This window comes from Sphaerodactylus townsendi, linkage group LG10 (genome assembly GCF_021028975.2).
Source record: "Sphaerodactylus townsendi isolate TG3544 linkage group LG10, MPM_Stown_v2.3, whole genome shotgun sequence".
In the NCBI taxonomy this organism is placed as follows: Eukaryota; Metazoa; Chordata; class Lepidosauria; order Squamata; family Sphaerodactylidae; genus Sphaerodactylus; species Sphaerodactylus townsendi.
This window is the reverse complement of record NC_059434.1, coordinates 64,237,312-64,309,400: the sequence shown is the minus strand read 5'-3', so window position 1 is coordinate 64,309,400 and position 72,089 is coordinate 64,237,312.

Sequence of the window (72,089 nt, the reverse complement as noted above, 5' to 3'; positions counted from 1 at the left end):
ATTCAGATTTGAATATGCAGTTTGCGAAGTTTGCAACATCGGTAGACTCACTCATACTCATAAAATTACATTTTGTACCCTTGAAATTTTTAAGGATCATGCAGGCCAGCTCCTTTTGACATTATCGACCTACCACATCTGCTTTGTGCTGACGAGTGGCTGTTGGGGCAGTACAGTACCTCCAACATTCAGCTGGCCAGACAGGTGGAAATGCCAACAGCCATTTGAATTAAGTGGGGATCAGTGCAGACAGCATAGCCCAGGGGTCTGCAACCTGCGGCTCTCCAGATGTTCATGGACTACAAATCCCATCAGCCCCTGCCAGCATGGCCATGCTGGCAGGGGCTGATAGGAATTGTAGTCCATGAATATCTGGAGAGCCGCAGGTTGCAGACCCCGGCGGAGCCCCATAGCAATTACACTGAAGAAGGCTCGCAGCATAATACAATGAAAGTCTGCTAAGCTAACCAGAACCCAAATGTGTACCAGTCTCATACAAGCTTCAAGGCTAGTGGAACATAAATTCAGTGTACCTGTGCTTCCAAAATGTTCTGAACAGATTGCAGTACCTGACGGTTTCAAATCATTGCCATTCAAACAAACTTTTGTACACCTTGGAAGCACAGGCACATTGAATTTATGTTCCACTAGCCTTGAAGCTTGTATGAGACTGGTACACATTTGGGTTCTGGTTAGCTTAGCAGACTTTCATTGTATTATGCAGGACCTTTGCTTTGTATTACACAGGATTTTTTATCAGTGTAATTAGGGTCTGTATTTCAGATACCTAATAGTACTATTGTATTATTTGTGGTTTTGTACACATATTATACTTATAACAATACTTCAACGGAAAGTAGACAGCAATTGCTGCAAGTCTTCTTCAGTGTAATTTCTGTTGGTTTGAGATGCCATCAGAACAGGAAGGAATAGCCATAGGCTTGGAGATTCGGGTGCACCAAATCCCTGATTCAGCCTGAATATGGGCACATTCTGGCAAATTCAGGCCAAAATTGGCCAAATATGTCCTGACCGACTATGAATGAATCTGAATTCAAAGCATTCTGGCTTTGGGGGATTATTTTTGGTGGGGTTTTTTTGCATTTTGGCCTGCAGAGGGCACATTTTTAAGTCTAGAGGCACTAATATTTCCGAGTATCATCCGGAGACTGTCTTGATGATACCACCTGAGTTTGGTGAAGTTTGGTTCAGGGGGGCCAATGTTATGGACCATCGAAGTGGGTGCCCCATCCCCATTGTTTCCAAAGGGAGGTAACAGGATATGGGTATGATTTTCTGTCTCATGTCTGATTCTCATCATGATACACCAGCCCTGTTAAAAGAACCCATCTGCAAATTGGCCCTGCCCTCTGCTTCTGTCCAGTTGTTCAGTCATTTGCACAGTAAAAGTACACAGAGTCAATGCCTGCATGTATGCTCCTTCCTCATGATCACCTAGGCTGCTTTCCGAAGGTTGCTGCTTGTGGGGTGGCAGCAGTGGTAGGATTCAGCAGGTTTGCAGCACTTCAGCAGAACTGGTTGTTAAAATGGTGCTTGTAAACAACCAGTTGTTAAATTATTTGAATCCCTCCACCGGAACTGGTAGTTAAATTATTTGAATCCCACCACTGGGAGGGGCATGCCCATGGGCATTTCCTCTCTGCATTCTAATTATGCAGATGGCTCAGCCAGTGTGCATAGGCAGGAGGAGCAGGTCTGTCATGCCTACTCTCCCTCCTCATGCAGTGAGACAATGTAAACAGTCATCTGCCCAAAACTACTAACTTGTCCAAATACATTGGAACCTGATGCCGGAAGTGTAGCGCCAATGGAGACATCTGGGGCGGATAGTCCCAGGCACTTCGGAGGCGCCGGGCAGGGGAAACCCCCTCTGCCTGGCAGGAAAATGGCTGTGGCAGGAAACACGAGGCAGCAAAAACCCCTCTGTGGGGAAATGGCAGCCGTGGCCTCCCCAGTGCTGCCACCTCTCGCGCTGTGGGAGGCAGCGGCGCCAGGCAGGGAAACCCCCTTTGCCCGATGGAGCAGGCAACCACCTGCTCCGTGGGGCAGAAGGGAGATGGCAGCTGCGGCCTACCCAGTGCAAGGAATTCCTTGAAACGCAATGTAAGGAATTCCATAGACGCAGAAATAAAAGGCTTTGGGAGTAAAAGTCCATTTATTAAGACATCTTAGAAAGCTCAAGTACACGCAGTGGCAGGAATGACACTTCCCGCCAGAAGCACAGGTTATAATACCAGTCCCCCCACCCTCCCTTCCTGATTCCCATGGGACCAGAGGCTTCATCTCCAGCGCCAAAGATAAAGTCTCCGCCGATGCATCTGGCCCATCGGCGGGCTGTGGAATGCACTCAAGGTTACTTCACCATCAACACCATTGAATCCTTTACACTCTGCCTCCCCTAAAGAAGACCCCTTCCCCCCAGGTTTATGCGGAAAGGCGCGGTGGAAAGCAGCAATAAGGGTGGGGGCTTCAATGTTTTCGGAATAAACCCATTGATTATACCCAGAGGAATATCCCACCCAAGAAACTAAATATTGCAAGCGTTTGCGATTAAAGCGAGAGTCCAGGATAGCGTCAATTTCGTAGTGCTTGTGGCCATCAATAATAGTCGGTGGGGGCCTCTCCGGTGGGTCGTGCCAGGCATCGGAAGCGGGAGCCTCCTTGAGCAAGCTGGAATGGAAGACAGGATGGATATTACTAAGAGAGTTAGCAAATCTAAGCGGGCAGTGACATCATTAATCACTTTAGTAATCTGAAAAGGTCCCACAAATCTCTTGCCAAGTTTGGAATATTTATGCACGTCTCTGAGATTTTTTGTAGATAAATACACCCAGGAGCCCACACGCAGAGGGAAATCCGGCGGTGTTTATCCGCTTACACAGTTTTAGGGAGTCCTTTGCTTGTTGTAAAGGCAGTCTGGACCGACTTCCATCCCTCGACTAGGGATGAAATCCATTGTTGAAATTCTGGGGGGTCCAAAGCAGCTGCGGGTAGTTGTGGCAACGGCGGGAAGGAGCGACCAGACACAATTTCAAAGGGGGTTTTCTTTGTACTACTATGAACCGCATTGTTGTAGGCGTACTCCGCGAAGCGGAATAAGCTTCGCACCAATTGTCTTGGTGGTAGTTGGTGTAACAAGCGTAAATACTGCTCTAGAGGAGTTCTGTTCGTTCTCTCCGTCTACGCCGTCACTTTGAGCGTGGTAGAAGGCGGCGACGGCGGAAGGCCCCCAACAACCCCAAAAACGCTTCCCAGAACTTTGAGATGAATTAGGGGCCTTGATGGGAGACCACCTTAACGGAGGCGGAATGGAGACGGTAAACATGTTGAATAAACAGCCGTGCCAACTTAGGAAGCCGGAGGGATGGAAGCACATGGAATAAAATGGGCTTGCTTAGAGAATAAGTCTACCACCACCCACAAAACCCATTATTGCCATGACTTCGGGCAAATCTGTAATGAAATCCATGGAGATGACTTCCCAAAGGGCGGGGAAGCTACCGGGAGAGGTTTCAATAGTCCATGGGGCTTTCCGGGATAGTTTTGGCTTCTGCACAAACCGAGCAGCCTTTAATGTATGCCTCAATGTCTTTGCGCATTGCAGCGCCACCAGAACTGCCGGTGGGCTAAGTGCAGAGTTTTCAAAAAACCAAAATGTCCAGCCCGAGCGGGCATCGTGGCAAGCTTCAAGAACTTGCTTGCGGAGAGGCACGTACCAACATTCCCCCTCCGCCAAACTCCATTCTCCAAACGCAATTGGGAGTCTCCCGGCCGCTGGAGGCTCATGCAGCCCGCCTCCTCCAATTCCCGCAGGAAAGGAGAGGCAGAGACTGAGGAGCGGGGGTGGAGGAGAAGCGGGCGTTTGAGATCGGGTGACAGCCAACCCCAACTGGGAGGGGGTAAGAACAGTGCGTGGAATGTCTCGTAAGGCAGCCCCACCCCCCTCCTCGGGTAGGCCTTGAGCCAGCGTCAGCCAGTTGTTGGTTTTCCCGGGGAAAAAAGGAACTGAAAAAGAGAAACGAGAAAAGAAATCATTGCCGAAGTTGTTTCGCGGACATCTTGAGGGGGGTGGAAAGAGCTGCCAGGTTTTATGATCCGACCAAACTTGAAAGGGGTGCTTAGCCTCCAGCCAATGGCGCCAAGTGGAAGTGCTGCCTTGATGGCCGCAGTCTCCTTGTCTCCCACAGTCCAGTTGAGTTCGGCACCAGAGAATTTTTTAGACAAATAAGCACGGAACCAGTCTACCATCTTTATTTTTTTCTGCAACAGGGCTGCCCCAAGTGCTTTGTCCGAAGGCGTCCACGTGAACCACAAGCGGGGAGATCCGGGTCAGGGTGCTTTAGGATAGGTTCGATTGAGTAAACGCATGAATTTTAATAGTTGAAAGTCTGTTTGACATTTCTCAGACCAGAAAAGGGGGGCCCCGGGCTTAGCGGACAGTGGATCTTTACCTTTAGTGCGTAAGAGGTCTGTGAGAGGGAGAGTCAGTTCAGCAAATTGGGGTATAAAATCACGATAGAAATTAGCAAAACCAAAGAAGCGACTGGAGTTCTTTGCGGTTGGTGGGGCAGGCCATTGGAGGACTGCTTCAATTTTAGCAGGATCCATTGTTAAAAGCCCTCAGGAAGCGAGATCCGGTAACCCAAATAGTCAATGGAGGTCTGATGAAAACAGCATTTGGAGAGTTTGGCAAAGAGAGAGTTGTCAAGCAAGCGTTTTAACACCTCTCGAACCAATATTTCATGCTCTTCTATAGTTTGCGAGTAAATTAAAACGTCATCTAGAGTATACAACCACTCCCTTGTACAGTAAATCATGGAGAACTTCGTTGATAAGGGCCATGAAAGCTCCGGGGGCCCCACTTAACCCGAATGGCATTATTAAATATTCAAATTGTCCAAACTTTGTGTTAAACGCAGTCAGGTGTTCATATCCTTCAGCAATTCTGACTCTGTAATAAGCTTCTCTCAAGTCCAATTTAGTAAAAATCGTCCTTTGCGAGTGCATCTAAAGGTCCTTGATCAAAGGCAAGGATATTTGTTGGACAGGGAGACCGCATTGAGACCTCGATAATCTGTGCAAAGCCGTAAAGACCCATCTTTCTTTTGACAAACAAAGCGGGAGCAGCGTGTGTGTGGGTGGTGGCCCGCCGTATGAACCAGCGAGCAAGGTTCTTATCTAAGAAGACACGAAGTTCCTTCTCCTCATTGGGACTCATCGCGGTAGATTCTACCCTTGGGTAGTTGTGCCCCTGGTTGTATGACAATTTTACAGTCAGTGTCTCTGTGAGGTGGCAACTGATCGCATTCCTGCTCCTGAAAACCTCTGGCTAGATCCTGATATGCAGGTGGGATGTCAATAGAATCGGGAGCAATCACTGAGGAAGCCAGAGAGGGTGTGTCAGGAAGGCGTTGGGTTTTCTTCCCAATTCATGTGTTCACCACAGGGAGGGTCAGTGAATTCCTAGGATCCTTTCTTTCCAAATGAATTTTTGGTTCATGTAACAATAACCAAGGCATGCCCAAAACTATGGAGTGTTTGGCCACTGGCGCCAAAATGAAACTAATTTTCTCCCAATGGTCGGTATAGCGGAGGAGAACCGGCTGTGTTTTTTGTACTGGGCGGTCCTTCGTTTCGAGGGGCTGCCGTCCATCTGGGTGAATGGTATGGGCTTAGCCAGGGGAATTCGATCTAGACCTAGCTCCTCTGCCACCTGGGGCCGCATTAAGCAGTGGGAGCAGCCGGAATCCCCAAGGCCTGCGGCTATAATGCGAGTGTGTGGAGCGGGGTTGGCCAGAAATGCCTGGACGGTAATGGGAGCACTGCCTTCACTCACCAGCGTCAGGAGTGGGGCCCATGTCCATGGTGGCTGAAGAAAGACAAACAGCTGCTTCCCCTCCTCTGGAGTCGCCCAACCGGTCACCGCTTTAGAGCGAGCCAGTGGGAGGCGCCTGACCTGCGTGGTGGTTTGGCCGACGGAGTGCGCGGAGTTAGGAAGCGGTTGGTTTTGCTTCTTGGGACAGTTGGCGCCAAGATGACCTGGCCCTCCGCAGTAAAGCCACAAACCAAGTCGGAGAAGGAGTTCAGAGGTGGTTTAGGTAGGAGCTGACTGGAAGCTTGATTTGGTGGACACAGTAGTGGTTTTAGAGTGGGCGGCCTCCTTGATGGCGTATTATTCCAAGCGAGGCGCCACTTGAGACCCCAACTGGATCAATCTGCAATGAATGCCGAGGAACCCGAATTAAAAAAACCGTTTCACGTAGTTTGCTGTCCACAGCATCCGAGAAGTATTCGCATTTCATGCGTTCAGGCCACTCAGGAGGAAGTCGAGCAGCCGCCGCTTGAAATTCACGGACAAATTCTGCAAGCGAGCGGTTGCCTTGCTGGATGGTTTTGATGGTGCGAATAGCTTCATTCGGCGCCTGGATCTTGGCAGCGCTCTTAAAGCTTGGAGGAATCACGGGCACTGTCACGAGAAGTCCTCATCCTGCAAATCCAAAACAGTCCGCGAACCAGTCGGCTGCTGCCCCATCCAGGACTGAGCCCGATGTCCACGTATTTTTTCGCGTTCAGACCGGTATAGATCATCATAGTCTTCCAAGTGGGCATTGAGTTGCAAGATGAAGTAGGGAAGTTTGGAAGCGGTCCCATCAAAGCGGGCTGGTATCGAGCGATAGTAGCCCGTTCGACGACTCTAGGCGCCTGCTGGGGAGGTGGTTCGCTGGTTGAGCAGGTTGGGCAGGCAGCTGTTGTACGGGGGGGGCCGGAATCGAGGGCGCTGGCGGTGCAGCTGGCGTTTGGGTGGCAGGACCCAGATGCACGTGGCCCCCCTGGCACCGGCATGATCAGTAACAGCATAGACTCCAACAGGACCCCTGGTCTGCTGCCTCCTTAGTTCCCTCTCCAGCGCAGCCAGCTCCCTCTCCTTGTGAGTCAATGCATCTTGGTGCGCATGCAAAGCAGCTTTTTCCCGTTCTAACTTAACCAGTTCGTCCCGTTTAAGGGCTTCAGTGAGTTCACTTTGCGTGCGCAAGAGCCTGAAGCAGCTTTCGCGTTGCCGTTGTAAATCCAGTCTGGACTGTTCCAGGACTTTATCATGGACTGACCCGATTCTGGAGCATATTGTCGTTGGAGCTGCGTCTTTGGCGCGGTCCAACTTTCGAGCTGAACTTCTTCGCGTTGCTGTTCTCGGGCCTTCCGCGGGTTTTCGCGCTCTTGCTGCAACTGTGCCCGTTCCTCCTCCCATAGCTGGCGTTCACGGTTCCATGCAGCTTGGGCATCTCGCGAAGATCGTCCCACTTCCTCATCCCAGTCCTCTCGATGGGAGAGGAAACCGGTCCGGCTGGGAAGGCAGGCTTTCTTCGGACTCTTCGTGGAGTCTGGAAGCCGAGGCATCGGAGGCACCGTAGCCGCCGTAGCCACCGGTGGCTCCCGAGGCACCTCAGGTGCGGTCGCTGGCCCGGGATTAGGGGGGTCCGATTGGGAAGCTGATGCGGATACCCCTCCCAATACCAGGTTTAGTCCCGGTGTCCTTTGGACGGGCCCCAGTGCTGTGCCACGGTGGTTCTTTGGGAGCATCACCAAAATACGAGTCCAGGAATCGTTCAATGGATTCCTGGGTTGCCGCATGAAAGGTGGTCAAGCCCGTCTCCTCCATGACAGGTTGCATCTGAGGTTTGTAATCCACACAGCGGGTAGAGATCCGATCCACAGGCGCTCGATCCATAGACAGCGCTAAACGACTCATGGAAGTCCCCATCGAATTCGTCGTCACGTCCCTCGTTCCAACGGAGTAAAGGAAGACTCGTGCTGATACGAGGACGGGAACGAGCCACCAGCGAGGCCCGTTCTCCTGCTGGTTCCTCCAGATCCAGAAGGGAAAGGTCGGAGCCCGCTTTGGGGGCTACCGCACCTTCCGCCGTCACACTCACCCTCTCCATGGCAAGACAAGAGGTCCACTGCACAAGAATATAGATGAATTAAGATTCCTGCCACAATGTAAGGAATTCCATAGACGCAGAAATAAAAGGCTTTGGGAGTAAAAGTCCATTTATTAAGACATCTTAGAAAGCTCAAGTACACGCAGTGGCAGGAATGACACTTCCCGCCAGAAGCACAGGTTATAATACCAGTCACCCCATCCCCCCTTCCTGCTTCCCATGGGAACAGAGGCTTCATCTCCCGCGCAAAGATAAAGTCTCCGCCGATGCATCTGGCCCATCGCCCGGGCTGTGGAATGCACTCAAGGTTACTTCACCATCAACACCATTGAATCCTTTACACTCGCACTGCAGGAGGCAGCAGTGCTGGGCAGGGAAACCCCCTCTGCCTCACGGAGCAGGCAACCTCTTGCTCCGTGGGGCAGAGGGGGATGGCGGCCTCCAAATTTTCTGCCCCCCCCTGTGGATCTCCATGCCACAACATCAACCTAGAAGGTAAAGTAAGTGGTGGCACAGGGAGGGGGGCGCAGAAAACTTGCAGGCCATCCCGGGTACTGCTTTGCCCAGCTACGCCTCTGCCTGATACATTGTACCACACTTCATTTTTTATTATGCTTTTGGGGGGTGTCTTCCATGAAGCTTCATTCTATGTCAGAAATTGTATGTGTGTGATGGAAGGTCAGTTCACACACAGAAAAAAGCACAAGTCAAAAGAAGAGGCATCAAAAGAAGAGAAGTCTTTCCCCAGGCAAGAAAAAGAACATGGAAAAGCATGATGTGTTTTGATGCTTAGCACCCAAGTTATTTTGAATTATTCATTGGTACTTAGACATACCATGGAGAAACATCACACATTTATGCACCACACTCCAGGCATTTAGGTGAAGGGAATCAAGAAATCTCTTGAAGATCATGCTATATAAAAGAATTACTCAAATAAAGCCAGACAACTCCATCCAAGCAGTGAGACAGGAAGCCAAGGAGCTGCAACTGCACTGCCCTGCTGCTCCCAGGGGGGCTTGCCGGGGGGGGGGGGGGGGGGAGGCTTGCAAAACAAAACAGCATCCCAGTCACCATGAAACCTTTATGGGACTGAATAGACTTATGCAACCCTTTTCCGCTACCGGCAAAATCTGGCAAATGGCTGGGAAGAAACTGACTAATGTTGACTCCTTCCCTGACAATACCCCTAGACCATTGTTGCTGTGCTGCTGGGGGCAGATGTGCTGGGATGCTGGCATAGTGTTCTATGCCATGTCCCAGTGCTGGGAGAGGTAGGTGTTAGCTGCACACTGGCAGTTTCACCTCTCCACTGGATAAGTTACCCGGTGAGGGCAAACACACTGGTGCAAGGGCATGCCACTCCCACAAGCCTCCCTCCTTTGGATGAGACTCAAAGGCTGATTTTTTCACAGTCAAACTGCCCCATGGTAGATCCAAGAACGTACCTACTGCAGTGCTTTTTGCCCTGCTTTTGACTCTTCACTGCTCCACAGTTTTTCCTGGGATTCAAGGCAAGACTAACACATTATGCCCCAACTGTTTCTTCATGAGCCGAGTGCTTCTCCATTTATGCTGCAAGCTCTTCTGCAATGTCTTCCACACATGTGTAAACAACCTCCATTTCCCACATTCTGATTGGTTGAATCTCCCTTCCCATTCCCCCACTCACTTTCACTATTTTACTTTTAAATGACTCTGAACACAAAACAGGCACTGAGAATCAGTGCCTTCACTCCCCTAACAAAAATCCTTGTGTGTGCAAGGGAATTGCCGTCCACCACCCCCGCCATCTAAAATTCGCAGCACTTGTACATGTCGCTTTTCTGTCTAAAACTCACTGCAATGGGGGAGGACGCCAATTCTCAGCGCCTGTTCATTGGTGGAGCAGGCCAGAATGGTGAGGCAGGAAAAATGGTCCCGGTTCTGCTGCTGTGGGGTTATTCACGGCAGCAGAAGTCACCGGAGTAACAAAGGGGCATTTCAAAAGATCCTCAAATTTGATGGTTTTGGAAATTCGCAGAGCAAAGCCAATGATGTGGGGCGGCGCCAGGGCAGCAACGTGGCAGACACGCTGCAGCACCAGGAGCCTTGAAGAACTCCCAGTTACACAGGACTATTCTCTGTGCTAACAACGGGGCATTTTTACTGTGAAAAATCAGCCATCGTCTTGCATACCTGGGATTTCAAGATCTGAGGAAACATACACATATTAGCCTAAATAGAAGGAGGAAAGTTTTAATAAAAATTAAATAGCATTTATCCATCATATTTTTATCCCACCTTTCCTCCAAGCATCTTAGAGCAGCTCACATGGTTCTCTCCTCTTGTAACATACCATATGATGAGAAAAAGTGGTGTCTTATAGTTACCTAATTAACTTTATGACTAAACAAGGTTTTCAACCCAGGTCTCCCTGGTCCTGCTCCAATACTCTAACTGCTTCATCATCTTGATGTTTTTGAAAGACAGAATGTAGTTTCTTGGTTAGAGTTTGGACTAGGGTCTGGGAGACCCTGGTGTGAATCCTTCCATAAAATTTCCCTGGGTGACCTTGGTTTATTCACACATTTTCACCTAGCTGACAGGATGTTCGTACACATGAAATGAAGGAGAAGAGAATAATGTAAGCTGCTTTGGATCCCAATCGTGGACAAAGGTATAAATCAGTGATAAATACAGCTGAATACTAAGGGGTAGACAAAAGATGAGTTGATGGGTAGGTGGGAAGGGCAGAAGGAAGAAAAGTAAGGATGTGGGGGATGCAGTGGCATTCCTAGGCAAACTGGAGCAAAACCTGAGTTGGATGCCCCCCCCGAAGGGAGGCCACCCTCCCCCACCTTGGGCCTGGTCGGGCACAGTCGGGGTGTTTTTCCCCCCTTCCTTTCTTCCTCTCACTCGAGGCTGGTGCGAGGGCAGGAGGCGCCCCGGATCCAAGTCCCGCAGCCCCAGCATGGCTTCGAAGGACCTTTATGAGGTGTGCCCCAGCGGCTACTTGGTGCAATAACATACCGGCTCTGCTTTCTCCTCCTCCGGCTTCTCTCCCAATCAGCTGCCTCGACCGCCTGCCCAGCCCCGGATCTACCTGCAGGGCTGGAAGCAACCTTGCAAAAATATTTCCAAATATTTCCAAAAAGCCTGCTCTCTTTGCACCACTTGTCAGCCTATCTGTTCTCCAAGCCGCTGCACTTTCTTTTAGCAGTCTTTGCATCCTACCCACCCAAAGCAAAAAAAACCCCTGTAACAAACCACATGCATTTGCAAGCCAGCAAAAAAAAATGCACAGCGCCCCGGCCAGCCGGGGATAGGGATAGGGGCAGGGGCAGCCCGGCCGAGAGCTGTTGGGGCTGGTGGGGGGATGCCCTCTGCGCGGGGTCCCCCCGCAGAGCTCTCTCCCCCCCTTCTCTTTTGTGCTTTCTCTCTGTGCTTTTTTTTTTCAGTTCCTGGAGATTGGGGAGGAAATGGCCAAGGCGAGGGTTGGGGAGGCAGAGGCAGAGCTGTGGTGGCAGCAAAGGGCTTGGGCTGGCGGAGGGATGGAGTGTGCCCCCTCCTCTCTTTCTCTTCCAACTTTCCGGAGTTTGGAGCACAGCAGGCCTCGGGAAGTGTGAGGAGGGGTCTGAGGATGGGAGGAGAGACACCCTAGGAGTGGAAAGTCTGAGGGAAGAAGTCCTCAAGGCCACAAACTGGAGGCAGAGCCCCCCCTCACAACACCCGGAGGAGGCCGACCAGGCCAGCACTCTCCCAGGAAACTGCTGCTTGTACGTAGGAAGGAAACGGGCCTGCCAAAGGGCTGCCAGGTTTCAGCAACCTCCATCAGCACACCGTTGCAGCCTCCCCTCCTGGAATTAATCCAGTACTTAAACTGGAGCATCTCTGCCTAGGAATGAGGTCCCCGTCCATAAATTATTACAAGTTCTCCTCTGTGCAACTGGGTCATAGGTTTCCCAGGGAGAAGCTGCTGGGGGAGGGAAGGAAGGAAAGCTGAAGACAGGAGAGAGATGGTGGGTGGGAGGAAGAAAAGGAAGAAGGAAAATGGGTGAGGCTTCAAGGGAAGGGAACAAGGAAATTATGGGAGCAAGAATGAGATACTCCCCTCATTCATCAAAGTATCTAATTCTCCACATGGTCCAGAAATTGGAGTTGGTAAGAAAAACTAACAAAGAGATTAAGCAAAAGCAGGAAGGGCTTAATTTCTTATATTTAATAAATCACTACCCACAAATAAGGCTGTTGGCCTATAGATAAATAAAATAAATAAACCATTTTCACTTTGTAACACAAATCTATCTGTCTACCTACTTCAGTTATACCCCACTTTCTTTTTGCTGTGGGAGCCCAAAGGAAGCAGCTTGGCCAGAGTCTTGGAAGTTAGGTGGCAACAAGTTGCCCAGTGGTTGATGTAATACTGGACTCCATTAGTCCTCCGTCAAAGACCAAAACAGCGCTGGAAAGATTCCTGCCATTTACTAACAGAAACTAAGTCTTGAAAGCAGGCACTACTGTGCGTTACTCAGCAGCAGCAACAGAAGGCATTTGTTTCTTAAAGCTACAGGTTACTTCACCAATGTATTTTTTCAGGGTTCAAATTTTTCTGCAAATCTGGCACATTTTTTAAGGTTCTTGGAAAGATTGGTTTTTTCTGCCCTGTGGCTCCAGTGTCTGGATTTAAGTACCCACATATTTGGCCACGTTTAAAATTAGATATCTTGATTTTTATCAATAACTGCACTATATGTGTCCTCTTAGGAAGATTGATATTGTGGGTAATTTGGTAAAGAACTGTCAAACTTTCAAACTGCTAAGCCTGGATGGGTTATAAAAATAGTGGGAAAGGAAATGTTAGTGGCCAGGGATTGGTACATAATTTATAATCTCAGATTTGCTGTATCAAATGTATGCTATTACACACTTATTAGAATTGTAGATGGATACATGTACATTGGATTATAAAGAATTATTGATATAAACTGTTTGAGACAGAAATTCTTTATAGCTTTCAGATGTTTTTGGCATTCAATTAATTTACCTCAATAAAAATGTACTCAAAAATCAATAGCTTGTAAGCAGTTCATAAAATGGCTCCCTTTTCTTAGGAAACATTAAAATTACTACATCAGCTCTTCGAAATTATGCATTCAGAATGACTAGACACTTGTTCATATATTCTACCTAATTCCTCTTCTTTTGGTGTGGCAATTCCTCTTCTTTTGGTGTGGCAAAACATCAGCTCTTCGAAATTATGCATTCAGAATGACTAGACACTTGTTCATATATTCTACCTAATTCCTCTTCTTTTGGTGTGGCAATTCCATTTTAATTTATTTTATTTCATTTATACTTTCAATTGTTACTCCCTTAACACCTTATCTGACAACAGATATAAAATACAGCAATTTAAAACATTTCATCCTTAGTAATATAAATCTTTAAAAACTCAATAAAATAATCAGAAACTAATTAAATCAGGAGTGTCCAACCTATGACCCTCCAGATGTTCATGGACTACAACTCCCATAAGTTCTACCAATCGGCCATGATGGTTAGGGCTAATGGGAATTGTAGTACATGAACATCTGGGGGAATACAATGGAGACCCCTGAATTAAATCTACCAATGTCACAGATATTAACCCATTAAAATAATTTAACAATCATTTAAAACATGATAAAGCATGAGAGGATTTAGTGGTAGGAATTAGCCATGAGAAAAACTGGGTGGGAGGGACACTGAGGAGCAGGAAGTTGGTGGCGTAAGAAGCAGTACAGGAGGTCATTCCATAATGATGGTACAATATCAGCAAAAGTGCTGACATCAGACATAGGCCTGGCTGAACATCTGTCCCTTACATGCTCTGCAGAATTGACTAAGATCCTGCAAAGATCTAGTTTCTTAAGACACAGTATTCCACCAAATAGGAGCCAAGCCCAAAAAGGCCCTGGCTCTGGTCAAGGACAGCCTGACCTACTTCAAATCTGGAGTGTAAAGATCTTGGCAGAACATATCAAAGAGGTGGTCCCATAGGTATGTAGTCCCAGGCTGTTACAGGCTTGAAGATTAACTCCAGTGCCTTGAATTTCATCCAGAAACCAACTGGAGTCAATGCAGTTGGTAGTGTACTGACAGGATATGCACTGTCCAAGGTGTCCCAGTGAGGACACACGTAGCTGTATTCTGAACCAGAAGTGCATCTGGTTCACCTGAGCACCTGTTTCAGATGTTTGTAAAACCAAACATCCTTTTCCATTCTATTTGAAATGGGGGGGGGGGGGGTTCAGATTAAAGAGTTAAAAAACATTTAATCTATTTGAAATTTGGGGGGGGGGTGTTAGATTAAAGAAAGGACTATGTTCTGCAGAAATTTGGTGCCATTATCTTTAAAACAGCTGCCCAGACCCTTGAATTTGAAATTCTTCAAACTGAAAGAATACAGATTTTATACCTCACAATCAGCAATCACAGTAAAGATTCCCCCACCCTATTCTGGATCCATAATTATAATGACTTTTTCACAGTGCACGTCCACAATCCATGACACTGAACCAGTTCAAATATATGACCAACTATCTGTTAGAATAACAAGAGCAGTGGATCACACTACAAAAAGGGGAGAGATAGTTAAAGGACTAATTCAATTCTAAAGATCTCCAATAAATATAGCAGGCATCAGATGAAGGATATTACCTAGCAGTTAATTGGGCCTAGATGTTCATCTTCTAGTTCCTATTGTGTTTATTCATCTTGCTGTATCAGTTTCAAACCCTGGATCTATGATCCAAATCAGACTCTGTAACTTTGAAGGTTAAGTAGCCTTTAATAGTAGATACATGGGTAAGAGGGGAAAAGCTGGTTCTGCCAGAGCCTTCAAACAACCCCAGTATATCAAACCCTGTTCCTCCTCCCCGCTCCCTAGCCCATAATAATATCCTACTCTACAAAAGGCGGGAAGAGCAGGAATGCAGGATGACCCCAAGGTCAGAAGATTGAGATAATGTCTTTAGCTGTGAAAGCCTCTTTTCAGGAAAACAAAAGTGTTTTTCTGTGGAGATCCCTCACCCTGATGCACCTCAGTACAAACTGGAGTCAGATGCATACTAGGAGGGAGCTCTATACTATTCCTTCTCCAGATATAGATATGAAAAATTATTTGCTCTCTGTGTTTAAAAGCTAAGTAAAAGTCTTCAGTCTGGACTTGGTCATTTGTTAACAACCACACTAGAATTGTTAACAACCACACTCAACCATTGGTGGGGGACAATTACCCACCACTGGAACCTTCTGCTCACTGTCAGTAAATTCAGCTGTGAGAGGGAAAGGGGGCAACCAGTGCTGAATTCAGTGTAAAAAATAATGCTACTCTAGTGTGCCATTCCAGTATATACATACACTATTTGTGATTAAAAGTGGTAAGAAATGTTCAGTGTCGTCTTAAAACCAGTGTGATTGCCTGCCGTACTCATACTTTCTCCTTCTGCCCAGTTGTTGACCAAAATCTGCTACTTGTGTTTGCTATGGGACCTGGCTGACCACATCACCACTAGTAGAATAATATTTAAGTCAATTCAGGTTTTTTAAGCAGATCAAAATGGCATAAATATAGGTCCCCTCAATGAGTTCAGGTCATGTACTTGGGTGGCCAGCTATGATGGAAGATCATTAGCAGAGAACAGAGATTTTTCTGCACTGGAATCTAGAATATGGTAGATTTTTAAAAGAGAGGGGTGTGTGTGTGTGTGTGTGTGTGTGTGTGTGTGTGTGTGTGTGTGTGTGTGTGTGAGAGAGAGAGAGAGAGAGAGAGAGAGAGAGAGAGAGATGAGTCTCTAGCTCCAAAATCACTATGTCTGTGACTGAATTGCTAAGTAAGGCTAATGAAAGCTTCCAGTCTGACAGTGCAATTGTGCAAAGTTTTTTCCTGGGAGTAAGCTCCAGCAAATACTTTTCAATAGGATTCTGAATACAGTTGCTTAGGATTGCTCTTGGAGTCAGTTTCTGAGTAAGAGCCATGATAGATATATTCTCCACAGGGTTCTCAAGAAAAATCTATAGTTATTGATCAAAGCAAAACATCTGTGTGATAGAATTGATTTTTAAAAACATTTTATCAACAACTTTGACCAACTCAATGAAGCTCAAAATAAACAGGGCAGTATTTAAGTATCAATTTTATTTCCAAAATATTTCTTCAATATATTTCAGTACAAATTTCTAATCCAAAGTAGGTTTAGGTGGAAAAGGCAACTGTATATCTGATTTTTTCCTGTGGTTTTGTCACTGATAAAATAATAGCAAGAAAGATTCACAGGGTGCAAAAGAAAATGATTTTTAGAACAACTGTTTCTTAAAATTGTTTTTGAACTAGAAAGTTGATACTTTCTAAGGTGAATGTAAGAGAAAATTAATATCTTTGCTTTTAAGAATGCCATTTTTTACTTCCTGCTGAACACCTTAATTGCTGCAGTACTTTAATAGGAATACTGAGATTTGGAGATCATGGTTGCCTGCAGACACAAGATTCAGTGGGTAGCAAATACAAGCAGCAGCATATTGAATCTGGCCATGCCAGACTTCATGGAAATAAGCAATTACACATTCCTGGCCACTGTGCACCTGTGATAATACTGTTTCCAGGGCTATTAAATAGACATCTGTGTGCAGAAGAGGGTGTCCTGATGCTTTTGGATACACAAGACATGTGAAAGATGATCTTCCAGCCAAGTCTTATATTTGATAAAATAAAATTTCAATTTGACATTTTTTAAAAAGCTTGTGCTTCTTTCCAGCATGAGTTCAATATCATGGAATTACTTATTTTTTTTGCAAAGAGTAGTACCACAAGCAACAATATTATTTTTGTTAGGTTATTCAGTCATTTCTTCATCGCCAGTCATTTACTCACACGCACATACAGACTGAAAAATACTCATTGGCAGGAACCAGGCTTTGGCCTAGTTCTTTTAAGTTCTGCTAAGTGGGTGTTGTAGTATAGTAATCAAGGACCACTCCCTAAAACTGTTTCTTCTAAATGCATGCAAGGCATGGAGAAAGCAGATAGAAAGAAAAATCTACCTTGGCTTTCTATAGTACTAGAACTTGGGTAATTTTATAAAACACTGGTTATGATTTCAAGACAGACAAAAGCAAATACTACTTCACATAATGAATAACTGACTTGTGGACTTCACCATTGTGATTATAGCCAGCTAGGCCTGGTGATTCGGATTCAATGAATCACATATTCAGGCCGAATCCAGGCCCATTCGGCTGCATTCGGGTCATATCCAGCCCGAATGCATCTTCCCTGAGTCAGAGCCAATCCGAATAGAAGGTATTCGGATCGATTCGTCCATATTCGGGCTTCTGTGAACATGCGGGACTTCAAAAAGAAAAGAAAAAAACCCTCCGAGATTTCCCTTCCCAGCCACTGCAAGCAACTTGCAAAACCTGGAGATTTCCCTTCCCTGGCTCTGCTGCACTTGGCCTGCAAAAGGCCAAAGGAGATTTCCCTCTCCCCTGGCTTTCAAAAGGACAGACAGGCAGAGATTTTTCCCTCCCCAGCCACCACACACAGTTTGCAAAAGAAAAACAAACCTCAGATTTAGCTTCCATGCCTCTGCTGCACTCAGCTTGCAAGAGGAGAAACGGAGATATCCTTCTCCCCTGGTTTGCAAAAGGTCAAACAGAAAACCCGGAGATTTCCCATTCCCCAGGATTACAAATGAATGGGTCTGGGTAAAAATCGCATCCCAGGCTTCAGCCTGGGACGACATTGCAGGGGGGGAGGAAGGAATGGAAACCTCCCTCCCCGCCGGCCGGCTGAGCCTGTCACGTGGCCGGGTACCGGCACGTGACAGGGGCTTCAGAGCAGCCCATAAAAGGGCTGCGTCGGCGGGGTCCGGCCTCTTTTCGAGGCCGGCAGGTTGAAAGGCCCTCCCTCCGCTCCCAGTTTTTTAAGGATTTGGGGTTTCTTATGGCTTTGTTATTTGTCGCAGTTCACTGGGCGGTAGGGCATAAGAGCACATCCTATTTGGGGAAGGCAGTAGCTTGCGTGCCGGACCTTCCCCACCTCGGGGGCCTCCATATGAGGTCCGTGGTGGCGATAGAGCTCTGGTAAGCAAAGCCTTGGGGCCGTGCTGAGAGCTCGCTGCCCGGCAGGGAGGGGTGTCACAAATTGGATTTGCGTCCATGTGGCATCTAGTAACTTCCTGTTCCAGTCCCTCGGGGGATATGCCGGACAGGGGTTCTGTCCGAAGGGCCTAAGGGGTCAGCTTGGGCTGCCCTATAACCAGGTTCAGCGGTTTGCTGCCTGGGGGCCAGGATGTGCTCTGTTATGCTCGCCCAGCTTCAAGGTTTTGGTTATGTTAAATAAATTTTGGGCTGCGGCCGATTTATTTCCAACAAGTATGTGTTAGTGTCTTGATTGGAATGAGTCTCCACACATCCCCATGCAATGAGAATCTAAACAGATCCTCAAGAATTCATATGATTTTTGAATTGTAATGAAAAAAACAACCATGAAACTACAAAGCATGTCCTACTGTACAGGCAGCACCAAAACAAATACGCACCACATGCTCCCTGGCGCACCAGTGGCGCAAAACCTGCTTAAAAACATAGATGTTCAAGGATCCTCATGATTTTGGCACTGAGTCACCCCCCAACCACCATCACATCACAACTCAAGCCCTTAGCCACATGTCTGACCAAAACAATCATGCAGCACATGCTCCCTGGCGCACCAGTGGCGCAAAAACCTGCTTAAAAACATAGATTTTCAAGGATCCTCATGATTTTGGCACTGAGTCACGCCCCAATTACCATCACATCACAGCTCAAGCCCTTAGCCACATGTCTGACCAAAACAATCATGCAGCACATGCTCCCTGGTGCACCAGTGGTGCAAAAACCTGCTTAAAAACATAGATGTTCAAGGATCCTCATGATTTCGGCACTGAGTCACCCCCCAACCACCATCACATCACAGCTCAAGCCCTTAGCCACATGTCTGACCAAAACAATCATGCAGCACATGCTCCCTGGCGCACCAGTGGTGCAAAAACCTGCTTAAAAACATAGATGTTCAAGGATCTTCATGATTTCGGCACTGAGTCATCCTCCCCAACCACCATCACATCACAGCTCAAGCCCTTAGCCACATGTCTGACCAAAACAATCACGCAGCACATGCTCCCTGGCGCACCAGTGCCACAAAAACCTGCTTAAAAACAGGGATTCTCATGATTTTTGCACTAACTCACCCCAAACCACCATCACATCACATCTCAAGCCCTTAGCTATATGTCTGACCACAACAATCATGCATCACAGGCTCCATGGTGCATCAGTGGCACAACAACCTGCTTGAAAAACAGGGATCCTCAGCGATCCCCCACCTGCGGCAACCTGTTGAATCTGTGAACACAGATTGCCACCAAGAACAATCATCCACTGTTTTGCAGACTGCCATGGTTCCAAATGTTGCATCTGAAGCACAGTTACTCATGAATCCTCTGGCTTTTAGCAAATTTGCCTTGAACTCACGTTAAGTCTATTACCACAGATTCTACCACAGAAACACGCATCAGGGGCATCAGAGGCAAGCTGCCAGTGCAGACATGGTTCTGAAACCTGTTCCTCTGTGCTTGCTGACACAGTATTTAGCAGCCATGTTGATCCTTGCGCCACGATGCATGATTGTTTTGGTTCTGCCTGTAGACTGTGTAGTTTTATGGTTGTTTAGTTTCATTAAAATTCAAAAATCAGTTGAATTCAGGAGGATTCATTTAGATCTCCATGTTACCCTTTTCCAAGAAAGACCTGTAGCAGCTACACTCCATGGGGTAAAGTTTATTTTTTGCTTGGACTCCCATGCTTTTGTTTATTTACTGGTTACTGTGCTTTTCCGAAAAGGGTAAGAGTTTGGTGTGATGTTTTGAATAGTTTATATAGTAAAATGCATAGTATTGCACAGAATTTAAAGTGTTTCTCTTCAGCTGTATGGATTCTTGGGGGGAGAGTGCATGTACTGTCTTTGTGTGTGCGTTCGTAGCAGAAAGCAGAAGCAGAAAGAGAGAAAGTGTGATTGTTGTGGTGTTATAGTCTGTTCTGTGACTTGTTAAATTGCTCTCATTCAAGAGGGGTTTGGAATGGATGTATTGTATACCCTGCTTTTCTTTACATTAATGAAGCAGATTCATTGAATCTCAAAGCAATTTACAAACTCCTTCCCCTTCCTCTCCCCACAAGAGACACCTTGTGAGTTGGATGGATGGAGAGAGTTCTGAGACAACTGTGACAAGCCCAAGATTGCCCAGCAGGAATGTTGGAGACTCTTGTAGTGTAATATTTTCCCTAGAAGTAGTTTTCTATGGGACTTGCTTATATTCTCTCTGTTTTCCTATTGTTTTTTTTGGGTGGGGGGGTCTTGCTTGGATGCTCCCTGTTTTCCTAGTTGGTTTGTTTTTTTAGGGGGGGGGTCTTTCTTTTCCTAGTTGGTTTGGAGGGGGCTGTCTTTGTATTGCTGTGGCGTACTGCAGCCGTGTGTATTGTTTGGTAGGAGATTCAGTGGCTTTAGGACTTTGCTTTTGGGGATTGTGGGGGGTGAGAGAGTTATGAGAGAAGTCAGCAAGCAGGTGGTTGCTGTGAGCTTTCTGGGCTGTGTGGCTGTGGTCTGGTGGATCTTGTTCCTAACATTTTGCCTGCATCTGTGACTGGCATCTTCAGAGCGAAGTCTGTTACACACTGTGTCCAGTGAGCAGGCTTCATGTCTAGGATCAGGGAAACAAAATGAGCCTCTTCAAGTGTGAGTCTCCTGAAAGAAACCAGCCAGCTTGGGTAAAGTTTACATGGGAGGGCAAATGCTGTGGGCATCCATTGGAATGCGAACCTGATGCACACAGAACTAATGCCCAACCACACCAAGTTCATCAAAGTTGGCTGGTTCTTTTCAGGAGACACATCAAGCCCCACTGAAGTCTATGGTGGGGGGAAAAGTTAATTTTTCCCACCATAGAACTTGCTGAAGACTAGAGAGCTGTGAGATTCTGTGCTCTGAGTGACTTCACTCCATTGCAGCCAATGGGGAAATTCTGGGGGAGGGCTGTGGGGTGCACATTTCTCAAGGTAAAGCCACAAAACTTTCAGAGAATCTTCGGGAGAGTCTCTTGTTGACACCAGCCATTTTTGGTAAACTTTGCTTCAGGGGGCGGTGGGTGATGGGCCCTACCCTTTTGGGGGCCCATTACACTTAACCCCCTGAAGCAAAGTTTACCAAACCTGGCTGGTGTCATCAAGAGACTCTCCTGATGATTCTCTGAATTACTTGTGCAAAATGTCCCATTGGCTGCAATGGAGTGAAGTCACTGCAGAGCACAGAATCTGGGGAAATTTCTTGGGCTGCATGTCAGGGGCACATTTTTTGAGATAGTGGCACCAGAATTTTGGGGTATCATCTGGATACTGTTCTAATGATTCTAACAAAGTTTGGTGAAGTTTGGTTCAGGGGGGCCAAAGTTATGGACCCTCAAATGGATAGCCCCATCTCCTGTTAGTTCCCATTGGAAACAATAGGGGATGGGGCACCCCAATAACTTTGCCCCCCAAACCAAACTTCACCAAACTTGGGGGGTATCATCAGGATAGTCTCTGAATGATATCCTGAAATTTTTGTAACTCTAGCTTTAAAATTGCGCTCCCTGAAGGCCAAAACGTGTAAAAACCCTAACCCAAAAAAACCACAAAAAACTTAAAACGGACCTGCATTTTTTGGATTTACCCGAATTTTCGGGCATATCCGAATTGGCTATGATTTGGATTCGGGCATACAGATCATTTTATACCCCAAAACATCCAAATCTGAATTTTACCGAATTTTTTGGGTATTGACCAACCCTAATAGCCACTGGCTGAGACACATTTAGAAGGAGGTTATACAATTTAATGGAGAATAGGTCTATCACTAGCAATTAGCAGTGATAGCTGGTTGGGACCACCAGGTTAAGAAGCACAATTACGCTGACTGGCAGATTGTGGGTAGATGAACAGGGGATGACTGTAGACTGAAGAACTGATCTAGTATGGCTATGGTTATGCTTTGTTTTATTCATATCTGGACACAGACAGAGTGTGGTCTCAATGATAGTGGAATAAAGATTTCAAGCAAAGACTTGACAAGAGGGTTAGAAAATTCTTGACAGATTGAATTATCACTCCCTAAAACTGTTTCTTCTAAAACACATTTAGAATCTTTGATGGTAACATTGCCTGGCATCCCTGTTTGGAGGGCGAAATAGTCTGGGAAAGGATAATGATTTGAAGTGGTAAAACAATGGATAAGGAGAGAGTTAAGTATACACACACACACACACACACACACACACAAACTGCTCTGCTGCTCAGTCTATACCTCAAATTTGCTTTTTCCTGAGAAAGGTAGCTATTGGTTTTTTTTAATGCACATGTACATTTACTGTGTAGTTCCTCAGTCGTGGCTTGGGTTTGGGATGGACTCAAATCTGTATTCTTTTCAACCCTATATCATGGGTCACCAGTCTTTTTGAACCTGCAGGTGCATTTGGAATTCTGGCCCAGGGTGATGGGCAGGACCACAGGAGGCAGAGCCAACCAAAAAATGTCAGAGAGCTAAGTTATACACAATTCTAACAGCAGCTTTTTGATACTGCAGACAGAAGATCTGGTTCAGGGATGCCCTTTAAAATGAACATGCTGTTTAAAAATATTTTCTTGCATACATGCAACTTCCTTCAGTTATGCAATGAAAATCCTTTTGCTGTGGTAGCTGCTATTCCCAGAGAAATATTTTTTTAAAAAAAATTGTACAGCCAGTCAGATCTCCAATGGCCAGTCAGGAGGCCTGCTGGGAAAAAAATTCCCTTTGGCTCCATTCACTTTCTAAGAACATTTGGTGGACACCATGAATGGAGTGATCAGGTTCCATGGTATCCATGGTCATCACACTGGAGACCCCTGTTCTACACTCTGAAAACAAAGACTTCCAAGACAAAGGAGCATATAAACAATACAATAAAATAGTAGCACTTGATTGGAAGACTTTTTCACACAGAATGATGTGAAGTAAATTCCATTATGATTCTTGGAAGCTTCACTGAGTAACAAGGGAAACAAGCAAGTCTAGACCAAAGTCCCCTATTCACTGAAACTGTTCTTAGGACTGCAATAAAATAACAAAATTCTAAGACTGTCTTCTCAGAATCTTTTTCAGTTCTGTTCATTGAGGTTTAAAACCAGGAAAGTGTTTTTAAGATTGCACTGGAAGAAGTTTCCATTTCCACTTCAGTTTCTTTTCTGTGACTTGTGCTCACAGCTGGTTTAAAACCTTTTATTTTATTATGTGGACAGTTTTCCTAGAAGGTTCTAGACTAAAGACATGAATTAATTCTTCATTGGCTATTGAAGAGGCATTTGGGGGTAATAACTTTTGAAAACACATTTGAACTGCTGACCCAGAGGTCTAAAATACATCTGACCACATTTTAAGTCCCTTGAGTCATTTTGCCTTCTTTTCTATTCCTTATATTAAACAGTATGAAATACAGACATTATTACATTTCTAATGCATACAGTCTGTCTAAACCAAAAATTAAAATTGTATGAATCCTGTGTTCTCCATAAGGTTTGAAAATAAATTGTTGCAATAATGAAACATTAATATTTAAAGTTGTGAACCATATCCTTAGCATTGCGCAAAAATTCATCACTAAAAGAATTTGATGCACATCCAGAATACAGAAAGACCCTTACAAGGGTCCCTGTGTGTTTAGAAATGTTTCATTATTTTTCTGTCTTTGCCTTTGACAAAGTCTTTTTGCTTTAGACAAAAACTTTTCTGTATGAACTCTCTAACATCAGCTTGCTGTATTGCAACAAACATTTGAGATACACTGAAATATGTATTTCAGTATACCATTGAGAGATCTCATGTATGACAATAGTAATACTAGTAATAACAGCAGCATAATAATGTTTATTACTGTTGAGGATACTAATTCTCATTGGATTTAAAGAATCCCTTTCACTTATTGGAGAAAAAAATGTCTCATGAAAAGCATCATTCTGTGACCTGAAGGCTGGTGAAGTGCATGAGCAACAAGCCAGCAACCAAAACAACTTTCTCCTCAACCTCCTCTGTCTGCCTTCTTCCTTTTGCTTGCTGCATCCCCATGAGATGTGCACTCCAACTGGGCATTAGCATGCCATTTCTGCAGGTGGCGAGTAGGGTCAGAAGCTGTGTTTGACCTTGGCACCATTTTGCGAGCTGATGTGCAGAAGCTTGCTTAGTTCAGTAACACCATGAACCCAGTTTCTTTTGGAATGAACTTGGCCACAGCCCAGTTTATTAAACAAATGGAGGAAGCTGGGCGAGCATAAGGGACACATCCTAGCCGCCAGGCATCAAGCCTGCTGAACCCGGCACCATCCCCAATCCCAGCATTGGGGAATTGGAACAGCAAGTTACTAGGTTCCACCTGAGCACCAGCCCATTAGGTGACACCCCTTCCTGCCAGGGATAGCAGGCTCCCTAGCAGAGCCACTGCAATTTGCGTTACCAAGCCCGTCCCACCCCTAGACCTCTTATTGAGGCCCCCAACTGAGGGGAGGTTTGACATGCAAGCCCCGCCTCCCCAAAAAGGAAGTGACCCTATCCCCAGACACTCCAAGGCTGCAACAAAACAGTTAAACACAACAGAATAAACTCAACTAGCCCCACTCGAAAGGGTGGGAGGGTGGTTACTGCTCACTCATTTGCCATGTAAGTGGCCGGGGCGTGCCTCCTGCCCTCTTGGCACATGACAGGTCCCCGTCACATGACCACCAGACCGGGCACGTACATGCCCAGTGCACCAGGCCTGCCATTGCTTGCCCTTCTCCAGATGCAACGGGCAGCCCCAGGTAACTCTGGGGCTTTATTTTCTGAAGATACACCCCTGCAGTCAGTAAACTAATGATTTGGGGGGAAAAGACATCTTGAGCTATCACCATCACACAGTCATTTGTTTTTGTTTGTTTTTTTGCAAAGGGTGAAGTACAGCAGACTTTGCTGCCTTCACACAGCCTGAAAGTGAATCCAACAACACTTACAAAAACCCAAGCAAGCAAAAGATAATGTTATGGCAAATGTTCCTGTGAGGAAAGTGTTTCTTGAACATTCTAATATTTTGCTTCCACAAGCATCTTCCCAATTTTCTACCATACACAAAATTTATCTCCTAGTTTATTGTAGCTACTAATGTAGGAGCAGATTTGTCTATCCAGTTTGATGACAGCCTGTTTTTGCTCAAGTTGTGAACCTTTTAATACAGAGGGTGATCTACAAGGTATGCTGTCTTTTAAATAGTAATGAATAGTCAAACACCCAGCCTTTCACCTTTCAAACACCCAGCAGCCTCCATACATGATCAAATTCCATGTTGAAACTGTGAAAAGAACTCCACAAAACATCAAAGTGATTTCAGTCCATAGGAAATATTGCTCTGAGTGCACATCACAATACTGAGCCAAGATGAATCCACAGATGGCAGATGTATAGCACATTTAGAGCCCTCAGAGATAAAAGTCGGTATCCAGACATCTTGCAGCTTTCAGTAATGACACATGGATTAGAGACATCACACGGTATTTTAGAAAGCTACTGTCAGCAAGACATGTATTATTGGACCTTATTATAATACAAATAAATCAAATCAATGATTTCAAAAACAAAGTTGAGGCACTCTTGGCAAATAAGGAACTTGCAAGAGGGGGGAGGTTTGGATGGAACACCAGCAGATATGGCACATTTGTCAGTCTTGAAATACTGTATGTGACAGATGACAGTACAAGAGACACCAGCCAATGTAGACCTCCAGGAGATTATAGAGTGGCCAGTCCAGAGGATATGGGCAGAATGTGATAAATTAGAGGGTGATTAAGGTTTGAAACAAGAGACTCATTTGTGCAGATGGTGACAATCTAACATGGGTGGGGGAGGATGAAACATTTGTGCTTAAAAAAGAAGACAAAGAAGCCCAGATAGAAAAGAAAATCTGGAAATGTCACCAATGTGCAGTTTGGAAAAATGAAGTGATGTCAACACTTCAAATGCAGGCTTTAGAAAGGTAATAGGTGGTTGTTATAAATGTCAGATATAAACCAGACAAAAGACAGATACATTTGAAATATCTTTCTCAATGATGATCCCAACAGTCACTCAAAATGATCAGACTATTACAGAATTTGTAAAGGAGATTTGGAGAGAAAGACCATAGCTCTTGCAATGCTGTGTCACTTAACATCTACTTGTTATCCACTGGGACATATTAATACAGTGGGCTGCTATGTGGTTTGATCAAATAGTTGTTAACTTTGAGCATTAATTTTGTGTATGATAAACACTTTGGGAATCTGTTGGTTTAAACAGGCAAGTTAAGCATATAAGCAAACTATTATTATCTTTATCGTTATCGTTTAAAATAGTGATGCATATCATAATCCCCAAGTGGAACAAACATCCTTCCAAGACACCATTAGTTTGGACATGGCTGACCATCTGTGTAAAGGGGAAGAAATAGTTGTTCAGATTTGATTCCTTTGCTGAGCAGAGGAAGATGAAGAAGAGTTTGGATTTATACTCACCTCTGTCCTGTAAGGAGACTCAAAGGGGCTTACAAACTCTTTCCCTTCTTCTACCCAACAAACACCTTGTGCAGTAGCGGTGCTGACAGACTTCTGAAGAACAGTGACCAGCCCAAGATCACCCAGCAGGAATGTAGGAAACGAATCTGGTTAACCAGATAAGGCTCTGCTGCTCATGTGGAAAAGTGGGGAATCAAACCTCCAGATTAGAGTCCAGCTGCTCTTAACTACTATACCACGCTGGCTCTCAGGTGACGAATGTTGTTGGAAAGAGAGAATAGACATTCCCGGCTGTGTGATCTTGGTTTCTACTCCATACAGTTCCATTTTTCAAAGATGTGCTAAACTCAGAAAGATGATCAGTGCACAGATACATTTGCAATAGAATGAGCTATCATTTCTCTGTTCGGCAATAGTTATGTTATAAATGTAAGTGGTGACTGACCCCCTCACCCTTCACTCAAATTCTGATTTTAGAATTATCTATTATTTATATAATTGTATTTTATGTTGTGGATGTGGACATGTCTTTCCATATTTTTCGAAGAAGCTGACTTGAAATATTTCCAAAATATAATTCAACAGATGTCTTATGGATGTTCTCAATAATTTTTTTGACAGATAATTTTTTGACAGATAATTTGGCATTGCCTCTGACCCACTAAACATTCACAATCATATTGTCCCAACTGTACATGGGACATTTCTACTGCTCCGTCCTTGATGTCTTCCCAGACAGGAGTCCATCAATGCCAAGGAGAATAAAGGTTAGGCACACTTTGGATGCTGTCTAGGTCACTAATAAATCCAGATTTTCACTGAAATCATTCTTTGTATATAAGAATGTATTTTCCAAAAATGCCCTGTTAATTATGGCAGTTCATTTAGCAGCTAATAGATTCTACAGGTGCATTATATTAATGTTAATCCCACTCATTTACCTATGTTCTAATTACGTTTGTTTATTTAGACATCAAGGTGTGTTCAAAATCACTGCAGGATTTTCTTTCTTGCTCTACAGAATGAGAGAGACAAATGACTCCAGTGGTTTGTTTCACCTCATGAAAAGGCTTATGCTGTAATGCATACAAATTCAGATTCCCAACTTGAATTGGAAGTAGGCTAAGAAATACATCATTTGCTGCTTGATTAAAACACTGACAAAAGTCTTGAACTGTGAAGAATTATAAATGGGTCCTCACTGCATAATTTCTAATCTAATTACTTGAAGAATTCATACAAATCTAGGCTAAGTATTGTGAATTTTACCACAAAGTCATTATTGTTAAGAGAGAGAAAGAGAGAGGGAGAGAATGATTAAGTTAAATAATTTTGTGATTAAATTAATTTTTTTCTCAGGAGAATCTATTATGAATAATGTTATACAAACATACAAAAAAGGCTTAATGGATTCCAAAATACTTTCATGACTTATTCAGTCAGTTGACATGTTGTAATAAGGCTATATTCTAAAAAGATTTGTTCTTATTGTTGTTGAAAGGTTGCTTTCAATACACAATTGTATGTTCCCCATCACTGTATGTTCCCCATCCCCCTCTCTACATAATTCAGGAAAGGACCAAACTAATTTAATCTGCCTTGATTCTGGAATGTCTAAATTGGATTGTGAGGTATTTGCCAGGAAAATGCATATATTACTGCACTGGGAAGCCCGCAACATCATTGGGCCCACCCTTTTTTTCAAATGCAAGCACCATTGGTCAGACTGGGCTACTGTACAGCCAATGGGAAGTTGAGTTGCAGTGGCTTTTAAAGCCTTCTGCTCTTCCCTATGGCAAGTGTTTGCCATGTGCAATTGCCCTACCCATTTACTCTTTCTGTACAATGTAGGCGTATCCAGTTTGTATGGCTGGGCTGAGGAAGGGACTGCTACGATGCTGAGCAGCATCAGCTTCATTGCTGCAGTGACATATGGGTGGGTTGTGGGAAGTGGGACTGAGGCTTAAAACAGTTCAGCATAATTTCATGGGCAGGCTTGGATAAGCAAAGCTGGTGGTAATAATGTAGCCAAGTTTTGAGTCAGGGTGGAGGTGCCAAAAATGTTAGTATGCACTGGCTGAATATTAGGTGCAACCAAAAAGTTAGGAAGTTTGATGAAACAGATCAGCCATTAATAAGGTCTGGCTTATTGTGGCCTCATTTTTGGATATGGGAGTGGCTCTTATGTTTTGCAGTATTTCCCCTCTGGCTTGGTAGAGGTACGTGAAAAATGGTTCCAGAAGTTCAGTTATTGCACTAGCATCTCTGAGCATTTAAAGCTGCAATGTATTTTGAGACCAAGGTATGCCAGATGGGGATTTAGCTTCTGTGCCACCAACGCTTGCCAAAGGAGGAAATTATTGGATGGCCAACTAAACCAGCAAGAAACCTATGCATATTGATAGACAAAACAGTTCATGCAGCAAGGGCTGACTTCCCTAAAGTTTCCGGCCAAGCTTTTTTTAAAAAAAAATCTGACACACAAGAACTCTTAGCTTGCTGTCTGTAAAGATTCCATCCTGGAATCTGCCCTGGTATTTTGTTAGATGGGTCTATATTCTATTCATGTTATAGAGGCTGATATACTAGCAAAAGAATGGCAAGAAGAAAACTACAGGAAATAAGTCGTGTCTCTCCCAAGCATAGAGCTTAGTTGTGCAAATTGCTCTGGCCAAGGCAAGAATAAAAGGCTAGATATTAACTTCTTCTATCATGTCTTGCTTTCCAAAGAGTAGTAAAAGGAAGAAGAATAAAATAAACTTGCCATCTGCTGAGAATGATAGCTCAAAAGCTTGAAAGTGCAATAGATTGTCCATGTGCTAGCTAGTACAAGTGAAGTGGGAGGCATGGCACTTCCAAGAAGACGTTAAACAGCATCACAAATGCAGAGCTTCTATTTTTCCCTCACAGGCAAATAATTCAAGATTTTTCCAATTTATCTTCACTGGGAATTTTTTAAACAGCACAACTGCAGTATATGTATCGTGTGTCTGTGCACAGAGCTACAGACTGTATGTAAGGTATGGAAGTTTATATTTTAATTTCACTGTTCCATGCAGCTACAGAAGTGTTACTGCCAAGGGAGTATGAAAAAAGTAGAAAGATTTTTCTTCTTTTCCCAACATTTTAAAATGGGAGGGGGGGGGGAATGAAATTTACAAACAGTAGATTGGGACGTATAAAAGGATGAACGTCTCCCCACAATGCACAAGTAACATTGGGACCTTGTTGCCACATAATAGGAAATTACTACTAGATGTCTTTAAAAGAAGGCTAAATAATTAATGGAAGATAGGTCCATCAATGGGTAATAGAGATTATAGCTAAAATGGGATCTCCCTGTTCAGAGGTAGTACACCTGTTCCAGATGCTGGGCAGTAGAAGGAGGCTTCAGTCACTCTGTACCTGCTGTGATCCTTTTGGGGCATCTGGTAAGCCACTGTGGGAAATAGAATCCTGGAGTCTGGATACATTAATCTGATTCAGTGGGGCTCTTATAATGTTCTCAAGCTGACCAAACAGGTCAATGTAAAGGTAATAAGTTCCATTGGGCTATTGATATTAGGCTTTCATCAATAAATAATGTTACGTTAGTTTCCATATGGTCCCTGTGGCACATTTCGGGTGGAATCATACCTTGGTCACAAACCCAAACTGAAGTGACATTCTTCTAAAGTATTTAATTATCGTTAAAGTTTAACACTAGACAAGAAAATTTCCCTTTTCGTCTCCTGTTGCTATTCCATTTTAAATACAATTTTCATTTTGAGCAAAGCAACAATACAATTAGATAGATAACATAAGCAATTCTAAAGAATCTAAATGAAACAAAAAAGAAGCCATAGACAACATTAACCATCTCAAAAGTGAGGCAAACATAATAGGCATGATCACTCTGGCTCATTCCGCACATGCAGAATAATGCACTTTCAAACTGCTTTCAGTGCTCTTTGAAGCTGTGCGGAATGGCAAAATCCACTTGCAAACAGTTGTGAAAGTGGTTTGAAAACGCATTATTTTGCGTGTGCGGAAGGGGCCTCTGTGATCTTTTTGTTAGGTTCACACCTTTGTTAGGAAAGCAGGTGGAAGATTACATGTACTGGAAAAGATAAAAACTCAATAAGGCACTAAATCAGGCCCAGTTCAATTAATTATGAAATGAACAGACCTCCAGGTAAACAGTCCAAAAATCTACGCCCAGTTTCATACCTTTCATTTACTCTACTGTGTAAAAGAACATATATACATACTTTTTTGTAATAAACAGACAAAATGTTTTAAATGGACTGTGTACTGCTGCGTATATTCTAGTAGCTATGTTTTCCAAACTATGTCCCTTTGGGGAATCCTTTCAACATGGATTTGTCATTCAAACGCAGTGCATTGTGAAAGGTTTGGAGCAGATTTTCCAGGATTCATGTTCATCTGGGGATGCTGATTTGGTTTAGTCATAGCTTTGCATGCTTTGAGGGCACAGTGCAGAAGAAAATAACAGCCCGATGCAAAGGGAGGGGGTTAGAGCAGCAGCTGGGGACAGCTCCATGGCAGCGCACCGGTGCAACTTCCAACAGAGTTTCAGGCAATGTGGGAAGGGGGAAATTTTAAAAAAATGGCAACTTGAAAAATCTCATTGGGAAAACCAACTGATACCACACTTTTTGGTGCCACGAGTCAGCTGCCAGCGTAGGAGTCATTCTGAGGCTGAAAGTCCTTTGGAAGTCAAGCAGTCAGCTCTGCCCCTTGGTATGCCCCCAAAACATCCCTTCTACCCAGGGGAGGCTGTTGCAGCAGAGACCCACTGCTGCAGAACTGAACTTATTGGTTTGGACACCATGGCAACTGGGTGAACACAAGTCCATCTGCACCACCCATGTGCCACTTTGGACAGTACTGGTGGCATGGATTCCAGCACAACACTTCCGCTTTTTGCAGCTTCATGCCCCCTCCCCCTTGGATTACGCACTAAATCTTGTTAGTACTTTGGTATTGTTAGTATTTTAGGGCAGTTTGTCTGTCACCTCTTGTTTTATTCAGGAACCTTGGTAACCTTCCAAACCTCCTTGAAGCACAATTTGATGAGCACAACCCTAGGATGGTTTTTAATTTTTAAAAAACTTTTTAAAAATCACTGATCATACCACCTTGGTATAATATTCATAGATCACTTAAGAGCAAGGACACTAAAAATAAAAAATGTAGCGTAATCTAATGTATAATTAAAATGGTAATAAATTAAATAAATAATCTATGTGACACACATTGTGCCCTTTCATGCACCTCTGGAAAGTCTCCAAGTCCTCGTGCAATGTGCCTTTTTCAACAAAATAATGTTTTCACATTAATCACCTTGCCATTTTTTCAAGGTATCTATCTTATGAATGTTGTTAATAGTGCAATCCTAGACAATGTTTAACTCTTGGCATTAGAAGATTGCAGTTTTGTATAGGATTACACCCATCCCTCAACTATGATGATGATGATCCTAAATTGTACTGCCATATATCACCCTTCAGTAGGAATTCAGGATTCAAGACTAAGATCCCAGCTGCAGCTGAAACCTGATTATCTGGATGCACTGTATAGACCGCCAGACAGAAGGGGAGACATGAGAAGTGTATTCTGTGACATAATTAAATGGGCTACAGAAGATACATCTTTTAGAATTTTACTATATTGGAATAACAGCGTAATTTGCAGGCATATTTCAAGCATGATTCAGTCACTCCAGAATCTTTCTGCCCCCAAATCACCAGTGCCCCTTTATCCATTCTTTATGCACTTTTTAGTAACCTTGATTCTCAGCTCTGCATTAAAAAAATTAGCCTTAATATTACTTGTTTTTTTATGTCACGAATATATATATATTATATATATATATATATATATATTATATATATATATATAAATATATATATATATTTATATATATATATATATATATATATATATATATATATATATATATATATATATATATATATATATATATATATATATATATATATATATATATATATATATATATATATATATATATAAAAATAGACTAAAAATTCAGAAAGCATGGCTCTGTGTACCAAGCCAGTAAAGTTATCAGATCCAAAAATTCAAGAAGATGGGCTTCCTAACTGTCACAGTACCTATTTCATTTGTGAACTGACAGTTGCAAAATGAGCATTCAGAGACTGATCTTGCATTGTGGTCCTTGTGTGACCCCAGTGGGTTAATTCCCACCAGTGAGAGAACTGACCATTTATTCCTGCTGTCTGCATCCTGTCATTTAACCAATTTTTTAATCTATAAAATAACCTATCCTCTTCTCCCATCACTGCTAAGCTTACTCAGGAGTCTTTGCTGAGGTACCTTGTCAAAATCCTGGGTAAATTGCAGTAAGGATTTGGAGTGAAGCCAAGTTAAATGGTGTACCTCACAACAGTATTGGATTTGGAGTGTCATGCTGGCAGCCTAAACAATGGAATACCTTTGGGGGCGAGTCATCGGAAATAAGAATACAAGGCAGTCTGATGTAGTATGAGTATGCTTGTCATTTATTCTGTTTAAGCCTCTATTTCCCTCTTTCTAAATTGTGAGCATTGAAAAGACTGCAAGTTTTGAACAATATACAGTGCCATTATTCTTCCCAAGCTTTGGGGAAACATCTGGAGTATTCCCCTTACCAATTATTTATTTAGACAGTAGTTTTCAACCATTTTATCATCAATAGTCTTGGCGATATCACTGGGAGAATATAAAACACAGTCCTTGACATGTATAGCTTTAATCATGTTTTTAAAATCGCTTTCTAGCATTTTTTCCTGTATCAATTATTTTAATCCCAGCAGCTTTCAGTGCTACAGCTGACAAGAAGTCACTGTACTGTACTCCTTTTCAAACAAGTAATTTATTACAATGTTGTTGTAGCTGTTTTGTTGGCAATAATTGTTTGCTATCAGCAGACTATAGAGAACAGAATATGGATTTTTAATATGTACTGTGTTTTTGATATTTATGTTACATTCAATTTATTACAGCACATTAGTTGGAACATAATCAACTATTTATGTCCAAATATTTTGCTCATGCATAGCTACAAAATGCTAATATTGTTCCAATATTTGGGAAAATAAAACTTTCTTTTACTATTTACATTACTGCAAGTGATCAGAACTGGCAACAAAGAAATAAGAACTATTTTAATAGGGAAAAATGACCATCCTTTAAATAATATGACTCTTCCATCACAACATCTCTTCTTTGTTTCATCCATAAAAGATGTTGTGACACACTAGGAATTCTACAAAACTCTATGATGGAACTGTAAAGTTTTGAGGGACTTTATTTAGCATTGTGCAATAACTGATTGACTTCACTCCCTACTCCCTCCATTTCTCCTGCTATTCATTCAAGCAGGGGCATCAGCAGAGGTGGCAGTGGGAGATGCCTCACTATTCTGGATAGACTGGCAGATGTATGCCCTCCTCATTTTCTGTGGCAAGCTGTTCCAAAGGCACACTGCAGAAAAGGCCTGTGATTAGGCTTGGTCAATACACTAGAAATTCCTTAAAATTCAGATTTGGATTTATTTAGGCATAAAATGATCTGTATACCCGAATAAGACAAATAACATATTTGGATATACCTGAATATTCAGGTATACCCAAAAAATTCAGGCCCATCTGATTTTTTTGCATTTTGGACTGCAGGTAGTGCATATATAAATCTAGCAACACTAAAATTTCTGGGTATCATTCAGAGACTGTCCTCATGACACCACCCAAGTTTGGTGAAGTTTGGTTCAGGGAGGCCAAAGTTATGGATCCCCCAAAGGGGATTCCCCCATTATTTCCAATGAGAACTAACAGGAGATTGGGACCCTCTTTGAGGGTCCATAACTTTGGCCCCCCTGAACCAAACTTCATCAAAGTCAGGTGGTATCATCAGGATAGTCTCTGAATGATGCCACTAGCCTTAGAAATGCGCCCATGACAGGCACCCCAGGAAATTGCCCAAAATGCTCTGCTCTGCAGTGCCTTGGCACCATTGTACCCAATGCGGAATTTCTGTGCAGGCTGCACATTTTTGAAGATAGAGGCACCAGACTTTCAAGGTGGCTCCAGGAGGCCTTCCTGGTAATTGCATCCAGGCTTGGTGAACTTTGCTTCTGGGGGTTCAATTTTATGGGCCCCCAAAAGGCTTATTTTGTTTCCCCGCTCCTGTACGTGAAGCCAACTGGCTGAGTTCTCTCAGAACTCTCTCAACCCCACCACCCCCAGAAGCAAAGTTCACCAAGCCTGGATGTTATTACCAGGAGGCCTCCTGGAGACATCTTGAAAGTCTGGCACCTCTATCTTCCAAAATGTGCAGCCAGTGCACACTCAGAAATTCCCAATTGGCTACAATGGAACCACTGCAGAGCACAGAATCTACCAGGGCGTTAAGCCAGTTCTATGATGGGAAAATTTATTAACTTTTCCCACCATAGACTTCAATGAGGCTTGCTGTTATGCCCATCTGGCTCTGTGGTAGAAGTTTCAATGGGGAGCACTCTGATGGGGGTCTTGCTCTGGGTAGGAGCACCTAATTTCCAGCAGGGCTGCAGGTGTGAGTCTCCTGAAAGGAACCAGCCAACTTTGCTAAAGTTTGCTTGGGAGGGGCAAATGCTGCGGGCATCAGGTTCACCTTCAAACATCAGTTTTCACCTCAAAACTCTCAATGTTCTGGCTAAGAATGTTCTGTAGCTCTCTCTAGCCAATCATGTGGAGTTTCATGTGAACACTTTGGGGCTCTCAGCATTCTACTACTTGAAGGTACCTGTCCCTGTATATATCACAACAGGCCACTTCATAAGTGGGTTCAGATGACCTATATCAATTGGCCATGCTGGCAAGAGCTGAGGGGAATTGTAGTCCATGAACATCTGGAGTGCCATAGGTTGGCCACTCCTGATGTATATGGTATGTTCTTGAGTGCTGATCTATAATCGAGTTTCTTCTAAAGCCTTCGACCACACAGATAAAATCAGTGTAACCACCTACCAGCTAGATTTCCAAGATCTAGGGTTTAATGTTGTTGGAAGCTATATATAGCTCAGCCCATGTCCATTCTTTTGCACTTTTATAGTGGATTCAGATGACCAGAAGTACAAGGCTGCTCTTTTCAGGAGGCTGTTGTCTGCTGACAGCACATTTGTCTTGGTACAGTGGGCTTTTATATAAAAAGGGAGTGCATTCTGTTGTATTAAAATGGAAGTGGTAAATAATTTCACAGGATATAGGTGGCACCATTCTGTAAAATTAGTATGTTCAATGTTACTTTTTGAGGGGCAATGTTTTCAACTCTTGAACCCACTAAATATTAGCAACACTTCTGTAATTCTTCACATGAATTTCCCCCTAGATTTTGGACTTCCAAATTACCTGCTGTTGTTTCTGAATTGGAAATAATGCACTCAAACTTCTGCATTGTTCCATCCACAGAGTGTACTTCCAGAAACAATAGAGTGTATATTAGGCTTTGCGCTTATTTCAATAGATGGAACATTTCACACTGAGTTTGGACATAAAATTCCAACTAAACGTTCCCCTTCTCTGACCTCTCCTCTCCATCTTCTTACTGCTATATTGATCATGGGAAGAAATGTGGAAAACATTCTTGCACAAGGAACAAAACTTCAGGGATCATAGCCAAGTGTTAATGTCATATTCTACAACAATTCCTTGTGTCTTGGTTCAACATCATGCATGTGTTCTTCTTTGCATTATATTGACCCGCCTCTTGTCATTTGTACTGTTCATTGCCCACTACAAACTCAGCCTTTCAATAACACACACATACACAAGATTCAGACAATGGGTGAAAATACACAGGTTTCTTGTATATTTTCTGCTTCTGCTCCTAGTAAAATGCAAAAATAATTTAAAAAGTGAATCACCCTAGTGGGCAGTGTATCATGAGTTCATGCATCTTGCAGTATTTCAGAAGGGTAATTCTCCCTGTTACCCTTTATACCAGAAGCACAAAAAGAATATGTCTGTCAAATGTAGTCTAATCTAACTAAATATATTTTGCTATGGTGGTGGAAAGTGTTGTCAAGTTGCAGCTGACATGGTGACCAGGGGTTTTCAAGGCAAGAGACTTGTGGAGGTGGTTTATCATTGCCTGCCTCTGCATCATAGCCCTCCCATCCAAGTACTAGCTGAGGCCAACCCTACTTAGCTTCCAACATCTTATAAGATTGGGCTAGCCTGTGCTATCCTGGTTCAGGACATTTTGTGATAATATACAGTAATACATCTGTTTTGGAATAGGATGTATATGGTCCCACCATTATATATATAGTTTGCCTGGCTGGAGTTCGAGATTTCACCATATAAATTCAGTAATTTTCATGTGTCCCCCCCAAAAAAACAAAAAAAAATTAAAGATGCTATATCCTGAAATGAAAAATGTGACATATGTCTCTGCCTCCAGTGTCCTATTTTCTTTAATTTGGATAATCTGAGTAAACCAGCTGCACTGTCTATATATACTGAGCATGAGAACAAATCAATAAAATTCATTATTATCATTTCTTAGAGTGGGTGTTTGCAGAGGAAGTGTTTATAAATACTTTGAGAAACATAGCAGACATGGTTACAAGATGTACCAAATAGAATTAAAGTTCATTATCCATCCTTCTTTTATGTATCTTGAAATTTTCTTTCTCAAAAGAGTTTTGAAATTTCCCATTCCTTCCTCAACCCCCAAAAAAGAATCTTTCAGAAGTTTAATTCCAGGAGACTACTATCCAATGTTCATCTTGAAAATAGACAGGATTTAAAGATTACAAGGAAAATGACTTCCACAAACAAATTATTGCTTTCAAGTACAGGGAAGAGAGAGAACACCAGATGTTCCCAAAAACAAGAATCAGTGAAGATGATGAATATGGGCTAGGAAGTAAAATATTATGCTTTGTGCAGAGCATCTGTCAAGATATAAATCTATATTCTTTTCATTGTTCTGTTCCACAGTGAAATTAATGAATAAATATGCCAAGTTGATTAAAATGAACATCTACATCAGAAAACTACTATCCATCCTCTCAACAACTGTTTCATCTTTAAATGGCTGTAATTTCATATTAATGGTGCAATCTTAACCACAGTTGCATGCTTCTAAATGCATTGAAGTCATAGACTTAATTTCCTTTAGGACTGTACTATACATACAGTTACTGTGTCTCTCTTAATAGATTGCATAACTTTTTGATGCCTGAAGTAACTTTCTCTTTACCAGACTTCTAGTATTGGATAATGACATTTGGGCTGTATCTGCACGGCCCTTTACGTGACGCCTGGCGCCCCCAGGCCGCTTTCGTCTACAAGCGCCGCTGCTGCAGCAGCCAGCGGAACCTAACATACCCTCCCCAGGGCAGCGTCAAGCGCCCTAAACAACAACCAGCACAAAAGGATTGTTGTTGGGGAGGATCGTCTTCCTGCGGGTGCGAACCGGCGCGCCCGAAGACGCTTCTCCAGCCCGCTCTACGGCGTCCTCCTGCATTAGCCTCGCGAGCGTCGCAGCCAACCCACACTGTCCTCCGACCTCCAGGGGTCGGAGGGCAGCGGGGTGAATGAGACACCAAACGCTGAGGGGACACACAGAAATAGAAGCATGACGGCTCCGTCGCGGGCAGCCCTGCCTTCTGCCCGACCTCCCGTTGCCTGCTGCTCGCCGCGCTTGGCGAAGAGGCCCCCCACACCGACAGAACTCCTGCCGGCGTGGGGGCGCGAGGGGGCCGTGCAGAAACGGCCTTGGACTGTTTGAGATAAGCTAATTCTGTTCCCCAGAGATTCATATTATTCCCCATAATCTCACATAAGAAAAGTCCATTAAAGGCTGTTTCCGCACGGGCAGAATACAGCGTCCCAGGGATGCTAAAAACAGCGTCCCTGGGGACGTGACCCCAGTTTCCAGAATTAAGTATCCATAGATGGGGCCAGTTTGAGAATTAGATACACTGAAAAAGCGGCCATGACTCACCGCGGCCGCCATTGCTGATGGGGAAAGGACAGCCTTGTTGGTGGCTGCAGCCTTCCCAGTAGCCTCTCAAGCTCCCAATCACTTGAGAGGCTTCAGGCTCGCCGTGCCACATAGACACGGCAAGCCTCTAGGGCACTGAACAGTGACACTGGGTGCCCTGACATCACTGGGGAGGTGGGCCAGGGCAGCCTATATAAGGCTGGGCCCGGCCTAACTACCTCCACATTTGCCGGAGCACATGCATTTCCCACCCACCTCTCCCTGTATTTGGCCTTATGTTAATGCATGTGTTCTTGTTAATGGGCTGGCGGATTGCGCATGGGGGACTGATCTTTAGCTTGGGGTCAGTGGGTGAAATACCCGCTTTATGGGAACCTCCTTATGAGGTTTGGGGTGGAGCAAGCCAAGGGGTAACCTGCCAAGACGTGGGCTTCTATGGCTTGCGCCCCTGGCAGCAAAGAGTCTCCAGAAAGTGGCAACCGCCCATCTGGAATCTCACTGCTGCTCCAGCATGTGATAATTTTTCATCAGCAGGCGCGCTGTAGAAAAAATTGGTGTTTAGGGGACAGCAATCGGGCTGCTCAGTACACAGATCAGACCCTCATGCTGCGCCTTACGCTTTGTTTACCTTGAAACAATTTTTGTTAATAAAATGGCTATGGCCAACTTTTCCAATGGGGGTATAATTTTAATCAGGCCTTATTAACAAGTTTTCCCCCTCCCATGCAAAATGAAACTCTGTCAGTATAACTAGCTACATCTGGATTCCAATTAGTGGTGATGACACCATCATTGTAAGAAGCACACTATAACCTTGAGCAAATAAGCGCTCGCTTAACCAATGGCACATGTAAATTTGATGTTTAGTAACTCATGTGAGGAAACAATTTTTTCTGTGCTTTTAGCTTTCAAAGATGGAGTCTGTTGACATTTATAAAGCTTCTTCCTGAACCATTTTATTATAGTACAGCCCTATTAGTATTATAAAAATGTCATATTGAGCAATTCTGTTCTACATAGTTTGAAGAATAACAGGAGTGTAGGAGGCTTTTGACTGTCCTCAGGCAGTCCAGGCAACAAGGTGGCAGTCAGAACAGAGAAGACAGATGGGTGGGTGATCTGTCCATTTACAGGATAGCACCCATAGAAGGCTCTCTTCAGATAAGCAAAGCAGTCATAGAGGAAGAGAGGAGGTAAACTGGTTTCTCAAGCATGCCCAATTACTGTGATACCAACTTTTTAAAGGTAGGCGTGTGGAACAGGAGATTAGGCCTGAAAATTGTATTTGATATTAAAGAATATGGGGGGGGGGGGCTATACAACCAATAAGATTAAATAATCAAGATGGTTCTCTCACACAATGCCAAGCACCCAGAAACAGCCATGCAGGCAGTAAAAACCAGAACACTAAGGAATGTGTGGTGTAGCTTGGTACAGGGTCAGAGGTGATAAATATTTCTTAGAAGCAAAAAAAAAGAAAAGGGAGTAAGCAGTGGTGGGATCCAAAAATTTTAATAACAGGTTCCGATGGTGGTGGGATTCAAACAGTGGTGGCGCCGCACACATGCACCTCCAGTCCCTATTGGGCAGGGAGGTTGCTTTAGTAACCGCTTCTCGCACTCCGAAAAAATTAGTAACCACTTCTAGAGAAGTGGTGAGAACTGGTTGGATCCCACCTCTGGGAGTAAGAAATGGATTTTGTATCTTCTAAACATTATACCTTTTAGTTAAGATGTATTATTAATCAACTAAATGTATCTTATAGGTTTTTAAGGCATACTTAGATAGATAAGATGGGCTACATGAATAAACACAGAAATTCAGAGGACAGAAGTCAAAGGAGACATGGCGCTTGTAAGATCTTTGTAATCATGTTTTTTCTATATTTTAATGAACATTGAAATGATAGTGAAATATATGAAAAGTATACATGAGATGCAGTTTAGTATAATCACAAACCATAATAATTGTTATAATAATTTTTAATCTTTTAAGTGAATAAGTTGTATGTGAAACCTTTTTTTACACTGGAGATATCGCTCTCTTGGTAAACCCCTCCCTCAGGAATGCTGGGAACTGTCCACTTTGATAAGGACCAGACACAGTGAGATCAGCTCACTCCAAAGGAGAGGAGAGAACATTCCAGCTTTTTTGTGAAGAAAGTAAGACTAGCCAATTTGATTTTAAGGTAACATCATGGAATGAAGGCATATCTTGGAGAATATGATCATGATAAAAGATGGGATCATTATGATGATGGGCTTACATCATCAGCTTGAAATTGGATGGACATTGGATGTATGCATTTTCTACTTTTTCCCCTAAATTTGTATCTATAAAAGATATAGGTCTTTGTCTGGCCGAGTGTGATTCTCTTTGAGAGACCACCCTGTGTGAAATATTTTCTACACAGTAAAAATAATTTCTTTTCTTTGAACCTTGAGTTTTCGGTATTTTTCTTTTCCAGCCTTTCAAAATGTAAACTGGGCTGGGCTATACGGTGCATAAGCGTAACGCCCGTTGGGCGAAATGGGCGGCTGCCCAGGGCGGAGAAATTTCCTGTCACGTGGGGGCATGAGCAGGGGCCCTCGCCCCGCCCCCACCCACTGAAGCCAAGTTCCGTGGGTTGCTGCTGACCTGCTGCTGCTTCACTAATTTTCGCAGTGTGGCTCCTCTGGAAATTAGCCACCGGGTCCCCTTTGGCTCCGCCTACCCACTTACATTATCGGAGGGAGGCTGAAGAGAAAGAGAAAGCAAAGCAATTATGAGGAGGCCGGCAGGCAGCAGCTGAGCTGGCCAGGTGGAAGAAACTGCTGCTAGTGGCTGTGAAGAGGACTCCAGACTGCCTGAGAGAGTTCCAGAACAGCACCGATTGCCAGGGTCAGATGGGCGGCGTGGCAGGCAGGATAGGGAATGTGTCTTACTCTCTTTACATCATGCCCTCCTTCCCCCATAAATATGCCTCTGATGAGAAGCCCCTCTTTGTTCCCCCTTTGTTTTTCTCGGCAGTTCTTGGGTGAGTTCGTGGGGGCGGGGGGCTTGCCAGCTTCCAGTGGTGCTGGCCTCGCTTTTGGAGGCCTGGACTTCTAATCTCTCCCTTTAATGTGAGCAGCCTGGGTGGGGGGGGCTTGGCAAGCTGACAAACTTGCAGCAGAAAGAGAGAAAGGTAAAATGAAAAAAAGTAAAGGAGCATCTTTTTCTCCTAGGGCAGGCTGCTTCTGCCAGGCGAGACCACACAGCACCAAGACTCCACTCAAACAGACTGGGGGCTGGGATTTCTTTTGCACCCTCTTTAATTCTCATGGATCTTCCCTCGCCCACCCCATCGAAAGCAAAAGCCTCCTCGCTCCCAAGCTCCTTTGGTCATCTGGGCTGTCCTCTGGTGCTCTTGGTTCTGTTCCCTCTGTTCATTGGTGCTACACTCTGAGTCAATATTTTAATGGGGTGCGCTTACTGTAATTCTCTGTATGTCTTCCATTCTTCTTCTGTCTGTATCCTTCCATTTTTCTTTGTGGTCTTTGTTCCTTCCTTCCATCCCTGGTCCCACAATGTGTTCCTCCTCCTCCCTCCCTCCCTCCCTCCCTTCCCTACACAGTGTGTGTCTCCTTTCCTTCCCACATGTATATCTTTCTTCCTTAACACAGCTTAGTGTCCCTACTCATGGGCTTCCTTTAGGCAGAATGCTGGGATTAAATGGGTCTGGGGTCTGATCCAGTAGGGGCTCTTTTGATGTTTCCTTTTATAGTACCTGCTGGGACTCTGCTAGCCACTGGGCAAATGCTGAAGATGGTTAGGAAGTAAGTTGGAAATAGATGTTTCCACTGCCACTCATAAGCTTCAAAATGGAAAAAAAATTGTGTCCACTCTTTTGTTCAAGAGCAGGGGTGGTGGCTTTTCCAGTGTTGGAAAGCTTTGTGGAGATGCTGCAGGAGATATGTGTCCCAGTTCCTGTGCCAGCAGGCCAGAAAAGTAACAAAACCCTTTACCACACCGGGCAGAAAGTCTGGATAACTGGAATTTGTTGCTTACTCCATCCACCATCCCTCACTTGTGACTTTCTGAGGAGATGCAGTGGAGAGCCAGGGATCAGCATCCTGCAGCACTGCATGTAGACAAGCGAGAGGGCAGAAAGTTGGATGGAAGGTGTGATACATCTGCTGTAAAGCAAATCTGGAGAATTGGTGCAGTTATTTGGCAAATTATGGCTGCATATCAGTTGTCTTTATGGGAGGCAAATGAATAGTTTCCCCATCCCCACAACACAATTACTTCTGTTACATACAAAGCTTCTGCATGGGGGTTAAGTGTATATTTCTATAAGGTCGACAGCAGGGCATGAAAACCTCTCTCAACCTAGGGGATTTCCGTTCCACATGTTCTGGCAGCAAGAAATTTTATTTATTGATTGGATTGATTAGGATTTATAGGCCAGCCTCATTCCTGAAGTGCACTTGGCATTTTAATGTGTGTAAGTTTGTGCAGGAGAGAAATAGAAAAGGGGGCAAAATGTTAGGGAGCATTTGGAGAGTATTGAGCCTACTTTTAAAGACTATAATCAAACTGAGAGCAGCTAGGAGTGATAATGTTTAGTCTCATCTAAGTAGCATGCATTCCGGGCAGTAACATTTCAGGCAGCAGCATTTTAATGAAGGAAGAATTTTGTTGAAACTGTAGAATTTGCTTGCATTTAATCAGGGTCTTTTTTTTGAAGCTAGTTGTTTAGTCAAATTGCAATGGTCTACTTGATTTCCCATTTCCTCATTGGAGTTTCTCTTAAAAGTAACATGGTTTCAAATGCTGAAGTTCCCTACTTTTAGCACTATGCACCTTTATACTTTTACCACTAGTTCAGCTGTTAACAGTAATTATTGGTGTTTATAACATTTTATACAAGCAGTTTAAAAGCTCTCAGATCTGTCTAATCTAATGTGAAATTTTGTTCCCCAATGTGAGATTTATCAAATGTGCATTGCTTATTCCACTGGCGTAATGCCCATTGGCACTGGCGTAATGCCCATTGGGCAAGGTGGGCAGCTGCCCAGGGCATGACCTTGTGGAGGGGCGTCAAAATGCTGGGTTCGTTTTTGGGTATTTTAGTGGTTTTCCATTTTATCCTGCAGGGCGCAAGTTTCTAGGCTAGCGGCACCCAGAATTTCAGCTGTGATCATCAGGAGACGGTCCTTATGCTACACCTCCCCCCCCCCCCCAAGTTTGGTGAGGTAATTGGCTTCTAGGGAGTCCATAACTTTGGGGATGTTCTCTATCCCCCCATTGGTTTCCAAATGGGAGCTAATAGGAGATGGGGGCTACAGTTTTGAGGGTCCATAACTCTTGGCCTCCTCTGAACCAAACTGCACCAAACTTGGGGGGGGCATCATTTGGGGAGTCTCCCCATGATGAGACCTCCTGAAAGTTTCCTTTGAGACTGTGCCTTTCAGAAATGTGCGCCCCCACAGCCTGCAACCCCCATTGACAGCAAGCAATGCATGTAGAAAACCTGCAATGCAGAACAAAAGATTCTTGGGCAAATTTCTAGGATGTTCCTAGCAGGGGGTGCATTTTGGATGTATCGGCACCAAAATTTCAGGGTATCATCTGGAGATGATGGCACCCCCCAAGTTTGGTGCAATTTGGTTCAGGGGGGCCAAAGTTATGGTCCCTCAAAACTATAGCCCCCATCTCCTATTAGCTCCCATGGAAACAATGGGGGATGGGGCACCCCCTTTGGGAGTCCATAACTTTGGACTCCTTGAACCAAACCTCACCAAACCTGGGGAGTAGCATAAGGACAGTCTCCTGATGATATGCTGAAATTTTGATGCTGATAAGTCTAAAAATGCACCCCCTGCAGGCACCAATGTCCTGGTGCAAGAAAGTTTTTGGTCATGGTGGAGTGGCCGCCCATGGGGGGGGGCATCCAACTCAGGTTTTGCCCAGGGCTACAGTTTGCCCAGGGCTGCCTCGTTACACCCCTGATACGGTGTTTTAGCCAGTGGTGGGATTCAAATAATTTAACAACTGGCTGTTTACAAGCATCATTTTAACAAATGGTTCTACTGAAGTGGAGGATGTGGGACAAGAAGAATTACACTTCCACTTCCATTAGTGGAAAATTTAGCCTGGATCCAATCCTTTCTGTAAAGAGAAGAGTATATTGGGATGCTGGGAAAGACTATGGCTTAAACCACATGGGCATGGGCATTCCTCCGGCTGCTTTTGCAAGCTATCCAATATAGAGGTGAGAGGCCAGATCCCCACTATTCTGAGGTCCAGTGCTTACATTTTTAATATTCACTTCCAGATTCAAGATAATTTCCTGAATGTTCTGAGCTTTGTTTATTGCTTCAAGGAGTCTTTACATGAACTCTATTATTCACTTCAGTCTTAACATTGGACATCAGAATTAATTACTCCTACAGTATTTTAAAGGAGCTTTCAGTGTTTCAAATGTGTACAGTGCTTTGCAGAACAATAAACTGAACAGATTATGTTGTCTAGGTTCATTATAGCTGTCTTTATTTCTCCCCAGGAGACCACATAATTAATTTCTAAGAGTCACTGAAATTTTGCCTCAGAAACTTTGCACTTTAGAACACGATATACATATTATTACTTTTAAGGCTCTTTGTCTTTTTGTGTGAACTTAAAATCTGATGGCTTGTTTACCTGCACTAAAATAAACAACAATAAGAAAAACCCGTGGTTTTTAGTATCCAATTAAAATCTAATTTTATAATCCAACTAAAACCAGTCACACTCTGGGTCTTTTGAGATCACTTTCAGATTTGTACAGGTAAGAATGTTTTATATTTTGATCATGAAGCTATAATGGGTAGGATCCAAAGAACAATGCAGCTAGGTTTGTACATGCAAGGAGCTTCTTCAACAGCTACCTTCAATGCTTTACAGGGAACCACATTTGAAACTAAAAGCCACTGTATTATCAAATCTACCCTGTTGCATTATCATTTGAAGGCAATGACTTCTCACCAGAACTCTTTTTAACAATGCTGTATGAAGTCTATTCTGACCCAGACCATCATGGCATGTGGAAAGACGCTCCTGACTCCCTCCCACATACCCCCACACACCATTTTTCTGACTGAAAAGGACACCTGTGGGGGACATGTCAGCAAAGAACACTTCCTGTACTATTGAGTGCCAGAAAATGGGTGGAGTGGAGTCCAGAACCTCTTTTCCTGGTACTATGGAGGCCCTGAACAGAATTAGGGTCCTGTGTTAAAAAGAGTTTTCAGAGGAAACTCACAGCTTCAAAATGGCAACTCATCCCCACAGAGAACCTGGTGACACAGTCTAATCTAGTGTAGTCCTGCATGGAATGGTTAAAGATGGCACGCTGCTTAAGGGGAAAAGACTGGGTAGCAGTTGTGTATGGGAAGATGCACAAGTATGTAAATCATTGCAAACTCGCCTGTGTGCTGACTCTGAGTTTTTCATTTACATCGTGAATTCTTTCATTTCTGTTTATATGAAAACCAATGTAATCCAATGCTAGGTTTATATGTGAGTCTGGTTTTTCCGCTGAATCCCTGTGTATGTATGGTTTGTATGTGTGTATGGTGTCGAGCAGATAGTAGACTGCATGGACAAAAATGAAGAAGTGGCTTTCTCTTCAGTCACACTTCATATATATGTGATCACGTTCCAGGGTGGGTCTAAGGCGGCTCATGAACCAATTTTCTGAGTACTGCAACACCAACAAATTAACAATTAACTATCAGACCCCCCCAAATCATGGTTTTTGCTAGATCCCGCAAAAAATATTTCTGGAATCTAAACAATGGCCCTTTCCGCACAGAGGCGGAAGGGCTTGGGTCGGCATTGCTAACGCCGACCCAACGACGCTGGGACCGTCCGCATGGACGGTCCCAGAAAGAACCGGGAAGATGGCACAGCTGGGCGCCGTCGCCAGGTCGTCTTACCTGCTCTCCAGCCCTCCGGCATGTCGCCGGGGCCTGGGGACACGTCTCCCCTGCCCTGCGTGCCTGCTTCCATGTCACAGAGCAGGGGGGCGTGTCCCCAGGCCCCGGCGATGCGCCGGAGGGCCGGAGAGCAGGTAAGTGAAGGGAGGGAGTGGGGGGGAAGCGCCAGGAAGCCGCTGCCATTCACATGGCAGCGGCTTCCAGCCGGTGTTTTCAGAAAAGTGCGCTTCCCAGCGCACTCTGAAAACGCCTGCTCGGCGCCAGGTGGGCGGCGCGAGGGCGGCGTGGCTGTGAAGCAGCTGCGCTCTCTGTGCGAATGGCATGGCTTGGGGACGGGCGCTTTTGCAGTCCCCTAGGTCACGCTTGCATATTCCGCCTGCAAGGAAACAGCCAATGTTCTTTTTGAGCAAGTGTATTGTTTTAAATACCTTGGCATCACCTTTTCACACAATCTTTCCTGGTCCTTGCACCAAAAGGCAGCACTCACTCTGTCCTCCTCTAGTATCTCTGGGATCCTTCGATTCTTTTATAGCAGAGGGCACTCATTTGTTCCGGTTGGATTAAAGATCTTCAATGCAAAAGGTTGAATCCCAACTACTCTATGGGGTCCCCACCTGGATCCAAGCAGTGAACTGAATGTCCCCCAATCCAAGTTTTTTTCCCACCCAAATAATGGGAGTTCCAAACGGCATCCCTCTACGTGAGCCCTGCAGTGTCTAGAACTGGGGCAAAACACCCTGGAACATAAAGCTTGGGCTTAGAGCCTTCAGATTTCCGGGCCCTGGGCTCTCTTCTACTACCTCAAGCTAAGCATCCGAATGCTCCTCTTGTCTCATTGACGCTTTACAGGACATGCAGGATAACCTCCTAGTTCTCTCTCTAATCCAAGAGGAAAGATTATTTCACATTGGCCTGCCTATTGAATCACTTTACCTAATGTCCTGTTCAGAAGCGTACAATAGGCTCAGAGATCGGCTTTTAGATCTAGAATTTGCAAATTTACATCTAGCAGCCAAATGAACCTGCTCTCCAACACAACCTTTAATTCCATTTGAGCAGAGACGTATGGCCTACTACCTCCATACTTTAACGAACCCATGCGCAAGGAGAGCCCTTACCATTGCTAGATTTAATGTTATGCCCTCTGCCCTATTAAATGGTAGGTTCAGCAATTTAGAAAAATCTGCAAGGCTATGCAGTTGCAAACTTAATGTGGTTGAAACCCTGACTCACCAACTCTTGCACTGCACCAGATTTGATAGCATCAGATCTAAATATACCAACTTAATTTTTTTCTTCCAATCTGGGCTGCCTGATCTGACTAGGTTATCTTTATTGTTAAACAACTCGGACCCTGGTCTTTGTGAAGAGGTCGCCAATTTCATTGTGGAGATAGTTGAGAGTTCTCAGTAGAACGTACTTGTGCTCCCTGTGGGGTCTTTTGCCTTTTTTATCTATCATGTATTCATGCATTTGCTCCTGATTTATATATTTGTTTCTGACTATGCCAATAAAGGCTTATGTATGTATGTATGTATATATGATCACTAGGATTACAATAATGAAGCAATTGATATGCTTGACTAGTGTTATCAAAATGGTTAAATAATATTAAAGCCATTGGAAAAATTCAGATGAGAAAAAGCATTATTTAAAATTCATTCACAGAGTTTAGCATTTTGCAAGTCCAGCTCTTAACCCCATGATGCTTGAAATATAGGCAAATATGTAAATGTACAGTAGAATGCACATTGCTGTCTTTTTCAGCTCAGTCACTCTGCTAGCCTGAGAGTCCTGAGAGCACTTTTTGGATTCTCCACAGATTGTACCTGTCAAAATGTCTTAAGACAGCACAGTGGATTTTCTGCCACATTCAAGTTGATCTACAAGTTGTCAGCTGTTGAGCTGTGCTGCTAAAATGGGGATGGCCAAAGGAAAGGGGGAAGCCGTCTGATTAGAACTTGATATAAAATCATTCCAGAATGTCATAAATTTACATTTATTGCTGCTGTCATTGATTCTCTTATACATGTTTTGTTTGGCTCTGTGTATATTGGTTGTACTCAATCTAATTTCTCATCAGTAGATAAAAGGGAGGTGATTCAATTTATACCTGGCAGTTTTCATTTCCTGTGTTGTGTTCATTGGATATTACATGTCTTTCTCTGCAAAATCAATGGTTATCATATGACAAATAACACATGTTTAGCATGCTAAGGAAATTTCAATGCATGGTATAATTGGCCGCATCCTAAAGAAAAACAAGTCACTGATTTTTGCATTGCTGATCAGTGTGTGATGCAGCACAAGGCAGGACATTTATTTATTTATTTTTTAAAAAATTGCTTGTCCTTGATACAGGTAGTTCTAGTCATTCTTGTTCAGACATACATTCATGCAGAGCCCATACAGAGCTATACCATGACCATCTCCTAGGCACTTCAACCAAACAGTTGGGTTTACAGTCCTTCAACTAGTTTTCCTAATGTCTGTTTTTCCTACACTGAGGGGAGAGCTAACCTCATGGTCAACTTTACTTCTTTCTGTCATATTTCTATTTTACCTTACTCTTATCCTTATTTAATTTTATTACACAATTACAAAAAATACAAAATGAACACAAAATTATTTAAATAATGTTAACCAGGTTTAACTAAATATACTCTATTATTGTTTCCTGCTCAACATTTAAGGTAACAAAGTTTTCATTTATTTGAAGGGAGGTAAGCTTCAAAATAAGATAGACTTCTTTTATTATGCCTAACCATTCATGCATTTCAGGGGTCACTTTTAATTTCCAGTGGTGTGCAAGGGTTAACAATGTAGCCATGAACAAATTTAAAGGGATTACACATAATTCATTTGACATTACAGAAACATATTTAAGAACATACACTGCAGAGTATTTTCAACCATTCTTCCCAAAACCACTCTCACTAAAGCAGCTACCCTTTCCAAGACTTTTTCTAGAACAAGACCACCACATGTGGATGAAGTCTGCTGAATTGGAATATAAGCAAATTCTGGAACATAAGTTATAAATTTTAGCAGTTAACTTAGAAGTTAAATAATCAGTTAAATACAACTGATGTATCATTTTCCATAGATTCTCTCTTCATCAGTGACTTAATATCCTAATGATGATCTCCATTTGTCTCTGCATAACAACCCCTCAAATTGATCTTATCAGACAATTCTTCATTTGAGGACATTCAAACCATGATATCTGACCATTACATTTCCTAATTTTCTCATCATATGAGACTACTAAAGAGTTGTAGTATAGATATTGTTTACTTTATTCCCATTTGGTCAGAGGTGGTACTAGCCTGAACTTTGGCACTTATCTACATCACTGGTAGCAGATGCTAGAGGTGAGACTCTCAGCAATTTCTTCTCCTTCTATCCTAAATTTTCATTATTTTATCTATTATTGTGTTTCCTTATATATATATATTTAGTATATATATATATATATATATATATGTATTTAGTATATATCATATACCTGCTTTCTGTTTTGACTTGGATAGCCAAGGCTAGGCTGATCTCATCAGGTCTCAGAAGTTATTTGGATGGGAAACCACTAAGTTATGCAATGGCAAACTACCTCTGTTAGTCTTGCCTTGAAAACCCTACAGGGTTGCTACATGTTGCATTTTAAATGGGGAAGGGTTTATTTTATTAGAGCTGTTTTAATCTATACTTATTGTATTTAAAATGATGTTGTGCTCTATCTATGTTGTACACCGCCCTGAGCCCTCCGGGGGAGGGCGGTTTATAAACCCAAATAATAAATAAATAAATAAATAAAATGTTGACTGCAACTTGACTACATTTTACACACATACCTACTTATTGGGAGGCCCAAGTAAATGTCATTAGTGGGATCTTAAGTACCATTTGCTCAATTTCTATCTCAGACTGAGGGTTCTCTTAACCAAACTGACAACCAGGTTAACTTCATTGCATTATGGTATTCTTTTATATTCATTACATTTAAATCACTCAAGGACCAATTAGATTGAACAAAAAGCCAGTTAACTGGATCTCCTCTGAAGATTTTGCACCAGGGAGCCAACCAATAAATAAATCAACATACAAAGCTGTGTATATATAGCTGCAAGGCATATATAATTATATATAATTAAAGGTGTACATACATTCATGCATAAGTATCGATATTAACATAGTATTAGTATACCTAATCTATGCAATTATTTTACAGCTGTTAATAAAAGTTAATAAAAGTCTTGAAATCAACTCTACAAGGTCGTTGTGTCCTTATTTGTCTAACATTTATTTTTATACTTTTCATTTCAGTTATTGTATCTTCACAGCCCCAAATCTCTCCTGCTGATCTCTTTCTGATGGCCACTCCTTTATTTTGACCACGTGTAAGGTTTTTCTCTTAACCTCCCTCAATTCTTTTATGCCCAGATCCTCCAAAACCCTTCTATGAGTCCTCTGCTTTCTCACCTATTGTGTTTCATTTTACAAAGGTCCTACATGTGCCACTTTTGTCCAGCATCCAAACCTAGTCCACTACTCAACACGGACAATAATAATGGCTAAGCTGATCATTCTTCTCAAATAGCCATAATCCTGCCATTTAAACAACATTCAATACATTATATTTTTGGCCAATGATTAACAATATTATCAAAATGTTATGCCATTTTTCACTCTCCTAATTAACAAACACATTTCATTCAATCTGTAAATGACTATGTTTTATTAATGTTGCAATTAGCTGCAATAACATTTGACACATAATAAAGGCTTTCTCATTGGAATAGCAAAACACATTTTAATCATTTCATCAATGCTTGACAACATCAAATAAGATGACATCAAAACCAAAGGAAGATGACAAGCATATCAATCTATTACAGCATTAAAAGTATTATATCCTTAAATGGCACCTTAGTAGCACCACATTTCAATACAAATATTCATTTGGAAATATTAGTAAATATTGCAGCCAAAGGTTGATAAGGAGTTGGATCCAGCAGTAGATTTCTGTGAACAGAAAGAGAAGTGTTGGTTTTTATACTCCTCTTTTCTCTACTGTAATTGACATCCCTCCCCACACCCACAACTGGCATATTTTTAAGTCCCACCACCACTTGGTGGTGCCATTGGTTTGGTCTTGCCCACTGCAAGTCCAGGCCAATGTGCAGTTGACATAATTTTTGCATATCCTCTTTCACATGAATTGGTAAGAACTTCAGACTAAGGGTTAAACAATACAAGATCGTGTGATGATATTTCCTGCATTTTTAAGACTGGGGTGACATTAGGATTGGAGTATTCAGTGTGTCAAGAGGGGATTAATCCTTCTACTCCCATATAATTTCATAATTGAAACTGCCTTTCACTATTTATTAGTCATTGACTAGAAAAGGAATGGTGCTCATCATTCCCTCACACAACTTGTCCCCATTCTAGGGCTATCAGCAGCATGGGAAGGTAGTTTTCAAAGTTGAAACTGTACAGGAAGGTATAACAGTTCCACGTTCTTAATCAGAATCAGCGCCACATGTGGCTGTAGTTGAGATTTCTGTTAGAAATATCCAGTCATAGATCTCCTGATGTCTCATGTAATTTAACCCAAAGTATGACCTCTATGCCAAGGAAATAGTTTTGGCTGTGAACTCACTAGATGCCTTCGGCAAACCACTTTTCTCTCTCTCAGGCATCATTTGTCGCACGTGTACATTAATAAAAACCAGCAACCTTGCCAGCTGTATTACTGAAGGGGTTTTATTACTCAAATGACTAAGAAGCGTGTGGAAAATTCTAAACACTTGAAATACACTATGTCAATCTGGTGGGTTGTCAGCCACGTATAATAAACAGGCCTGATTTAAATGTGGCACAGGTAAGACAAAAAGCTTCCTATAATTTGGCTTGGTGGTTTACAAGCTGTTGCAGGCCTTTTCTAGAGGAAACAATACCCTTGATTAAGTTTGGTGGAACACATTAGGACAGTGGTGGTGAACCTATGGCATTCCAGATGTTCATGGACTACAATTCCCATCAGCTCTTGTCAGCATGGCCAATTGGTCATGCTGGCAGGGGCTGATGGGAATTGAAGTCCATGAACATCTGGAGTGCCATAGGTTCGCCACCATGGGATTAGGATTTCCCTAAGCAACAATAACTACAAATTAACTATGGATTGGAGCTAGGGAAGCATACTGTCATTGGCAGTGGCGAAGCCACAAGAGAGCGGGGGATGCGTCATACACCGGGCGCACACCTGGGGGCGCAAAAACCCCTCCCCTTCCCCCTGCCCCGGGGGAACTACAGGAACGGCCTAAGGAATGGCTTGGGGCTCACAAGGTCTCCTGGGAAGTATAGTTCCCATCAGGCCTTTTTTTACTGAGAACAAGGCCGTTTGAAGCCTGAAAAAGTTCTGAAAAAGGAACTAAGTGGGGGAAGGGGGGAAGGGGGTGCCGTGGGGGGAAGGGGGGCACCTCAGGGGGGCATGGAGGGCGGAAAATGTGGAATGCGCACCAGGCGCAGTTTGGCCTAGCTACGCCTCTGGTCATTGGTCCAGTTCTGAGATAGTTTTATTTTATTTTATGGTTTATTAAAACCTTCATACGCTGCCTTTTATCACAGTGCAGGCCCCATTCATTCTCTGAAAAGAGTAGAAGCTCCAAGTTCCCAAGTCACATACAGACTCTAGGATAGTTATTTGGATCAGAGAATTGCACTCAAAGAGTGGGCAGTGGAATTTCATCATAATGGAGGGAGATATCCAGTGGAGTGCCACAGCACTCAGTTCTGGGCCTGTATTTTTAAATTTTTAAAATAAGTGAACTAGATGAGGGTGTAGAGGGACTACTTATGAAATTTGAAGATGATTCCAGACTGGGAGGAGCAGCAAACCCTCCAGGAGCTAGGGATCTGAACAAGATCTGAACACACTGGGAAAGTGGGCAGATGTGAACAAGATGCAATTTAATGCAATTTACATCTAGGTAACAAAAATAGGAACAAACATAATGGATGAGGAATACACTACTGAGTAGAATGGTGTGTGAACCATTCATGTTAAGGGTTCTCCTCAATTTCTTTTTGTGTGGCGACTAATTTGGATCGTGATCATGGTATTTATGGAGAAGCCCAAGCCTCCCCTCCCCCCCCCCACACACACATCATTGCCCCAACTAGTTCTATGAGGTACTATTTGGCTTTAAAAGCTCATATATCCTAGGGAACACTGGGGGTTCTCAAAAAGCTCATAATGTGGGTGACACAAAACATTTCTCTGTGCCTTTCCACATACTTAGTATCTGTGTGCAACCAATTCAAAACAGTTTCATGTGCTTAGAGCACATGGCAGCATTGAAAGGCTGTGGATTTGTGATGCATGGTTCATTTGCACATGATGCTAAGACTGTGCAGTTGCATGGGGAATTCTTTGCCTCACCAGTGTCAGTTCTAGCCTTACACAGTGATTAGGAGACAGCTAGCATTGCCCTGGAACAATATGGCATGCTCACATAGTCCTCATTTACCAGGAACAGTCCCTATTTTCAGGTCTCTGCTTCCAATTAATTGCTGTTGCAAACATTTCCCTGTACTATTTCCTTATGGACAACATTTGGTAGAAAGGTGAAGGAAGAAGAAGAGTTGGATGTATAACTTACTTTTCTCTATCACAAGGAGTCTCAAAGCATCTTACCATTTCCCCAGAACCTCTAGAAGTTAAATCTCAGGTGCTTAGCAGGTGCACATGCCTAGGAACAACTACACATGCATACACACACACCGCTGTTCATTGCCTGCTATTTTACACATTGCAACGGTTCAGTTATACTTTGAATTGTTGGCAACCTTTTGAAGGATTATTATGTTTCTGGGATGTCTTTCATGAAAGAACAAACATCCTCTGGATTTCAATGATCACTGCAAGAGAGATTATTGCAGAATAAAATTTAAAATGTATACGGCGGGAGCCTTCCGTAATGTAAAGCAGCAGCAGATGAATGGCAGAGAGGACAAGGAGCAATTGCAGATGCCAAGACTGAGGTGTTACGAGCGTGTCCCTCTTGTTGCTTGTGAAATGTCACATCTTCACTTGGAATGTTAAAGCTGAAGATTTGCATCATGAATAGAAACTTTCCAAGAAACAAAAATAGGAAGTGCAAGCAATAGTATGATGCTAATTTTTTTAAGTGGAGTTCAAACTGAAGAATGAACCAAACAGGCTTTCCCCCCACTCTCCTCTGCCAATATCTCATATTTGAAGAGCCTGTGGGTGTTTCACCCATTGACTGATAAATATTTAATGGAGAACTAGTTTTTCTGATATTACAAAAAAAATGTCAGAAGGCTGGTTGTAATTTTCTGATGGTGTAATTCAGTAACATCTGATAAAGACTATAATTTTGAAATCAGTATAAAATAATTCAATCAATCCTTTACCTCTTGCTTCATAGCAATTACTTTCTTTTGCCAATAATGAAAAGTGTGCTTTCAGAGAGAATTTTGATGATACAAGTTATGGTAATATGCACCTAGCAAGAGTATAGCTTTTGTAATTTCACAGGGTTTGGCCATGGATAGCTTAACAGCCTTAAACTAACTTTGACTTTCTAATATACTCTCTTCAGTTATTACTACTCAATTGTTAAGAAGTGGGAATGTTCAGATTGGAAATCCAGTTTATTTCAGCCACTTGTGAACTGTTACAAAGAATAACACCTTTGTTGTACAATGGAGAATAAAATAAAATGCTGTTGCTCACCATACTAGCAATTCAAACAGCATTTCAATTGTAATGTCCCGTTGCTGATTTGGCAAGAGCACAGTTATAGTGTAATGTGCTTATTCTATCCTCCTATTGATAGAACCATTTTCCCAACATAAAAATCCAGCATATTCTCAATCAACTGAACATTCATTGTGAATGATCAAAGTTCTAAGGCAAGTTCTAAGGACAGTTAATGGGTTCTTCCATTATTGTTCAAATCTTTATTACATTCATAGGCCAGTATAATGTAATAAAGGACAGAACATGAGGCTAAAAACACATTAAAGCAGAAGTATTAAAAGGGATAAAAGGTTTATAAAGGGGGGATAATTAAATTAAAATGTTAAATGAAATGCTGTATTTATCAAGTCACAAAGCCTAATTTGTTGCACAGCCCATCCTGTGACATATTTTGAATGCTGTTACACAGAACTTTGCCACACTCTAAGTTATATCAGGTTTAGTATCTGTAAGCAACCTGGAGATATTGTTCTGTATGACCTGGGAATCTATACAATAGTGGCAAAATAAAAGTACTACATGCATTTTTATAAAACTGATAGCGGAAAAGCACATGTTCTACTTTTTCTGTTTGCCCTGATCCAAAGGGACATTTTCTCTTCTTTATTGTTCAATATCTCTTTGACACAGCACAAACACGTGATTCCGAGCAGATTCACATATTCAGGGTTTTTTTAAAATTACATCAGGAATTTTAACATGCATCCAAATTTGGAGTGATCTCAGAAGTACAACTTTCAGCCTCCACGATCATGCAAGTAGCTGTCGACAACATTCATTTGTTGCTAGTGCCTTCTGAATAATAAATGGCATACAGCATGATGCTTCTGTATTCCATAAATACATTTATGCTTCTAGTGTTGACTTACTGTTTGGCAATAGGAGCATCTGCATTCTTTACAATTGCACTGTAGGTCAAACATTAGCAATTCACACAGGGCTAGGACTTGGTATCACCAGCTGTTGTCAGAGAGGATGACTGCACACTGCAAAGTAACTGTACTGTGTTGGGGGGAAGGCAGATGTCAGGAACTTTGCTAGAATGAACAGGGGAAAGATCAGATATAGATAGGAAGGGATACTGTGATCCATTCCTAGTAATTTTACAAAAATGGCAGCAACTTCAAAAAAATGCAAACACAGTTAACATCTGTTTAAAAAAGAAAAAGAAGAAAAACACAGTTATATTTCCAGGGTTGTTCTTTGATGTGAATTTCAAAAATTAACACATTAACTTTCTTCTGATCCATTTCCCATACATAAATGAATAATGAATAAATATAGAAATTAATGACTTGTCTTTATAATATTGTGCAAAACAAAACTATAAAATTAACAGCGGGAGTTCTCTTCTTAATGGACAGAGATAAATCATGTTAGAAACATGCAAATTGCAAAGACAACATGTTGAACAAAACCACTTGATGCCAGAAATCCTAGTAGCTAAATATGGATTTCAGGAATAGTTTTTTTTTAAAAAAATCGCTTTAACTGTTTGAGTATCTTAAATGTTGACTTATTCACATGCCCAATACACTTTAAGCACAAGTGTAACTTTGATAATCTGTTCTGAGTATATGTACCAGAGAGAACACAGTCAGAGTTGGTTGTAATCAGCACTGTTTTGCCTTCCTTGGAATCAAAGCTTTGAATCATGTAATAGGCACAAATGTGGTCCAACAGTGAGTCTTTTAAACTCCTACACACTTGAATTCTACAGAATGGCTCCATGGGATTGGAACTCTGGGCCCATTGTAGTGAAGTCATTATGTTCCTATACATGTGTAGGCGTCTGCCTTCATGGATCATCTTCCAGATCTGGAAACGAATACTTCTTAGCATATGAAATATAAGCTACAATCAAGCTATGGAACAAGTTTGAAAAAAAACCACTTGAATTAGTTTATATGCAAGGTAGGCCTTGCTTCTAACTCTCTAAAAAATCCTGCTTGCACTTTCTGTACATTTTTTCTTCAACTACCAAGACAGCTAAGCCTTCACAGATAGCAAGCATTCCTACTACAGTAATACATTTTGACAGCTTGAAATATATAATTTTATCAAACCTTTATTATTAATTAACAACTGAACAAAAATGAATCTTTTTGTATCTTTCCAATATAACATTTAAGGTTCACGGAAACACTATCCATACATTGAAATATATACACTTTTCTTTTGGCATTGGAGAGAGTGGTTTTTATAAGTATCTATCATACTGAATTGCCATTGTCCATGTGTAGCAAATAACAACAAAGCCAGGTGTAAAAAAATGGATGTTGTTTATCACTCTCTTATTAGTATCTTGTATGTTAAAATAGATTTGCAGAACCCTTACAGCTCTATCCAATGAACAGCGTGCCTAGCCACGGCACTGCAACTGTACTGGTCCGCTTCCCCCAAGGAGGTTTCCCAGCAGCATGGGAAGGCTTAAAATGCAAAAAAAGTTTCCCTGTCACTGGAAAGTCCCCATTGGGCTTAGTAGACTTATGATATCTTTTTGGTGGGGTTAAGTCTGAAACCTGGTAACTAGCGCAATGGAGTCAATGGCTGGCAGAAAGTCAACTAATTGACTCCTCCCCTAGCTATGCCCCCAGATTACCCCCACTATGCTGGCTGCGATGGGGGCTTGGGGCACTGGTGAGGCATGCTGTGTCCCACCACTGGGGAAAGCTGTGGCAGCCACCTGCCAGCAGGTTCACCTCTCTGCTGGGGTGTACTCTGGGAAGGACTATTCTCTTAACCTAACTTCACAGAGTGGTTGTGGGCATAAAATGCAGGAGAAGAACTCGTGTACCCTGAACTCCTTGAAAGAAGAATAAGATACTGCACTATAAAGTGCTGAAGCAAAACATGAAGGCCTAAAAAGTATATTCTTGGAAAACGATGCAAAATAAAAGTTAAACTATATGTGACCTCAATGGCAGGAGCATTGTGAAATAATTTTCTATGTCTTTTGAAGCAGAATGTACATTTATGGGTTTGTATATATGCATATATAAAAGTAACAATTTTCTATGCCTTCAGGCATATGACCTTGTAATTTAATCTTAACGTTAAGTAGTACTGCATTTTTGCCGTTGCCAGAGTTGTTCCTACGAGTCAGTTTTAAAAATCTGATTCAATGGCTTGCCTTCAAAATATCCTTAAGCAATCTCTTTTTAGCCTTTTGAGTGCAACAAAGCAGACAACTAAGTCAGAACCTAGAAAAAAGGCAAGAAGTAATGAGCATTTCTATAATGCTGTTCACAAAATTCCTACCTTCTCATAGTTCAGCCTGACCTTGAGTCAGAAGTCCTCAAGCTAAGCAGGAGGCTACAGTCCTGCTGCAACAGGATCTCCAACTTTAAAACATAGCTAAGCACCTTCTGGTGGCAGGGGGGAGAAGGTGGTTGTTCAGTGGTATAGCACCTGCCTTGGATGCAGAATGTCCCAGGTTCTGACCAGTACTGACTTTGAGAGGCCAGTGAGAAGTTCATGAGAAGATGAAAGTAAGGGAATCTCCTCAATAGGCAGGCAGCACTCCTAGAGCTGACAGTGCCTGTTACCAGTTAAAGAATGTCTGACCCAATCCACTAATGACCAGCAGTGGGGAAAATTCATGCAGCAGCTTGTTTTCCTATACCTGAGCCATGCTAGCTGAATAGGTTAACAGATGTAATGTAATGTATTTGAAAGTGGGTAAATCATGAGCAAAGCATAATTCAATAATACCGAGTGCATTTTATTTCTTTTTTTCTTAGCCTGTAAAACCCAGCTTTTCCAGATGCAACTAGAGGAGTTTGAAATTTCACAGAACTGCTTCAGGCTAAAATTTGCCATTTTCATAGAAATATCTAATCATATTTGCATGAAAGCTATAGCACTTGCCTGTGGAAAAAGGCTTTTTTGTTTTCAGATGAAAACATGTCACTTGGGAAAGAAAAAAAAATGTTCATTTTCACAAATGAGAAATTGTGGTTTATGTTTCCCCCCCAAAGTGATGCATTTTCACAAAGTCCCGCTTAAGAGCGAGTATGCTTTTTAAAGCCATTAGAGTGAAATGCCTGGTTGTCATTTATCATGTAAGAGAAGACAAACATAGAATGCACTGGCTATTAAATATAGCCGTTCAGTGATGAAGCAAAATATTGAGAGGGCAAGAGCAAACTAAGGAAAAAGATAATCTTGCCTTAAATGCTGTGAGGGGGGGAAAGGAGCTTGATCCTAACAAATTCTGCCTTAACAGGTAACTCAGAATTCAAGGATTAGAGTCATTACTGTTCACTTAAAGGGTTCAATATAAACAAAGTTGACATTTCTACACAGATAGATTTTTAAGAGGCTGATAAGCAGCCTTGGAGAATTCCCAGCTTCAGCTCTTGGCAATCACCTGCCAAAAGTTCTTGGGTGGTGCTGTGCCCGAGATCTTAGACAGTTGCTGTGTTCAGAATAGAGCTGCCAAGTCCCCAGTCAGGTTGGGGGATTCTCTGCCCACATGCCATATTTCCTGTCACCACTCCAACAGTGGCAGGGTAATTTTTTTTAAGGCATCATTGCTGGCATGACAATGTCCCTTTGGGGGAAAACCCTGATCAATGATTCCTAGAGTTACCGTACTTGCAGGTTTTTCTTGGAAGTGATGTAATTATGCTGGGGACAGTATCCCCCAGCTCCCATCCTTCCTTTCAGATGCAACCTGGCAAGTTAAACTCCTACACTCCTTGAATTCTACAGTCTAGTTCAGAGCAGGCAATATTGAGTTAAACAGACCAGTGGTTTGACTCAGTATAAGAAGAAGAGTTTGGATTTATATCCCCCCTTTCTCTCCTGCAGGAGACTCAAAGGGGCTTACAATCTCCTTGCCCTTCCCCCCTCACAACAAACACCCTGTGAGGTAGGTGGGGCTGACAGATCTCCGAGAAGCTGTGACTAGCCCAAGGTCACCCAGCTGGCTTGTGTGGGAGTGTACAGACTAATCTAAATTCCCCAGATAAGCCTCCACAGCTCAGGCGGCAGAGCTGGGAATCCTCATGTGTCTATAACTTCTGAATCCCCAGTTGCAATTACTGGGCTTTCACTCATTGGATCAAACTGCTAATCATAAATTTATTAAGATATTAAGCCACATGTACAACATGTCATTTAAATCCCATGTGTGCTTTGTTATTAGAAGTGATTGTAAAACCTTGAGATTTTATTATATCACTTAATTCAGCTATCAAAGTGTGTGGTTTAAGAACTGAACGTTGGGCTATACAAGTCCCCCCCCCCCCCAAAAAAAAAAAAACTATTTAGGAAAGGATGAGCTTGAAAAGTCCAAAGTGCATGAAAAATGGGAGGGGGGATTGCTTTCATAAAACATGCATTATTTTAGTTGAACACTATGAACAATCTTTTACACAAGGAAGTAAGCTCTTAAATCTAATCCCCTTTCAACAAGCCTATAAACACTCTGCTCAAATTGAATGCCATCTGTTCTTCTAATGCCATCACAAAAAAAGTTTTTTAACAGTTTTGAATTCATCTCATGTAAAGAACTTGTTGAAGGAGGTCATTTATTCTCTTATTTCTTCAGGAAACAGATTACGAAGTAGTGATCCTTTATTTTGTTGTCTATTTTACTTATACAGATCTTGCTTTTTGTGTGTCAATGGCATTTGATCCCTTGGTTAACAACATTAATGTGCCTTGCTTAAATATTTTAATGGATTCATTATGATCAACTTTACACATTTATGAACTTACAAAAACATGGATATCCTATAGCAGGGGTCGGCAACCGTTACCACCCAAACAGCCATTTGGACCCGTTTCCCACGGTCCCGAAGATCTACTGAGCCAGAGAGTGGAGCCGCCTCTGGTTTGGTCCCTCCACTCACCTTTCCTTCCAGCACTGGGAGGCAGTGGCTCTGGCAGGGAAACCCCCTCTGCCCGACGGAGCAGGCAGCCCCAGGTGAGCAGCCGCCTGCTCCGTAGGGCAGAGGGGGGATGGCAGCTGTGAGGATGGCAGAGGGGCGTGGCGGCTGCTCTGGAGGGACACGTCCATGCTAACCTTTGACCTCCAGGGGTCGGAGGGCAGCGTAGGCATGTTCCTCCAGCCCTCCAGAGCAGCGCTGGAAGGAGAGGTGAGTGGAGGGGACATGAAAAGCGGCACCCTCATGCACAGAGCCGCCTCCAGTTCTGCCCCTCCACTCACCTTTCCTTCCAGCACTGCTCTGGAGGGCTGGAGGGACACACCCGCACTAACCTCAGACCTCCAGGTCACGCAGAGCTGCAGTATAAGGCTGAAAGAGCCGCCTGCGGCTCCGGAGCCGCAGGTTGCAGACCCCTGCCCTATAGGAAGCCCATTACATTTTTTGTCAAGCATTCAGCCATGTGTATTTTGTGCAAGGCGTACTACAAACTAGTTTGGGTCCCTTCTGTAGAGAAAGTAGGATATAAATGAAGTAAATCAATAATAAATATGGCTGAAGATGGAAGGAAAGAAAAAAAAGTTGTTTGGTGTGGTGGTTGAGAAGGAGAGAATGAAGCAAGGAAAGGGGAGAGGCTCTGGGGGCTTTCAAGAAAGGGAAAGCTCTGTGGTGGCAAAACCTGGAAGTCAGTGCCTTGGCAGAGTTACGCTGATGTCCGAGTGGACACCTGCATGGGGATGGAGGGTGGGAGGTGGGTAGGGCATTCTCAGGGTTAGAGCCAACTTTAGTCAGCATCCACCTGTGCTTCAGGACCATTAACACCACAGCCAGGACCTTGGACTTACACAAGCCTTTCAGTTGGCACAAATCTATTGAGCCTTGTAGAGGGTTTTTCTTATGTTTGCTGCCTCCCTGTGCTGTCTGGAAGTGGCAGTGCCATCTCTGACTACCAGAGCCCTTTGGATGGGGCTACCTGAGAAATACTAGTTTGGGAGGATGCCAGGGCTGATCCCTACATTACTTCAGTGGTAAATGAAGTACTGATGCTAGTGTGTGTAACAGACTTTCTTCAGTGATACACCTCTGAAGATGCCAGCCACAGATGCAGGCAAAACGTTAGGAACAACATCTACTAGACCACGGCCACACAGCCCGGAAAACCCAACACAACCAGTTGAATCTGACCATGAAAGCCTTCAACAATACTGATGCTAGTTCCAGCCCAAGTCCAAAAAAATCCTATTATATAAGTATGAAAATGGTCGTACCTTCAAGGATTAGTGAAGCAGAATGTCCTCACTGTCTTCTCATGCGCCCTTATTAAGGCAGGATTCATATCAAGGAGGAAAAAGAGACACCACCTTCTCCCAGCACCTCTATCTCCTTACAAAGAGAGAGCTCTGGTTGCTCTACTTCATCTCATTGTTGGCACTGACTTGAGTCAGCCTGAAGTCTCCTCCTCTGAGGACAAAAGCTTGGCAGAACTGAACTCTGCACCATTAGATCATCCACATGAGCAGCTTGAACTGGACTCTGAGCCAGTAAAAGGGACATCTGGGGATGAAGGCTGTTCTGGCAAGAGTCAAAGGAACAGAGGCAGAATCAGACAGTCGACCCCCTTCAGGATCTCCTGGACTGATACAGTGACAATGATCAAAGGTGCACTTCACAGCACAAGAAAGTCACCAAAGAGCTCACCTGGTGGCCCAATGCTGGAGTACGTATTTACTAGAATCAACATGGCCAGCTGATATAGGACAGCTGGCTGAGGAGAATGACTTTGTTAATTAGGGGAATAAAAGCTGGGCTTGTTGCCAGACTCAGTGTGAGAGCAACCTGTTGTATTCTACTCTCTCTTCTGGTCACTTCAGAGATTTCCTTGCACTCTGTTTTGTTCCTGATAACATTTCTCTGTGGTGGATTCCACACAGCATATTTATACCAAGTTCTAATTGTTATAAATGACCCATTTTCCTTTTTTCCCATTCACACGTGTACTGTTTATATGTTCAGGAAACCATTTGAGCCCATGGAAAAGATTCAGGTTGCTTTCGCACCTTCCACCAAAATCCTTCTTTTTAAAAAAAATTGTTTTCAATGTGTGTATAGCTGTGAAGGCATATAGGCATGAACCCTCACTGCCATGTCAATTTTCCCGCAATCCAATTGGCTGCACCTGTGTAGCTTCAGATGGTCAACACACACAATTAAAAAAGAGAGAGAAAGGGACTGTCTTGCAATGGCTAGGCATGTGGTACTGTAGATCTACAAGTGAAATGGTGGTCATGTTCACTGCCATGGGGGAAGCATGCTTGGCAGACTTGTACAATAGTGAGCAAGCAAAAATTTCCCAACATAGCGGATGATGACTGACATAAAAGTAAAAAGATGGAAGGAAGGGGGTTTTGATGGCAGAATCTTTGGCTCAATATCCAGGAATAATATTATTTAACAACATTAAGGTCCCCATTCACATCTCTGAGGACACTGTGCTGTCCATTTTGGATGTGTAGTTTTTCCCATTCATATTCATGCATGGCCTTTTTCACAGGTAAAGCCATCCCTCCATTGAAATTAATGGGAAAGACTATGTGCTTTGGAGCACAGAGTTTGCATTGGAGCTTCTGAATGTGCAATAACTAGTGGACTGGGCCATGGAAGTGCCAAGGTGAACAGTTTTGCCACTTCCGTTGTAAATGTTGCCATGTCACTTAGGCCTAAAAGTGATGTGTAGAACTTGTTAGAAAATTCTTTCGATAATTAATGTAATTGAACCCCAAATAGCTCATAATTGTTGAACTCCACAAAAATGTTTATTTCAGAGGAAATCCTGCTAGCCTTATTGCATTACTGCCTCCCAGGATCAATATTATATTAGTCCCTACACATGGCTGCCCAAGGCAGAGCAGCAAGCTATTAGCATTTCATTAACATTATTCCACAGCTCATGAGTTTCACTCTAGTGATTGATGACCCAGTCAGAACACATACTAAAATGTTGATAAAGACACAGGCAGTGTGAAAGCGCTGAAGGCCTTTTAGTTGCCACAAAAAGGGAAACCAGAAAAGGAAACCAAGAAAGGAAGTTCCTTCAAGTGGTCCCATTTTACTATGGCAAAGCATTTGCCCCATGTCTCTCCTTTTGCTCTTTCCTCCCTGGATAATTTACAAATTAAGTTTTCCACTCAGCAATTATATATGAATCATTATAGCATTTGTGAGCCACTGCCATAGAAGGGATTTTTGGTTTTAGTCTTGTGCCGCAGTCTCAGCTGAGAGTGATGTTAATTTTTAGAGGCTAAAAACCACAAAAATCCTTGCAGTTTTCATGAATCATTGTTTAGAAAAGATACAATAAAAGTAACTCAACAATAAAGGGACATGAAAATATGAAAATGTGTATGTATATACATATACCAAGAGCAAACCAGCAAGGACCCATACAGAAGGTGACCCACCCCTTGCCATCACTTGCCCTAGGTAGGGGATGGGGGTTCAATCAGGAGGCAATGCGTCCTGGGTGTGGTACCTGTCAGCCTCCTATTCTCAGGGTACTGAGGTCTTGGCAGTTCTACAGGGTGGGGATTGGTCAGGGCTCTATGGGTGCCTAAAGGCTACACCACAGGTTTTGCTAACATAAATTCCTATCTGTTTCAGGGAACTTTCCCAGACTTGAACAGCTTAGGGAGCTGACTAAGTCTTTACCATGCTCCTGGGCCTGCTCCCTCCCTTGCCAGCAAAGTAGCTTGCTACTTCAACCAGGGCAGTATACCAGTGTATCTCTCTAGGACCCACTTCACACAGAAAATGTATAGTCGGTTGCAGTAACCTGTTTTTCTGTTTTTGCATTCACATGCATCTATGGGGAATCAACCTATGATGCCTGTGGAAATGTATATGCTTGTCTTCAGCATCTTTGTGACATCAGTAGCCAATTATGTCAATTCTCTCCCTCTCTGAAAAACAACTTACGGGTTTATGACCCCAGAACTAATAGTGGAGCAACTGCTATAGATGCGAAGTTGATGAATCCAACTGGCCTTTATCTTCAAAAAGCTACCAAGTAGTACACATATACCTGCTATAGCTATTATATACATTACATTGTATAGTAAAACATACTCTAAGCAAAAATTACAAGACACTTGAGGAATAATGTTTGCCCATATAGATATATGCTGCAGAGAACCATGGTGGAGCCATAATCCTTTGCTTGTATTTGTGTGTAATATGGACAGACATTAAAAGTTAATATATGAAATGGACTTCACAAATATCAGCGGGGCTTCATTTGTCAATCAAATTGTTGTACTCATCCTTATCTTGGAGAAGAGACAAATATATACAAAGATTGAAAGATGGATTCGTTTACAAATTAGACAATATTCCTCCATATTAGAAATATCTGAATGATAGAACTGTTTTTCCTGAAAGGGAGGGAATAAAGCATAACATGATTTAGATTCTAACTTATGTAGATTTTAATACTGAATTTGCATGCATTCTCATGTATATCACTTGAAGACAGCATCATCAAGTAGCAACTTGAGGCTGTGAATTTTCCCATTTCCTCACATAAATGTTGAAACAGTGCTATCCATGACTAGTCAGTTCAAATGTTCAGCTGCCAGTCACTACTAAGAGAAGATCAGTTTGGACTTAATTACTTTGTGAACCAGCTCTTGGAGTTCACGTTAACTTCAAAAATCAATTGACCTGCAATGGCCAATTCAACCCAGGTGGAGGTGAGATACACTAATTGATGGGAGTACAAATCTCCAGAGGCTTAAGGGGGCTATCAAATACCTAGAGAAGCAATCAGTTCAGTCTTATCTCTTTATAGGATGACATGGTTCAAACAGGATATAATCATACTAGAGAGTACATTAAAGAATGGTTGGGCCGCATGTCAAAACTGGTTACTCTAGCACAGGGGTAGGGAACCTGCGGCTCTCCAGGTGTTCAGGAACTACAATTCCCATCAGCCTCTGTCAGCATGGCCAATTGGAAATTTGAAAAGCAGACACCTTTTGACTGTCATTTCATTTCTACTCCCAGTTGAAGGATGCCCAGGGAGGGAAAGACAATAGTAGAGGTGAACAACTGACTTTGCAGATGGTACTGCCAGGAATGTTTTGGCTTCTTGGATCATGTTCTGTGGTTTCATGAAGATGGGCTTCTGTCAAGGGATGGTTTATACCTCACAGGTAAGAACATTTTTTTCTAGGAGGAGCACAAACCTGATCAGGAGAGCTTTGAATTGGGGAGTGAGACAGTATTCAAGCAAGCATTCATCAAGCCGGAGTTCATCAAGTGCTAGAAATAATCATCCAAAGATCATAGAAAGAACTGACCTAATAGTTGAAGAACCCAACAGTGGGAGAAAAAAAAACCTTTATTAAGCAGCCAGGGAGAATGAACCATGGCCTTAGATGTCTCTACGCTAATGCACAAAGCATGGAAAATAAACAAGACAAATCATAGCTGAGTTGTGGTAACCCAATTGGGTGTTCAAGGCAAGAGACTTTTGGAGGTGTTTTCCATTGACTGCTGCCATGTGGGCAAAGAGTGTTCTTAGATAACTGTGACTAGAAATCAAAATTTCCCCCCAAATCTTATTTTCTTCCTCCTGTGCAAAATGTGCATATTCTTTCTGTTCACTCACATTTTGATTTCTTTCATTTATACCATCATTTCCGTTTTTCTAGTAAGAAAGTCACATACCTGTCATTTAAAAAAATGGATCATTAAGAAAGTTAAAGTTGATAATTATTTAAGTCTGTGACCTTTTGCTTTCTTTTTCTGACAGAGAAAGTCTCTAATGTATATCATTGGGATATTTGGCATGAAGTGAAAATGGCCATAGATTTAATTAAAATGTAAGTTATTGTTAGTAAGAAAGGTCATGGTTTTGAAAAAAAATGTAATTTCAGGAGTATATTAGCAGCCACCATCCAGAGTTATTTGCATGTGAAATATATTTTTTTGTACTTGACATTTAGAAAGGAAATTGGAACTGTTTATAATGGATGCTTGAACACTTTTGTGTTCTTGTGCTTCTTTTGTTCGCATTTGGTATAATTGGTTAGACGGTATGTACAGCCGTTGTTACATTTCATTCTTTATGCCTGAGTGCCTAACTGAGTTGGGAATTAGTCCACAAAGATTTCTGCAGCCTCAAATGAAAGGCATAGTGGCCAATATATCTTTTAGAACTGGAGTGAATAAATACTCACAGAGCATCCTTAGCTTGAGGGCTACTGATTGCCTGTGACTGATGTGTGACCAAAGCTTTCTACTTGTTCAATAGGGTGAAGAGATAAGCCTCAGCACAGGGTTTGTCCATTTGGGGAGCAACAGAGAATGGTTTTTGTGCTACATTAATTCTGTAACCTTTGGGTTTGATCACATAATGTAGGTAGAAACGCAGAGGGTCTTCAGACAGATGATCATGTATGATGTTGCAAAACTTGCTTCTGTATTGAGCATCTTTATACAGTTGGTGAAGATGCATAGTTGTGTGCAGATATGTGGAGGTTCGCTTAATTAATCACTAACACATTTAAGTAGTTGGAAAAGAAATCGGCCGCAGCCCATTCATTAACTCAACGTGAGTATTTAACTGTAACCAAGGAAGCTGGGCGAGCATACGGAGCACATCCAGGCCCCCAGGCAGCCATGCTGAACCTGGGTCACGGGGCAGACCCAGCTGACCCCTCAGGCCCTTCGGACAGCCCCAGCTGTTTGGCACATTCCCCAAGGAACTTGGAACAGAAAGTTACTAGGTGCCACTTGGGCGCATACCTATTTAGTGACGCCTCTTCCTTCTGGGTAGCGAGCTCGCCGCAAAGCCCCGAGGCCTGCACTATCGAGCTCCCCACTACCTCGGACCTCTTATGGAGGCCCCCAATGCGGGAAGGTCCAGCGCATAGGCTCTGCCTTCCCAAAAAGAATGTGCTCCTATGCCCCAACCGCCCGAGCTGCGACAAAACATTACATAAATGTTAACATTAAACCCCAAACCCTTAAACAATTGGGAGGGTGGGAGGGTCATCGCAAAGCTGTGGCCTTGAAAGAGGCCGATCTGACCAGGCGATGCCTTTTAAAGGCTCGTCCAGCCCCCTGTCATGTGCCGGTTCCCAGGCACGTGACAGTCTCCAAGCGCCATCCGGCAGGGAGGGGGCAGCTGCTCACCCCTCTCCTGCCTCAACAGTGCCCCAGGTTTAATCCTGGGGCGAGCTTTGTTGTGGTTGCTCATTTTTGTTTCGCTCTCTGGTCAGTTTCACCCTCTGCTTGCTCCCGGCATTTTGTGTGCTGGGGAAGGGATTCTCCCTACCTCCATTTGCTGAAGGTTGCCCCAGGACGTTGGCTCTGATGGCTTCAGACCTGGGCACCTTTCTAGACCAAAAAGTACATCGTTGTATTCAGCTGGTTCTGCTGCTTCTGGCAATATCTAGTTTTCCTTTTTTTTTTTTAGCAGCCAATCTTGGTTGCTATGCCGACACACATAAGAGAATCCATTGAGAAGCATTGGACCTGCCCTCTGTGGACCATCAAAAACTAAGATGGTTCGTGGAGGGATGGTCTAGCCAATGGTTCTCAATGGGACATAAAGCAGTCTTCTGAACAGCTAAGATTTTCTTGTGTATGTCTGCATAGCTACGAAGATAACTCCTTGAATTTTTTTTGTAAAAAAGGAAAACTATATATTGCTGGAATCGTCAGGATGAGCTGAGTACAACTCGGAGCAGGAACATTGCCTGGCTGAGGCAGCATGTCATGGGTGGGTGATGTCCACAGCACACAGGGAGGGGAGGGGCCTGCAAGCTGGCTCGATCCTTCTCTTGCTGGGCCTGCATGGTTCCTGTACACTTACCATCCTGTGGGCTCCCCCAGCAGACTGGCTGGAAGGGGGAGTACATTGGTTCAACACTGGGTCATCTAATGCTGGGGTCCCACCACATACTATGGCTTAGCTCCTTTTGCTTGTATTCAATAAAATGGCTGTGGCCATTTTTAATGCCAAAAGGTTATCATGTCTTTGGTTTGTGCTGCTATGTTCTGCTGAGTGCCCTCCTCAGGTCCTACAGTGCTGAATGCTGTGTCTCTTTTCCCTTCTTGTTTTCTGCATGTGGGTGTTGGAGGGCTAATGTCAGGGAGGTGTTACCACATGACCATGCAATGATTGTTTGCTTTTCTCTCTATCAGTCACAGGGTTGTTATCAGGGGCATATCTGCTAGAGGATCATGGGGGGTCAATTGACCCCAGGTGCCACCCATTAGATCATGTGGGGGGTACAAAATCACCCATCCTGAGGAGAGGCGCCCCATCCTGGGCCAGGAGCCTGTCGCAGACCCACAATGTGCCCTTCAGCCCAGCCCCGGCGGGCTTCCTGGGACTGCCGTCGCCCTCCTCTGCTGGCTGAAAGAGCAGCCAGGCTGGAAGTTTACTTTGGGCCAGCCAGGCACCCCTCAGCCCAGCCCCATCAGTCTGCCCGGGACCACTGCCACCCTCCTCCACTGGCTGAGATAAGTGGGGCATGGGGTGGCAGGGGGCGCTTGAGCAGGTGTTGCCCCGGGTGCCATTTTTTCCCAGTACACCTCTGGTTGTTATTGGTATGCCATACTGTGGTTGGTGGGTTGCTGGGGAGTCTGGTGCAATGGCTACATTCTCTAGACCTTAGTGCAAAGTCTTTTACATACTTTTTGCTTCTCTGCAATGGATACCAACTAATGATGCCCATATTTTGCTAGCAAGACTAGCTAACCAACATTGTAGTGAAGCTATTATTCTTCTGTGCATTATGGTCACAGAACAAAAGCAACAACTCTTCTGATATTTTCAGTTCAAGACCATGGAATGAATGGGAAGTTGGCACCAGGATATGTGGACTGCTGTTCAGTTTCCACTCATTTCAGTTGCCTGAGTGGTCTCTATGGCTTTTGTACAATGACTTTATAATACCATGAATGTACTGCAAAGTGACAGTCATCTTGCTGTGGAGCTTATTTGAGAACAGCAGGAACAGAGACATCCTGTAAATCTAACAGCATTCCATTTGTGCTGTTTAATACCACAATGACATATCAAGAGAAGTATATTACCTGGTGCAAAAAGATTACTAGAGGCCTTTGCTATGGATACCGAGGGAGTATGTTCCAATTTACACTTCAAGTATATTGAACTCAGTAATTGTAAGCAGTATTGGCATTTGTTCTTTTGAGGGAAATTGGCTAACTTTCTTGCTTGCAATGCAAAATGTTATACTCAGAGCAGACTTTGAGTGCAGTGAAATATGAAATCCATCAGCAATGCAAATTATGTTTCTTAGTTATAAGTTCTTGATGAACAAACTGGAACATCTGCCTTTTACTCCAACAATAGTGGATTGGGAGCCATTACAATGGGTAAGTAAATACATATCTAAGATGAACACATATGTAGAAAGCAGCGTGGCATAACAGTAAGAGTAACAGATTATGTTCTGGGAGGCAAAGGTTCAGATCCTCACACTACCTAGGAAGCTTGTTATGTGACCTTGGGACACTCACATGCTCTCAGCTCAACCTACCTTAGAGGATAGGAGAACAATGTTAGTGTCTGTGGGTCTTCATGGTAAGTAATAAATACATTAATTTAGTTTATTATGAATAAATAAAGCTATAAGTGTTCTGGTGTTATGCGTATAAGCATGTGTATATGCCGAGAGTATCACTGTTTCAGATTGGCCTCTCTTTGTAACATTTCTCCACTCCTACTTTTCTCATCCTTGCCACCTGAACAAAATATATATCTTATACAGATGTACACTTCATGCATCTGATGAAATGAGCTCTGACTCATAAGAACTTAGGTTGGTCATTAACATGCCACTGGACTTCCAGTTGAGTTTGCTGCAACAGACTAACATAAGGAACCCTCTGGCAAGAATGTGTAACTCCCTTCCTGGAGAGGCCCACACTGTTGTCATCAAACATAACAACAATGCTGTTTCAGAGGACGTCATATATAAACTTTTGTGTACTGCTGATTATGTCTTTGTAGTTAAGCTGGTCTTAGCACTTCTTTTTGCTTTTTTAAAAAAAAATCCAGAGTATTACAGGATTTGAAATTAGCTCTGTTGAAGTGTGATTTCAATTTTCATTCAGAAAATGGGTGATTCTTATCAAGATCTCAAAAACCACTGGTATAAGAGAAATAACACCTTTTAAATTAAACAAAGCTAGAGAGCTCAAGTAGGGTTGCAGCAAAAACAAGAGGGGAAATTAAGCCTTAGTCATATTCTTAATTCTGGACCTTGTCCCATTTATCTTGGAATGGATTTTTGTATGTTGTGACTGTGTGCCTTTTTGTTTCACCAGTTTTTGTTGTTTATGTTTTCAATTTATCTTATGACATTTCACACCAGCAAATTATACATTTCATCCAATTTTTGCTCCATGCAAGAGCAGGCATTCGATTTAATAATAAGATGTCATTAGGGAGATTGTGGAGGGAGAGAGAGCGAGGTGATTACAGTTTCATTCTGAACTGGGAAAACCTATGTCATAAACTGACATTTTCATAGCGTGCCCCCAATATTTAGCTATAGGATTGTAGGCCAGCAGCTAACAACTGGCAAGAGTCTGGATGAGTGGGGACATGGAGGTTACCACGAGTTTCTGGCAATTCCTAAAGAGGCATGAGGTCACTTCTGGGTCACATGACAGTAACTTTCTTTTTCTTCTCAGCAGGCACTGGCATGTCAGCAGGAAATGGTAATTTATAGGTGGGGGATCTCCACTTCAATCCAACAAATGTCTCTATAAGATCAGGCAACTAGTGCATCTACAG